A 71,776-nucleotide genomic window follows, 5' to 3' on the forward strand; every position below is an offset into this window, starting at 1 on the left:
TTAAATAAATGTAAATGCCTTTCTCTGTTAATCTGACACATCAACCTAATTCGCAGGCCCAGTAAAAAACTCTAAGAGATGAGAGGTAAAATTTTGCCTACCCTGTAATGATTATACAGTGACCCTCTCCAAGCAGGAAATTTAAGGAAGATAGTGTTCCTTTTGCTTTCATAAGAGCATAAAGCACCCTGGAGCAGAGAATAAGGCAAGGGCCTTGGTATAGGATAGGGGTGACTCTCTCTGCTGGCTTCTCACCTTTAAGAATGGGGTGCATTTGTTGGGGTGGTTCTGAGGGCAGGTTATTAAAAGCTGCAGCTTTACCTTCTACTTGAGTAATTGTGCATAGCAGGTGAAGTCATTATATAAAATCAGAGACACTGGAAGGCTAAGTTTCCATGAAAAAAGCTGACTTTTTGAAGCCTCCACTGCTTCTGCAGATGGGGAGAAATAAGCCGGTGTAACCATAAACACTCAGAAATACGAATTAACGGCAGAGTGAGAGCTTTTCATTTTTGTTATTTACTTATTTATTTATTTATTTATTATTTATTTATTTTTTTTTAATTTTTTTTTTTTAAAGATTTTATTTATTTATTTGACAGAGAGAGATTACAAGTAGGCAGAGAGGCAGGCAGAGAGAGAGGAGGAAGCAGGCTCCCCGCTGAGCAGAGAGCCCGATGCGGGACTCGATCCCAGGACCCTGAGATCATGACCTGAGCCGAAGGCAGTGGCTTAACCCACTGAGCCACCCAGGCGCCCCTTTATTTATTTTTAAGTAGGCTACACACCCAGTGTGGAACCCAACGTGGGGCTTGAACTCGTGACCCTGAGATCAAGACCGGAGCTGAAATCAGCAGTTGGACACCTTAATGGACTGAGCCACCCAGGTGCTCCAAGGGCCAGGGGTTTTTAAAGCAGAGTCGGTTCGTGAAAAGCAAAGATGGATAGTGCCCACAAGGTATTTCAACTTACTGACCTTTGGGACAGGGTGCTCAGAGTCCCTGAGCTCAACCAGTTGTACAATGCGAAACTATGGAAGAATGCATATTCTTTTTTTTTTTTTTTAAAGATTTTATTTATTTATTTGACAGACAGAGATCACAAGTAGGCAGAGAGGCAGGCAGAGAGAGAGGAGGAGAAAGCAAGCTCCCTGCTGAGCAGAGAGCTCGATGTGGGGCTTGATGCCAAGACCCTGAGATCATGACCTGAGCCGAAGGCAGAGGCTTAACGCTCTGAGCCACCCAGGTGCACCAAGAATGTGTATTCTGCCAGAATTGCCAGCATGAGGGTCACAACTTTTCACTGAGTTTTTGATGTCTCAGGTTACTATTTGCGACTGGTCACATCCTTAGATGCATGGACTTATATTTGTTTAGAACCCAGGAATGAGAAGGGGCATGGCTTGACTGGGCTACGGGAAGTACACACGGAGTGTGATTTGGTCAGTATCATTCTGAGCCATATACCACCCCCACATCCCCTCATTCAACCCTCATACCACCCCGTGATATATTCTTATTACCTCCATTCTATGGATGAGAAAACTGAGGCTCAAAGAATTTGTTCCTGGTTACTTAGCCAATAAGTTGCGTAGCCAGAATTTGAATCTAGGGAGGGCCCTAATAACCAGTTTGGAATCCCTTATACAGACACTTCGTAATTCTATAGATCTACAGTCCTTTTAGGCTCTAAACTTGAGGAACGGCTTGATGAACATGAACAGAAGAGCTGCCTAGAGGTGAGAGATCAGATGGAAGGTTGTGGCCGCAAGGCAGGCCCCGCAGATGGAGGGACCGGGGTCTGGAAGGTCTGGAACTAGAAAACCTCATTGCAGCCTGGTCTTGACCACGATGCTAAGGGGAACCGAGCCACATCTCTCCAGTTACAGTTGCATCTCAGAAAACTTGTTACTCCTGCCTAAATAAAGGTTGATAATTTGAGACTAGAAAATCTCCCGGTTCTTTCAAACTCTAAAATTCTGCCTGGTGCCTTTAAATTTTAATGCATTCTAAAGATTTATATATGAAGGCCCCAAATGTCATCCAGAATCCAGGCAAGAATTTAGATGAAATGATTCTCCACATAATCTTCTCAAAGTACAAAGGAATAGAATTTTAAATAATTCTATGAACAGCTTTTAAGAATACTTTCTAAACCGGATTATATTGAGACAAGCCAATCATTTCTGCATCTTGCTGTTCCGTGTAAGGAGGATTTTTCAGTGGAAAAAAAAAGAACATGATTCGGGTATTGCTACTGTAGTAGTGGTTGATGATATTAAAATCAAATAAACATATTACTTTGAAACAAATGAAGTTATTTAAACCTATCTCTCTAAAAATTTTTATGAAAACATACCCAGGAGGCACAAATTATATTATCATCAAATTAATTTGTTTTCTAAGCTCAGATTTATTTTAAAAAGTGACATTTCTTCAACAGACTTTAAAGGCATTTTAGATAGGGAACACAGTAAATAAATAACGTTGGAGGAAATAATCAACGAAATAGTTGTTCTGTGTTCTGTTGCTGAGATGCTTCGAGAAAGTATTTTTAACAACTCCCGGAGGAACTGGCTCTCGCTGGTGGGAAGCTAGGCTCTTTTCTCCGCTTACATTTGCAAACTTTTCTCTATCCTCATATCCTATAACAAATCCATTTCAAGCCCTGCTGAGTCCTGGTCTCCCTGTTTCTCAAAACAGACCCTTCCTCAAAAAAAAGGGGGTGGGCAGGGCAGGGAGAGGTAAAAAAAAAAAGAAAGACCTGACTCTTCCTCATGTACAAAGATTTGGGGATGGGGTTCCCATTCCCGCGTTGCAAAAATGGTCTTCTCCATAGAATAAACTAAAGGGCAAAAGAATCTTTCTGATTAAAGCTTTCATCAAGCCATTTCTATTATTAAAACCTTCGACATCCCATTACTTACACTTTGAAATCTAAATTCTGCTGTGGAGATCCGGGTCCTCCGAGCCAAGCAAATGCATTAGCTTTCCTTAGAGACTCGAATTCTTTACATCTGAGTTTCGGCTATTTGGAATGCTTTTCTGTCCTTTCTCTCTGCCAGCACATGACCATCACCTCCTTCCACGCTATCTTGAAACTCATTCCCTTCAGGATGTTTTCCTGGGTTAGTAGCTACTTTGCAAATACACAACTTTTGTTTTTGAGCTTTTAATCACATTAAATGCTCTTAAGATAAATTATCCAAGCCCAGGGATAAACAACACAGAGAGATTTCCATTCTTTAAGAAACCACCCAGAGTGATTTTACTTTGAGAAGAGGGACAGCACTTCAATTTTTAGGTGTCTGCTTTTCAGCTAGGAATCCGCAATAGAATCAAAGCAAAATGACTCTTTATGGTGACCTCTAGTGGGCATGGGACAATCCTACAAAATTATGGAAAGTGAAGGGCGAAGAAAACCCTTCCCAGTAACCAGCTGGGTTACTCTGAGGTCAGATGACCGCATCCCATCCCACCCCACCCTTATTTTTTCTTCCAGCATTTGTTTTGCATTTAACATAGTTTGCCTTACAACTCACCTGTTTCGCCTCTGGCGGGCACGGCGCGGGCTGGGCTGCGGGTGTCGGATGTCGGATGTCGTTTAAAATAACCCCTGCCAGTGGAACCCACTCCCTGGGCATAGACCGGAGCGCAGGAGAGTTGGCTCTGAGGAGCCTTAAAGGGCTTTTCGAGCTCTGAGAGCCGGTGCTGCAGCCGGCTCTGGGGTGCATAGGGGAAATAAAGACATTATGAAAAGGAGGACGCAGACGAAGGCTATGGGAAAATTCTGTTCTTGCCAGTGGCAGAGCGATTCTCCCCACTTTCACCCCACTCTACGGGAAGCGTCACGGGGGGGTGGTCCAGGCGCGCTACGCGTAGACGCCCTTTTAGGACCCGCGCCCCAGAAGGCAGGGGCTGGGGCCGCTCCCCCTCGGGAAGACAGACGGGAGGGCGACACCGAGCCTGGGTACTGGGGTGTGCGGCCGTCTTCGGAGCACGCGGTACGTGGGTCTCCGCGCCGCGAGAAGAAAAGCAAGTCGACAAGAAAACCAATTGCTGGGATGCCTTCTCTGAGAAATCCCTTAGGGCGGTCTCAGAAACCGAGCTGGGTTCCGGATAGTTTCTGGAAAAAGCTCTCCAAACGCCGTCTGTCCCCGCCCCTCAAATCCTGCACCCCAGTCTTCATCCCTCCTCACTCTCTGGTCGCCTTCCTGGCGGGGGGCGGGCGGGGGCTGTTAAAAGGGCCCTCGGGAGCTGCCCAAGTCATCCCTGATGGCCCGGGGCGGCACACGGGAGCAGGCACCTTGGCCGCGGGGATTTGCCCTCTCCCCATTCCTCGCACCCCCACCCCCCGCCTCGGGGCTCCCCATTGCTCCCTTCCCCGCCTCGCGGACCCCTCCTGGCCGCGGCGGGCGGGAGCGGAGGGGGAGGACGGCGTCACGAGGCGGGGAGCCCGAGGTCCAGGGCGGGGCGCCGGGGAATCCCAGGCGCGCGAGCCCGGGAGGTGCGGGCGCGGGTGGGAAGAAGAGGGCGGCGCGCGGAGGGAGGTGAGTCGAGCAGAGCCGGGAGGCTAGGCGGGGGAACCGCGAGGAGGCCCCGCCCCCGCCTCGCGGAGCCGGCTCTCCGCCGCCTCCGAACCCGCTCACTTTGCCTCTCGCCTCTGGACGGCGGCGGGGCGGTTGCTGGAGCCGCGGCCAGAGGGAGCGCCGGGGACCGGGAGCCACCCTGCACCCGCGCCTCCTCCCGGCGCCCGCGCCCCTCGGGGGCTGGGGGGCCGCGCCACGGTCTGAAAGGACACGCCGGCCTCGCAGGGGGGCATCCCCGGGCGCTGACAGCCTTGTTCCCGGCCAGTGGGCGCGCAGCGCTGGCGCCTGAGGGGACTCCCCGGCCACCTGCAGGTGCCGCCGCGCCGAGGGAGCGTCGCTAGCAGCAACGCCAGGCTGACGAGGACACTGGAGCCGAGGGGTCTCCGGGCCAGCGAAGGGCAAGAGCAGAGCCCGCAGAGAGAGCCGGCCAGCCGGTCCGCGGGCCCCGACGGCGCGCTCCCCCGTCGGCCAACTGCAGGCAGGCCCCGCGCGGCGGCCGGGGTTGGGCGGCGGCGGCGGCCTCGGGCCTCGGGGCTTCGGGGTGGCCAGCCATGACCTTCGGGCGCAGCAGGGCGGCCTCGGTGGTGCTGAACGTGGGCGGCGCCCGGTACTCGCTGTCCCGGGAGCTGCTGAAGGACTTCCCGCTGCGCCGCGTGAGCCGGCTGCACGGCTGCCGCTCCGAGCGCGACGTGCTCGAGGTGTGCGACGACTACGACCGCGAGCGCAACGAGTACTTCTTCGACCGGCACTCGGAGGCCTTCGGCTTCATCCTGCTCTACGTGCGCGGCCACGGCAAGCTGCGCTTCGCGCCGCGGATGTGCGAGCTCTCCTTCTACAACGAGATGATCTACTGGGGCCTGGAGGGCGCGCACCTCGAGTACTGCTGCCAGCGCCGCCTCGACGACCGCATGTCCGACACCTACACCTTCTACTCGGCCGACGAGCCGGGCGCGCTGGGCCGCGACGAGGCGCGACCTGGCGGTGCCGAGGCGGCGCCCTCCCGCCGCTGGCTCGAGCGCATGCGGCGGACCTTCGAGGAGCCTACGTCGTCGCTGGCCGCGCAGATCCTGGCCAGCGTGTCGGTCGTGTTCGTGATCGTGTCCATGGTGGTGCTGTGCGCTAGCACCCTGCCGGACTGGCGCGCCGCGGCGGCCGACAACCGCAGCCTGGATGACCGGAGCAGGTACTCCGCCGGTCCTGGGAGGGAGCCCTCCGGGTAGGACGCACAGCTTCTCTGCCCGTCCCGTCCGTCCTGTCGCGTTCTGTCCGTCCCGTCCGTCGGTCCCGTCTCCGTCCTGTTTGCCTCGGGGAGGCCGAGCCAGGCTGGTTCCGGGCCCAGTGAGGCCAGCTAGGGGACGGGTTGGCCCTCACTTCCCGCTCCTACTTTCCTGGCACCTGGCGGCTGTGGTCCATACACTAGATCCGCCTCTGGAGGGCGAATCGCCAGGCATGGGGAGGGGCAGGTAGAGAAAAACAAGCCTCCCCATCTTTTAGTTTACTTTGGAGCAAATAGCAACTAGTTAACTGGATGTCCCTAAACTTTTATTGTTAGTATTCAACAATTTAACCTTGGGCTAAGAGCAGCTTGAATTTTTGCCAATTTTTGGTGGCGTTTGGAAAGATGGAAGTCTTGTTATGGTGAAATACGGTGGTCACACGTTGCATACACTTTGCATAGTATGTACTTTAATGGTATTGTTATAAAAGAGATTAACTTAACGATAGACTAAATAATGGATGTCTGTGCCCTTTTCTCTTTTCTTTTCCAATGGAGTTAGCAAAGCACCTGTCCATCGTTTAGTACCAAAGATACACACTGTGACTTTCAGAAGGATCTTCAGTATAGGGAGGGGGGAAAAATCACTACCTTGGAAAAGAAGAAATATTTAAACTGCCCGAAATCCAGAAACAGTATTGGAGTAGTTAATAGCTTTTCTTTTCAGTTTATTAGGATGCAAGGAAAATATTTGAATCTTTCCTTCTATCGTGTTTGCCTTTCAGTAGAGATAACAGACTTCTGTTTTTAGTACTAGTGAGTTTATTTTGCATATTTGACAGGAGGAATGAATAGTAAAGTTGGATTTTCAAGGGAGACAGTCTCTTTGGGCACAAACACAAAATTGTATATTCTGTTTTGGTTTTTTAAAAATTTTTTGTTGACTTAAACATTTTTTATTTATCTGAGGGAGAGAGAGAGAGCACAAGTGTGGGGAGGGGCAGAGGGAGAGGGACGCGGATTCTTGGCTGAGCAGGGAGCCCCATGTGAGGCTTGGTCCCAGGACCCTGAGATCATGACCTGAGCTGAAGTCAGATGTTTAACGGACTGAGCCACCCAAGTGCCCCTTTGATACTGTTTTAAGAGGCCCCCCTCCATTCATTTTTATTTGTTTTATTTATTTATTTTTCCTCCATTCATTTTTAAAATTAGGTTGTGCCTGATCGTCTTTTCCTGTTAGACATGTGCATGTTTCCAATGATATTATGTGTTGTGAGGTTGAGTGCATTACTTACACATAATATTCTTCCTTTGGAGAGTGAAGATTGTTTTTTAAACTAAGAAGTAGTAAATAAAATTGTCTAGTACCACAGAGTCCATTACTGAAATATTGATATCTTGGCATGAAATCCAAGATACATGCTCTAAAAGGAAATTCATTAGTAAACTAATTTCGTTGACTGTATTATGTTCTGAGTTTTTGATTTACAGAGAAGAATTACTTATTTAGTACTCCATCAGTACAATGAAATGAATTTATATATCTAAATACATAAGTGCCCTTGATTCTTCTAGTGGACCATAGGAAAATGAGCGATAGCTGGCCCAGAAATGATTCACTAGTAATTGTGGAATTCTAAGGTTAGTGAAAGTTCAAACTACATTAGCAAAGGAAACAGGAGAATTGAGTTAGACTTCCTGGGACTGCAAAAGAAGTGGAGGAAGAAGAAGAGGGATGCTTGATTTGTGTGTGTTTATTTTATATATGTATGCAATTATCCAAGTCAGAACTGTTTCCTAGATACCCAGATATTTCAGGCAAAAGCATGTTTTTCTTGGCTTAAAGGTCCAGTTTTAAGCTCCACTCTCCCAAGTGTAGGTATATGAAAGCCAACCTCTAATCCCAGACAGATAAGCTGAAGGATGAGTGAGCAGCTGAGGAGGCTGAAAGGTACACAACTCATGACATTTGTTATACGTGCCTCCCATAGGCCCCCTTTGACTGATAGGGCCTCTACACGGGCACTTCGACAATAGTCTCTCAAACCCTGCTTGCTTGTTGTTGCTGAAATTAGTCTTTTTGAAACATCATTCTGATCATCTGACCATTTTTGGTGTCTGCCAGATAAAGCCAAAACTTTTTTCTTGGCCTTTAAGGGTCTTTATGGTTTCACCACTATCTGCCCTCCTTTCCTTTCTTTTCCTTTCCTTTCCTTTCCTTTCCTTTCCTAAAAGATTTTACTTATTTAGATGACACAGAGAAAGGGAGAGAGTGCAAGCAGGGGGAACTACTTGGAGAGGGGAGAAGCAGGCTCCCTGCTGAGTAGGGAGTCAGATGCTGGTCTTTATCCCAGGACCCTGGGATCCTGACCTGAGCTGAAGGCAGACGCTAACTGACTGAGCCACCCAGCTGCCCCCACAATCTGCCTTTCTTAACTAGTCCTGTCTCCATTTGCAAGCATCCTTTCTGAGTAGCTGCTGTGTTCAAGGCACTGTTGGTATTCCAAATATTGTAACTTTTTTTTTTTTTTAAATAAAGAAATGGCGTTAAGTTGGTGATGTAGGAAAATCAGAGACAAACTGATCACAACTGAGTTGTTCTGGGACTCAATTTGGCCTTCACAGTGGGGGAGGAGCATGGAAACAAGTTATCTTTGGAAGGTTGCAGATATTGTGCACTGCTCATCAGTGGTGGTGGGGGGTCATTTATATGAACTGTAGTATACACAGTCTTTACCACTACGTTTGCCCCGCGTGAGAACATAAGAAGGAATATTTTCCAGGTAGAAGGAACAGCAGGGGCATAGGCATGACATTTGCATATTAGGGAGTGTGAGTCCAGCGATGGAGTGAGAGGTGGATAGAGAGCAGATGTTAGAAGGCCTCGACTGAGAAAGAGAATGATTTTATTTTGTAGGCAGTAGTTAGCGGTTGGCATGTTTGAGGTGAGTGGGTTATGCATATAAAATAACAAATGTCATGAGTTGTGTACTGTGAATTGGGAATGGGGGAAGATGGGAAACAGGAGGATGAGTTTGGAGACCTTTGCAGAGGGCGGGAATGGGGGTGTGGATTGTGTGGAGGTGGTAAGAATGTAGATGAAATGACCACTCGGGGAAATATTAGGAAGACTCATAATTAATCCAGGGCCTGGGAAGGATAGAGGCGGGTGTCAGGGACTGATAACGTGGGCTTCCAGGATCGAGGAGCACTCCTATCACTTAGAGCCTCCTTTTGTCCAGACTGGCCTGCTCACTTGTTTCCAAACCCCCTGAACGTTCCTTCCTCTGCAGTCCCTTGCCTGTTGAAATTGGATCATCCATCAAGCCCAACTCAGATTCTGTTTCTTTTTTGAAGCTTTTCCTGCCCACTTTAGATGGGATGTTTCCTTCTGAATTTCTTGAGGGATTGCTTATCAGTACTATGTATTTGCCATCTATAATATCCTTCCTAGCGTGATCATTGTTTTTACATATAAACATGTCCTACCTCCTAAACTAGAGGAGATGAAAAGCCCTAGAAGGCAGCTAAATTCTCCTATCCTATTTATTATGACAGCATCTTTTAGAAAAAAATTATTCTGGCACAATAAATGTTTACTGTTTATGTTACAATTTAGACTATAACCTTCCAGGAATATGTCTTCTGTTGCATAAATTGAAGAGCTGTTTGGGGTAAGGCCGCGGACTTCAGCTGGTGGAACTCTTAGCTGAGGAGGATGGGATCTTGTGCTAGAAATGAGAAAAAAAAAGCCTATTAAATCCAAGAATGATTCTTTCATCAAGTACCGATTGTGGAAAAGGAATAAAGACAAGCATAGCATTTCTTTTTATTAAACTTTGAAATTTTGGAATAGCATACAATCTTAAGTTTGGAAGAAATCTTGAGACGTCTTCCAAACCAATAATTTGAAAGCTTTTTGTTTATGAATAAGGCACTTTAAAATTGATATGCTCTGAGGGTAATAATCAAATGATGGTTTAAAGTTTAAAAGCTACACAAACAAGTCTTTCTCCATCTCCTGGGCATTTTGCTCTTCTTCCTTGATGTAACCAAAGTTGTTTGTATTTTGTGTGTCATTTTAGAGACATTCTGTGTATTTATAAGCATATCATAAATATTTGCAAGAAAACAATAACAGAAACAGTGCAGTAATACTGTACCAAAACTTGCTTTTTAAACCAGCAACCTGCTGTGGAGATTGTTCTGTATGAGTCTATAAAGAGCCACCAAATTCTTTTATGCAGCTGCATAATATTCCACTGTTTAAAAAAAAAACACCACCTTTAAATTTTTATTTATTTATTTACTTATGTTGTCTCACCTATAGAAATGCTTTAGTGAATATCCTGTATGGGTACATTATTTTTGCTTTTGTCCATAGGATAAATTCCTGAAAGTTAAGACATAGGCTCAAAGGGCATGTGAATTTGTAATTTGCATAGATAATTCCAAATTGTTCTTCAAAAATTGATGTCATTTTATAATCCTGCCAGCAGTGTGTGGGAGGACATGCTTTTTCAAACACCATAAAGTGTTGTGATACTTCTGATCTTTACCATACTGTACTGGAGAAATATCTAGCAGCTTTTCTTTATTTTTGCCTTACTATTTTTTTTAACATATACTGAAATGTAATAGAAATACACAATCCTGCAATATTTGATGTCAGAAAATATGTTAGGGGAAACTTTCATCCCGGCTTTTGCACAGTTGAACCTTCTACCATAAGCAGATTTTAATTGTGTTTTGATTCTGGTGACTGTGCCCAGCAGTGTGGCTTCAGCGGCACATAAGATGGGGTTCCTCCTCATGGAATTGGTGACCTGGTGGTGGTAGTAGGAAGGGAAGACAGACGGCAAAGGAAGCACATAAATAAGAATTTCAGATTGTGATGGGAAATCAAATAGGGTACATGGGTATAGAATGCAGCAGGGATGCCCTTTGCACAGGATGTGAGGAGGTAACTTGAGCAGAGACCAGACTGATGAGAAAGACCCAGCCTTGGAAGAAGAAGGGAAGAGTGTTCTTGACAGAGGGAACAGCAAAAGCAGAAGCTCTTGGATGACAGTGAACTTGGCTTGTCCCCAGAATGGAAGGAAAGCCCATGTGGGCTAGTAGTTAGTCTAAGGGCAAGAGGTGGTTAGATGAGATTTTAGAGGAGGCAGAGGCCTATCGGGGCAACAGCAGATATAGCAAGACGTGACATGTGAGAGAATGTGGGGCTTGATTAGGGGCATCTCCGTGGAGGTGGTAAGAAGTCACTGGATTCAGATGGATATGTGGGTCTTTATCATGTTCCTAACGGTGACTCATCCACCAATACTAGGAAAAGTGTGAGGTCTTACTGAGTGAAGCAGTTAAGGCTACTGGTCGTGGGGTCCCTCCTGCTTTACTGGCTTGGCCACATGTCATGAACTGGGAGTCCATTTGTTCTCTATAGTGTCTGCTGCTCACTTTGGGGGGGTACTGTGAGGAGAAGGTCTGGAGGAGGAAATCTTTTGAGAGTCAGTGGGAGAGGGACCATTTGCCATTTTCCTTTCTGTACAACCCACACCGTCTCATCAAGAGGACTTCTGTTAAAGGTCGTTGGTAAATGCATTCACAGCCTTCACCTATGGACGGTTCTGGTAATCTTAAAGATTTTTATTTATTTGACAGAAATACAGCGGGAGAGGGAACACAAGCAGGGGGAGTGGGGAGAGGGAGAAGCAGGCATCCCACTGAGCAGGGAGCCCAGTGTGGGGCTTGATTCTGGGATGCTGGGATCCTGACCTGAGCTGAAGAAGACACTTAAGGACTGAGCTGCCCGGGTATCCCGGTTCTGGTAATCTGAGAATGCTGATGTTCTTACTGTTTTATCTGACTGATAAGACAAACTACAGATTTTTCAGGCAGTTTGCCTTCAAGGACCATTGAGTATCATTCTGACACTGCTAAGGAGATGAGTGGTTTTTTTTGGCATTGTAACATACAGGCATACTCCTTTTTTTTTTTGAACTTCATCTATCTATCTGTCTATCCTATTATCTTTATACCAACTTTTTATCTATCTATTTATCAATCTCTTATCTTTATACCCAACAATGGGGCTTGAACTCAAAACCCTGGGATTAAGAGTTGCACTGTCTTCTGATGGAGCCAGCCAGGTGCCCTGACCAACTCGTCTTTTAAAATCACTCAGCGTTGCTAGCCTGTGTCATAAAAAGATGCCCTCTGCTAGTCAGAACTTTGAGAAGGATGGGTCAGATACAAAGTACTTACCCCTTTTACTTTTTGGTCCCTTGCCTCTGAACTTCGGTCCCCTCAGCCAGTCTCAGCCCATCTTGCAAAGTCTTGCTGTAATTTTAATTTGTTCTTTAGAAATTGTTTCTAAAAGTTGCTTCATGTTAGAATTTCGATCTTTAATTTGTATTGCTTTGTGTTACAGTAGTGAGACTCTTAGGAGATGTAAAGATGTTCAAGTTTTTTGCAGTGTTATTTTTAGGCCAAGTTTAAAAAATGAAATACATAATCAAAATGAAACACCAAGTGATGAAAATTTAAAAATCAATTGTATTACTTCTATCGCCTATCAGGTCAATATTATATAAATTCAGTAGGTTTTTAAGTACTTTAAAAATAAAAAGCAATATTTGAAACTGAAGGTGAAAGTCTCAGTGCTTTTACTTTGCAGATAAGGTGGATATTTTCAGAAGCCGGTAATTAATAGATCTGTGATAGGATTGAACATAGCCCTGAATCTCAGTTAAATTCTGTTCTTGCACAGTGGACTGTTTCTTTTAATATGTGTAGGGTTTTCTATCTGCTGCCAATTTTAGAATTCAGTGGAAACTTTCTTTTGTCAATACCCTTTTTTTAATCAAGGTGCTTTTTTTCTCCCTGAGTAAGCAAGTAATAATTTTCAATGTTATTCTTTTCTTTTTTTCTTTTTTTAATGAAAACTGCTCACTGCAAAAAAGTATGGTTCTAAGTGTTATGAAGTGAAGAGTAAACATGTCCTTTTCTCCTCAATCCCATTATCCCATTTCTAGGTATTCTTTCCAGAAATGTACATATGCGCGCGCGCACACACACACACACCAGAAATGTACATATGCGCGCGCGCACACACACACACACACACACACACGCGCGCACACACACACACACACATATGTGTATAGGTTATATATACATATTATGTAGATTTTTTAAAGCTTTATTTATTTATTTTAGAGAGAAAGAGTGCGAGTGCATGAACAGGGGGAGGGGCAAAAGGAGAGGGAGGGAGGAAGCAGATTCCCCACTAGCCAGGGAGCCCATAGCGGGCCAAACTCAACACCCTGAGATCATGACCCTAGTGGAAACCAAGCGTCCAAGGCTCGACCGACTTGAGTCACCCAGGCCTATCTTATATGGATATGTTTAAAAATTTATAACTGGGATTGTTTTATAATCTTGTTCAAACAATTCGTGTTTTTCTCAATATTTTGGAACTCTTTCCATATCAGTTGATAGAAATCTTTCTCATTCTTTTGAAAATCTGTAGAGTGTTCAGTTGTTTGGATGGGCCACAATTCAATCAACAAGCATCTGTCCTGTCAGTAACAGCGATAGCTTTCATAGTAATATTTATTTAATTGTTAATACGTGCTAGCCAGCTTGTTAAGTTTTTACATGTGTTTTGTTACCTGAGTCTCTTCTAACAGTCTTGGGAGGTGGCGTTGTTACCGTCCCCATTTTATGACTCAGATTTGGATAGGTGAAATGGCTCACAGATGGGCAAGTGGTGCCCTGGTATTCGATTCCCACGTCCCTGCTCCACACTGCTGTGGAAAGTTTGGTTTGACTCCTGTTTTTCAAAAATGTGCACAGTGGTCCAGAACTATCTTTTTCATATATCTTTGCAAATTGGTATGAGTATATATGTTTGATAAACTCTTAGGTGGAAAAATAGCTGGATCAAGAGGACTGTGTTTAAAAAAATTTTTTTTGAGGGGCTCTTGGTTGGCTCAGTGGGTTAAAGTCTCTGCCTTCAGCTCAGGTCATGATCCCAGGGTCCTGGGATCAAGCCCCACATCAGGCTCTCTGCTCAGCAGGGAGCCTGCTTCCCACCCCCTTCTGCCTGCCTCACTGCCTACTTATGATCTCTGTCAAATACATAAATAAAATTTTTAGAAAAAAAATTTTTTTTACAGATACTACCCAATTTCCCCCTAAACTATGAAATTCAGCATTACTCTTTATTCATAATAGTGACTGTTATAATCATAAGCAATAATCAATAGAAGGGCTAATAATAACCTGTAATAGCAAACATTTGGAAATAACCACCTTTTAAAAAATATAACCACTTTATCGAGATACAGGTCACATACTGTTGAGCTCACCTTTAAAGGGTACAGCTCAGTGAACTTTACCACAGAGAGGTACAAGTGTCATCATACCACTTTAAGCATTAGGTCTTGATGGTGTGTTTGAGGGAGTAAGAAATGTGTTAGAAAGCTGGAGCCCATGAACGGCCAAGAAAGAAACCCAGGCATTTTGACTGAGCAGATGAATCAGATGAAGCAATAGGCAAAACATTTCTGTGTGCGTTCCTCATTCAGTCATGAACTGGTGGGTTCTCTCGGAGTGTTTGGAAAAGTTATACATAAGTGATTTTTCTTTGTCTGTGAGCAAGGACTCCTCAGCTTTCACACTACTGACAAAGAGAAGTGTGTAATTGAGGCAATCATCTGACTTTCTCAGGCAAAAAAAAAAAGAAAAAGAAAAAATCAAAAGGAAAATGTGATGGTGGAAAGAACCCAGGACTCTCAAGTTAATTCATTACCTTCCTCTGGGCTTGTACCCGCATCAGTGGGGATTTCACACAGACGAGTCAATGAGAGAATGAAGACCAAGACCTCAGGAGGAAACCAAACTTCCTTAGGTCTTTATCTTTCCCTGTACTGGGTCCCTTCTCATGGTCTCTCTTTTCTTGAGGTTGCTTATGAACATCTTAGTGTCCTTTTAGTCTACAAGTTCTTTGAGAACAGAAATTCTGTGCTTGACTACATGTAGTTCCATGCCTTGCATATAGGCAGTCACTCAGTATGTATTTTTTTATTTATTTAGTTTTAAGATTTTATTTATTTCAAAGACAGAGATCACAAGTAGGCAGAGAGGTAGGCAGAGAGAGAGAGGAGGAAGCAGGCTCCCTGCTGAACAATTCGGGGCTTGATCTTAGGACCCTGAGATCATGACCTGAGCCGAAGGCAGAGGCTTAACCCCCTGAGCCACCCAGGCATCTCTCAACATGTATTTCAAATGATTATACATGTGAAAGAACCATGCGAATACAATAGCATTTTATTTTATTTTTTTAAGATTTCATTTTTAAGTAATCTCTACGCCCAGTATTAGGGCTCCAACTCACAATCCCAAGATCAAGAGCTGCACCCTCAACCAACTGAGCCGGCCAAGTGCCCCACATTTTCATTTTTGACTGAAAAGTGTGTATTTATAAGTTGCCTTCAACCTATGAACAGGTTATATTTTAAGAAATCAGTTGCAAATGGTTTTATGGCATTCCATTCATTGATTCATTAAACTCAACAAACATTTATTGAGCAACCCCTGTATATCTGCGACTGTTCTGGGTGCTGGGGATAAGGCAGTGAACAAAGGAGAGTCCCTGTGCTTATGAGCCATCCATCTACTCTAATAAATAAATATATAGCAGATAGTGATAAGTGCTATGAAGAAACAAAGCAGAATGGGGGGTTTATAGAGTGTGAGCCATGGTCCTGAAAGGCCTGTCTGATCAGGTAATGGATGTCTGAACAAGGCCTGGGAGGGATGCAAGAGGCAGCCATGGAAGTATTTGGCCGAGAGAGTTCCAAGCCTAGGGCGTGTCCTGGCAAAAAAAAAAAAAAAAAAAAAGCACAAACCTTTGAGGCAGGTGTGTGCCTCAAATGCAGAGTGGTAGGGAATTGGGGTTGATGGTGATCGTGACAATGGGAGAATGTAGTTTACTTATTTATCTGTCTATTTATTTAACAGAGAGAGATAGTGAGAGAGAGTGAGCACAGCAGGGGGAGCGGCAGGGAGACAGAGAAACAGGCTCCGCGTTGAGCAAGGAGCCTGATGTAGGGCTCAGTCCCAGGACCCTGGGATCATGACCTGAGCCGAAGGCAGGCGCTTAACGACTGAGCCACCCAGGCACCCCTCTTATTATTATTTTTAAATATTTCATTTGTATGTGATCTCTTCACCCAGCATGGGGCTCGAACCCACAACTGGAGATAGATCACAAGTTGCGTGCTTCACCACCTGAGCCAGCCAAGTGCCGTGCTTGTTAACTTTAAAAATGGTGGAAAAATACTTAAAAGAAGCATACTGGCTTATGACATTATCTGACATTCGAATTTCAGTGTCCATAAATAGAGTTTTATTGGAGCACAGCCATGCTCATTTGTTTACATGTTGTCTGTGGCAGCTCTCCGGCAGCTTCAGTGGGATTGAACGGTTGCAACAGAGACGATATGGCCTGCAAAGCCTGCAACATTTACCCTCTGGCTCTTTACAGGAAAAGCTTGTCAACTCTTGGTGTAGAATGGTCTCAGTATGGGTTTTGGCCTGTCCAGCTGTGTGCCCTCGAGCACATTCCTTCTAAGCCTTGGTGCATCCCCCTTTGTAAAGTAAGGATAGCAAATAGAGGGTAGAGGGTGGGTTGCTGATTGCTGTCTTCTAAACCAGCCTGACTCTAGATGCTGCCCTCTGATCTCAGGGAGGCCCATCCTGACTCACGGATTGTTCTATTTTCCCAAGATACTTCCCCTAAGCAGAGCTCATTATTCCATCATAAGAGTTCTGGTACAGCAGGGACTTTTGTGAGTATTCACGGTTGGTGTGGGAAATCATGTATTTACAAGTTAGGGACTGTGTGTTAATTTCAGTTTACAGATTTAGATTTACTGGTTTCCTCTGCACTGATGCATGTGAGAGGTGGCTGGGGACGGGATGGGTGGCCAAAACTGGGATTCGCAAGGTGTAGGTCCTATTAAATCAGGGGCTGCATTTGTGTAACATATTAAAAGGTTATGATTGTTTGGGAAACAGAATGGGAAGGACATTTCAAAAAAGGAAGTGAGTCATTGTCATTAATAGAGGGTATAACTCAGTTGGCCTCGAGGCATAATCAGGACAGCCCTTGCTATGCAACAGCTTCCTGTATAGTGAGAAGAAGCACCGGGGTCACTGATGGTGAGAGAAGAAGGTGAGACATCATTGAAGTCTAGGGAAGACCCTGTGTTCCCAGAATGTCAGGTGCAAGAACAGAGACAGTGGAGGGGCACCAAACAGTGTTAGTAGTTGTATTCTCCGCCACCATGTACGTCACAGCTTTAAAAAAAAAAAAAGTGTCACCAGGAATGCCCTTGACAATGCAGTCAAAATGATTGCTTTTATCACAGCTGATCCTTAAGTATATATTTTTAAGTATCTTAGGGGATGAAATGGGAAGTTGCAGAAGGCACTTCTGCAGCATACTGAAATGCTGGCTGTCTCGAGGGAGAGTACGTGTACAGTTGAATGAGTTGCAAGCTGTAGCAGCAATGAGTAGCAGCTTTTTTCACGAAACAACATTTTTATTTGACAGAACAACTGACAAACTGTGGCTCTTTAGACTTGAGTATATAGTGTAGCAGACGTTTTCTCATAAATGAGCAAGGTGAGTTAGTCACTTCAAGGAAAACAACAGGACAGGGACGCCTGGGTGGCGCAGTTGGTTGGACGACTGCCTTCGGCTCAGGGCGTGATCCTGGAGTCCCGGGATCGAGTCCCACATCGGGCGGGCTCCCAGCTCCATGGGGAGTCTGCTTCGCTCTCTGACCTTCTCCTCGCTCATGCTCTCTCTCACTGTCTCTCTCTCGCAAATAAATAAATAAAATCTTTAAAAAAAACAAAACAAAACAAAAAAACAACAGGACAGTATTTGTTAAAATTTAGAGCTTCTTTTCTTTTTTTTTTTTTTAAGATTTTATTTATTTATTTGGCAAACAGAGATCACAAGTAGGCAGAGAGGCAGGCAGAGAGAGAGAGGAGGAAGCAGGCTCCCCGCTGAGCAGAGAGCCCGATGCGGGGCTCAATCCCAGGACCCCGGGATCATGACCTGAGCCAAAGGCAGAGGCTTTAACCCACTGAGCCACCCAGGTGTCCCAAGCTTCGTTTTTTTAAAAAATATTTTATTTATTTATTTGAGAGAGAGAGCTGGGGGTGGGGTGAAGAGGAACAGAGGGAGAAGGAGAAGCAGACACCCTGCTGAGCATGGAGCCCAACACAGATCATGACCTGAGCTGAAGTTAGAGGCGTAACCAACTGAGCAACCCAGGTACCCCTAAAATTAGAGCTTTCAAGTAAAAATTAGGTACTTGAAAAACTCCAGTCTGCCACTGTGCACTTGCTGGCTTCTGGCTCTTAATTTTTCTGGTGAGGTTGGTAGTGATATTAGTAATCATGACTTTTAAAATATAGAGTGAAATGTGTTAACATTTGGGAGATCTACATAATTCAGTAACCAATACATCCTAAATGACCCAACACCCGATGTTACAAAACCATGCAAAAGATCCATCCCAGGTGTCTGAGGGACCAAGGGGTTTTGATGTTACCGAATACCAAAAGTTCAGTGACAAGAATTGTTTCCACATTGCAACTAATCTTGAAAAAAGTCCTGCTTTTTCTGAGTTTTGGGGTAGTATCAAAGAAGCATACTCACAATTATCAGAAAAGGCTTTCTTTTTTCAACTTTCTTTTTCCAACGACATATTTTTGTAAGGCTGAATTCTCTTTATGTACTTTAAAACAACATACTGAATGCAGAAACAGATAAGAAAATTCAGCTGTCCTATATATATTTTTTAGTTCTCTCTCTCCTTCCCTCTCTTCCTTCTTTTTCCTCACTTTTGTCTTAAAATTCAAACGTGGAGAAGGTTGTCATAGGGAAATTCATTTACACATCATTTGAATTGAAAAAAATAAATCCGTCTGTTCCTTAAGAAAGTACATCTGATTTGAATGATTGGTTTGACAGTGAAGATTGGCTTTGCAGATTCAATTACATGATGGACATGTTCCAAAAGCTGAACAAGATAAGTTTGCAGTTCCTAGGTTTTGGTGAAAATATACTTAAAGCACATAAGATATAAATATTTAATTTAAAATGTTGTATTGACGGGGTGCCTGGCTGACTCAGTTAGAAAAGCATGCAACTCTTAATCTTGGGGTTATGTGTTCGAGCGCCATGTAGGGGGTAGAGATTACTAAAATAAATAAGTAAATGAACTTTAAAATGAAACAAGATGTTGTATTGGCAGAGACGTATTGAGATATCTTAATATCTCAACCGTCGCTGATATTACCAGATTTAGGACTGGTTTCTGAAAGTAGAGGAATAATTGCTGTGTTTGGCAGCTACTGAGTAAGTCTTGGTCTAAGTGCTTTTTTTAATGCAGTACCTCCCAGGAAGTAAGAAAGTGGATGATTCTAATGATGGGCAACAAATCCTTTTGCAAGGTAAGTGGTTGTCAATTTTGCTTTCAGCAAATTTCAAGAACATAATTGATTCTACAGTAGGTAGATTATTAAAAACAATTTTTCCAGTTTTTAATTTTATAAATATCAAACCTATAGGAAAATTGCAAGAATAATACAAAGAACAGCCTCTATCTAGAATCATTATTAATTTGAGAGTTGGTTGCAAATGTCTTGATACTCCATCATTAAATACTTCTGTATGTAGCTGCTAAAAATAAGGACATTTTCCCATCTAACAAAATAGTGATCACACTCAGAGTATTATTTAACATTGAAGTTTTTGGAGACTCTAGGCCAGTTGTTTTATAGATGTCCCTGAATTTGAACTTGCCCGATGGTCTCATATTTTTTTTTAAGATTTTATTTATTTATTAGAAAGAGAGAGAGAGCGTGCATGTGCTAGCACGTGTGTGTGTGCTCTCTCCCACAAATGGCGGTAGGGGCAGACTCCCCACTGAGGATGGGGCCCTACCTGGGGCTCCAACCCAGGACCCTGAGATCATGACCTGAGTGGAAGTGAGATACTTAACTGATTGAGCCACCCCGATGCCCCAATGTTCTCATAATTATATTCAAGTGAAACCTTCTCTGTAGAAATACTCTATAGATGTAAAATTTTTTTTTATTTTTCATTTTTAAAGATTTTATTTATTTATTTGACATAGAGAGAGAGCACAAGCAGTGGGAACAGCAGGCAGAGGGAAAGGGAGAAGTAGGCTCCCCACTGAGCAAGGAGCCTGATGTTGGACTCCATCCCAGGATCCTGAGATCACGACCTGAGCTGAAGGCAGATGCTTAACGACTGAGCCATCCAGGCTCCCCTGTAAATCTTTTTGATGATAGATGATAATAGATCGAAATGTGATATTTTTTGCATATACTTGGAAGGAGGTAAAAGAATCAAATAACGTTATAATACAACTCTCTCCATTTTCCTCTAATTGTTTAGATAAGAATTCTCTGCCCTTTTATGTGTAGAAACAAAGATAGGAATTGAAATGATGCTAATCTATGTCATTCTACCATGACATGATTAGAAATATTTATTAATTTGGATTAAAATATCCATCTGCTACAAAGACATGAAGTAAGTAAGTGAAAAGGAAAGAAACCTATCAATTTCATTAAAAGATACAACCCAAAGATAAAATTTCACTTTTTATTATATGTTGAATTTTGTAATGACAACTCAATGAAAAAAATTAACATAGGAACTTATATTACGGATCCAATGGAAATTAAGAAAATTAAGATATAAGCATTTTTTGTTATCTCAGATTATATGATGTTTAAATTTTTTTCAAGTGTTAGAAATATATTACATCAGCAAAATTATGTGAGAGAAGCAGAATCGAAATACAAGTTTTATGAGAAAAAGTAACAATGTAAACTTTGTTAGTGTATTTGTTTAATGAGATTTGGTAGGTCGTATCAAAACACTACAGTATTTGGATTCGTTTGATGATTTTTTTTTAAGGGAATAAACCCCTCTTTTTTTTTTTTTTTTTTAAGATTCCATTTATTTATTTGACACAGAGAGAGAGAGAGAGAGAGCACAAGCAGGGGTAGCTTCAGGCAGAGGGAGAAGCAGCTTTCTGCTGAGCAAGGAGCCCAATGCCAGTCTCTATCCCAGGACCCTGGGATTATGACCTGAGCCAAAGGTAGATGCCCAACTGACTGAGCCACCTAGGTGCCCCCATTTGGTAATTTTTCAAAGTGTGGTAACCACTTCATTTAAAATATGTCAATATTTGCAACATGCAAGAATTTGCATGTTTTGCAACAGTTTTGAATTAAAAATTATTGTGTCATCATAAAAATGTCCCAGGGAGATAATATAGTTTTTCTAAATTCTTTCAGGAGTCGCATGAGCAGAAGGTTTGGGGAGCCCTGTACTTGAGTGAGTCAGAGGCAGGTGAGACCTGCCAGGATGGCTTTGGGGGACCACATTGCTAGAGGTCAGTAAGTCAAGAGAGCATCACCAAGTGTCAGGAAATGGGGGTAGTCACAGATGGGGCATCAAGTTGGATGGCAGTTTCCTGAGTGACTTGTTAAGTAACTTTATAAGAAGGGGACAGGATGCTAAGGAGCATTTAAATCTTAAATAATAATACTGAAACACCGGGAAGAAAGCATTAAGCTTTTGGATCTTATATAATCCCTCTTCATAGAATACTCCATGACGGGGTTTTACCTACCCCTTTATTCATTTACTGAAAATGTGCATTAACCTTTTTTTAAAAAAAAAAAAAAAAAAAGATTTTATTTATTTATTTATTTGACAGAGAGAGCAAGAGAGGGAACACAAGCAGGGGAAGTGGGAAAAGGAGAAGTAGGCTCCCCACTGAGCAGGGAGCCTTATGTGGGGCTTGATCCCAGGGCCCGGGGATCATGATCTGAGCTGAAGGCAGTCGCCTAACAACCGAGCCACCCAGACGCCCCGATGTAATGTTTTGAAGAGAAATAGGAACGCTGCCTTTTTTCTTTTCGCTGCTTTAAAGCAAAAACTCTCTATTATGGGTAGTCTGCATGTCATCTGTGAGCACCTTCGCATATGTTCAAGGTGGGAGTCGGTGAAATAAATATTACAGAGCTCCCAGTATACGCCCAGCAACATGTGATTTGCTTTACTTATTTATTTTATTTTTGAAGATTTTTTATTTTTAAGTAATCTCTACATCCAACATGAGGCTCAAACATAAAGCCCTGTGCTCAGGAGTTGTGTGCACTGACTGAGCCAGCCAGGCAAAATGCGTGGAGGTTGTTGGTAGGTCAGGTTACAGGTCAGGCGATAGAGCCGTCAGGGGACTAGCTACAGGTCCCAAGAATGTGAAAGCCCTGGGAGCCCCCTGAGTCTGGTTCCAGGGCCTGTGTGCTTGGCTGAAAACCCTACTGGATTCCGCGCAGTGGCCCTTCTTCTGGGAATGCGGGGGAGGTGTAGAGACCCTTGACTCCTATCCCAGAACCAGATTAAGTACCTCGTTGAATTTAATAGATACTTATTTTTATATGTGTCATTTAAATAAATGAAAGTAAACAAGAAAGCAGAATTTTTCAGACTCTACAAAGATAAAAATTAAGTTTAGCAAATACTACAATATGCAGTGGGCTTTTATTATTCTATTATTAATTTTTGTGAAGTTTAAAAAATTTTTTCATTTGAGAGAGAATGAGAGATTGAGCCAGAATACAAGCAGGATGGAGGGGGCAGAGGGAGAAGGAGAAGCAGGATTCCTTCTGAGTAGGAAGCCCCACGTGGGGCTGGATCCCAGGCCCCTGGGATTTGACCTGAGCCGAAAGCAGATGCTTAACTGATTGAGTCCCCCAGGTGCCCCTACAATGGGCTTTTAAACAAATTGTCCCTCTTTCTCAATCTGTATAATTTATTTAAATGTTTAAATGTTGTTACTTTAAGGCATTATAACAAATGCTCTGAGGGTTTTTTTTTTTTTTTTTTTAATAAGGGACCATTGAAAATAAAGCAAAATTTAAGCATTAATAAAATACAGAATTCCTGGAGCCCTGGGTGGTTTGAGCAGTTGAGTGTCTGACTCTTCATTTTTGGCTTGGGTCATGATCTCTAGGTGTGAGATCCAGCCTTGAGGCAGGCTCTGTGCTGGGCAAGGAGTCTGCTTGAAGAGTCTCTCCCTCTGCCTGCCCCCCCACTTAAGCGTGCATGCTCTCTCTCTCTTAAATAAGTAAATCATTAAAAAGAGGTAGAATTCCTTATACCAATCAAAATGTGTTTTCATAGAACACAACTACCAATAACTTAAGCAGAACAAATCAATCTGTAATAAAAGAAACATGTTTTATCTAAAGGTATAAAAGGAGATTATACATAAAACCATTATCAAGTCTTTCAAGCATGTAAAAAAAGTATAGAATGTAGTACGCCAAACACTTGGGTACCTGCCACCCAACTTAAGAATAAAGCATAAAAAGTACAGTCGAAGTCCACTGGGTGTCCCTTTGCTGTTGGAATCCTTTCCTTGTGAACCACAGAAATAGCCCCTTTCCTGTTATGGTTTCCACACATTTAAAAATACTATTTCTGGGGACGCCTGGGTGGCGCAGTTGGTTGGACGACTGCCTTCGGCTCAGGGCGTGATCCTGGAGTCCCGGGATCGAGTCCCACATCAGGCTCCCAGCTCCATGGGGAGTCTGCTTCGCTCTCTGACCTTCTCCTCGCTCATGCTCTCTCTCACTGTCTCTCTCAAATAAATAAATAAAATCTTTAAAAAAAAAAATAAATAAATAAAAATACTATTTCTGTGTTTGTACATACATGTCTGCAGCTACACATGACATACAGTGTTGTTTTGCACACTTAAAACCATTTTTCTACATGGCACCATCAGTGGAATCTGCAGCTCGCCTTTTTAGCTCACCTTTATGTTTTTAGGATGCATGCATGCTGGTATCTAGAACTGTAGCCCTTTCTTTTTAACTGTAATGTAGCAAGCATGGATTTATTTGTTCTTCCCTCGGTGGAAATTTAGCCTTTACTGTAGTGTTGCAATGAATAGTTTTGTTTATGTCTCCGTACACATAGAGGAGAATTGCTTTAATGTGTCTACCTAGGTCTGGAGTTGCTATATTGAAAGGTATGCACGTAGATGTTGTTATTAGCTCTCCAGGGTAGTTGTACTGATTCATTCCCTTCCTGGTTGAGAATAGAGTCTTTTTTGCTCAGTCCTTGCGGTATCCACATGCTGCCAGACTTCGAAACTTTCCCTAATCAGATTGGTATAAAATAATATCTCATGTTTAATTCTTTTTTAAATCAATTTTATTGAGCTATAACTTACATAAAATGAAGTGTATCCATTTTCAAGTATGCAGGTTGACTGACATTAGACAAATGTATGTATCTGTGTGCTTCCTGTCCCAGTCAGGATACAAAACATTTCTTTCTCACCCTAAAAAGTTTGCTTTTGCCTGATTGCCTTAGGCAGCCACTGATTTCTGTCACTGTACTTAGAGTTTAACATGACTAGAGTCGGATAGGTTGACTTTCTTGTGTCTGGCCTCTTTTCATCAACACAGTACTGTCGTTGTTTTAAAGTTGATTTATTTAAGTAATCTGCAGCCAACATGGGGCTTGAACTCACCACCCTGAGACTGAGTGGCATACTCTGCCCACTGAGCCATCCAGGCGTTCCATCAGCTTAATGTTTTTAAACCCATTCATCCATGTGTTATTTATATCAGTAGTTCGTTACTTAAAATAATTTTTTTGGATGTAATTCACATAAAATTCATTGCTTTCAAGTGTACAGTTGGTGTTTCTTACTACAGTTACTGTATTGTGCAACCATTACCATGGTTCCAGAACATTCCATCACCCTAGAAAGAAGCCTCCTACCTGTTAGCAGGCACTCCCCCTTCTACCCTCTTCTTCCCTCTTCCTCCTATCCTCTGACAACCACTGATCTGTTTCCTATCTCTGTGGATCTGCCAGGTCTGGACACATCCTATAAATGCTGTTCTACCACAGTGGAGCCTCTTGTGTCTGGCTTCTTTCACTTGGCATAATGTCTTCAAGGTTCATCCATGTTGTAGCATGAATGGTCGTGCCCCATTTTGTTTATCAATTGATGAGCATTTGGGTTGTTTCTACTTTTTTACTTTTACGAATAATGCTGCTGTGAACATTCGTATATGCAAGTTTTTGTGTGAACCCGTGTTTTCATTTCTTGGGGGTAGATACTTGGAAATGGAGTTGCTGGTCCTGTGACATTTCCAGGTAATATTCTGAGGAAAGCTCATTCCTTTTTGTAGTATTCCATGGTATGAATGTACCACATTTTGTTGGTCAGTTCTTCAGTTGATGGGCATTTACACTGCTACTTGTTTTCATTTTTGAAATTTTTTTTTAAGATTTTATTTTTAAGTAATCTCTGCATGAAAGGTGGGGCTCGAACTCACAACCTCGGGTGAAGAGTCGCATGCTCCACCAAGTGAGCCAGCCAGCCTCCTCTGTTTCTTGTTTTTTTTTTTTTTTTGCATAATAAATTAATCTGTATGGACATACTTCTTTTCCCCTCTTGGACAAATACCTCGGATGAGCTGTTGGACCATAGAGTAGATGTATATTTAACTTTGAAGATAACTGACAAACTGTTTTCCAAAGTGGTTGTACTATTTTCTACTCCCACCAGCAGCGTATGAGCGTTCCAGTTGCTTTGTGTCCTCACGAACACTAGGTCTTGTCAGTCTCTAATTTTGGCTATTCTAGTGGGAGTGTATGGTATGTTGTGGTGGTTAATTTGCATTTTCCTGATTACTAGTGAAGTTGGGCATCTTTTCATATTATTTTTTGCTATATGCATTTCCTCTTTGTGAACTACGTGTTCGTATCCTTTGCTCATTTTTCTACTTCTTTTTTTTTTTTCTCTTAATAATTAATTAATACGCCCTGGGTGCTAATTTCTTTCAGTCATGTGTATCGCAGATATCTTCTTCCTGACTGTACCTTGTCTTTGACTTTGTTTACAGTGTGTTTTGGTGTACAAAAGGTGTACATTTAACGTAGATAAATTTATCAATCTATTCCTTTATAGTTTATGTGGTTTAATATTCTTAAGAAAACATCTAATATCTTCAACATCATAAGGATACTTATATTTTCTCAAAATTTAAAAAACATATTTAGAAAAAATTTCCTTAACTTTTATCTTTCAAATTTGGTCTTTAATCTACCTAAAATTATTTATGATGTGAGGGATCTAATTTGTTTTTTCATGTGGATAACAATTCCCACGGCACTGTAGAACAGTCCAGTAGGTACCCCACTGATGTGGAAAGCCTTGTCTGCCATGTGTCCCATGTCTGTGAGTATATGGATCTCTGGGTTCACTACTCTCCATTTTGGTTGCCTTCTTTTTTTTTTTTTCTTTCTTGCTGAATCTTGCTGCAGACAAGATATAATTAATCTTTTCATGGAATCAGCTTTTGGTTTTGTTCTTCTCTTTTTTGTATCTTTGTACTCTTTATATTTCTGTGTTTTTGATCTGTATTGTTTTCTCTATTCTTTCTTTTCCCTTCTGCCTTCCAGTTGTTCTGTTTCTGAGTTATACAACATTTGCTTTAATGAAAACTCATTTCAGGAAATCATTAACTCATTGATTGTGTCATGTGTTTTAGTCCGTCAGAAGTCCATCTAGGGCATTGGGCCACTGCTGCGCTGTCTCCCAGAGTTGTGCCATGCCCTGTTACCACCCACGATGTAGAAGAGTTTTCATTGTTTCATATCCTTGCCAATATTTGGTGTTACCGATCTTATTACTTTTAGTTATTCTGTTGGGTAAATAGTAATATCTCATTGTGGTTTTAATTTTCATTTTCCTGATGATGAGAATATCGATCATCTTTTTTATGTGCTTATGGCCATTTGTATATTTTATTATGTGAAGTATTTGTTCAAATATTTAACCTATTTTTTAAATTGGTCTTTTGTCTTTATTATTGAGTATAGGAGTTCTTTATGCATCCTGGATTCCAGGCCTTTGTCAGATAAATGTTTTGTATGTATTTTCCTCTAGTTTCTGGCTTTCCTCATCATTTTCTTGGTGATGTCTTTTGTTGTACAGTAACCCCCCCTCCTCATCTGCAGTTTTTCTTTCCACGGTTTCAGTTACCCACAGTCAAGTACAGTCTGAATGTAGATGATTCTCCTTCTGATACCGGACAGTGGGTAGTAGCCTAACACTATGTCACCGTGTCTGCGTCGTGCATCTCATTTCATCTCATCACATAGGCCTTTTCTCGCCTCATAGCATCACAAGTTGAAGCATCACAAGTTGAAGCATCACAAGACCAAGGGCGAGAGCAGTATAGTAGAATATCTTGAGACAGAAAGGGGGCAAGAAACCACAATCAATAACTTCTATTACAATATATTATAAACGTTGTTTTCTTCTTATTGTTATTCATCTCTTACTGCGCCTCATTTGTAAATTAAACTTTATCAGAGGTATATATGTAGAGGGAAAAAAACAGTGTATGTAGGGTTTGGTACTGTCTTTGGTTTCAGGCATCCACTGGGGGTCTTGGAATGTACCCCCATGAATAAGAGGGGGATTAATGTTCCAACATTTTTAATTTTGATGAACTCTAACTTGTCAGTATTTTCTTTTATGATAACTACTTTGTGTGTCCTGCATACAAAAGTTTGTCCACTGCCAAATCTCAAAGATGATGCCTGTATTTTTCTTTTCTTTTTTTCTTTTTAAAGATTTTATTTATTTGACAGAGAGATCACAAGCAGGCAGAGAGGCAGACAGAGGGGTGGGGGGAAGCAGGCTCCCCGCTGAGCAGAGAGCCCGATGTGGGGCTCGATCCCAGGACCCTGAGATCATGACCTGAGCTGAAGGCAGTGGCTTAACCCACTGAGCCACCCAGGCGCCCCTCTTTTCCTTTTTTTAAAAAAGATTTTATTTATTTATTTGACAGATCGAGAGAGATACAGCGAGAGAGGGAACGCAAGCAGAGGGAGTGGGAGAGGGAGAAGCAGACCTCCCTCTGAGCAGAGAGACTGATGCGGGTCTTGATCTCAGGACCCTGGGATCATGACCTGAGCGGAAGGCAAATGCTTAACGACTGAGCCACCCAGGCGTCCCCCCCCCCACCCTTTTTATTCCCATGTTTGTCTTTTCTTTCTTTCTTTCTTTCTTTCTTTCTTTTTTTTTTCTTTCTTTCTTTCTTTCTTTTTCTTTTTTTAAGATTTTATTTACTTACTTGAGAAAGAGAAAGAGCACAAGCAGGGTAGAGGGCAGAAGGAGAAACAGACTCCCTGCTAAGCAGGGAGCCCAATATGGGACTTGATCCCAGGACTCTGGGATCATGTCCCGAGCTGAAGGCAGACGCTCAACCAACTGAGCCACCAGGCGCCCCTATTCCTGTATTTTTCTTATAAGATCTTTATCATTTTAGCTTTTACACTCCATCTCATTAATTTCTATATGTGACATGCAGTAAGGATTGTAATACATTATCTTTGTTTTTGTAATTTGTGTTTATTTAATTAAAAAATACTTTAAGTAATCTCCACACCAAACATGGTGCTCAAACTCACAACCCCAAGACCAAGAATCACATGCTAACTGATCCAGCCAGGTGCCCCATCTTTGTTTTGCCCCTTTTTTTTCTTTTATATCATCACAACAAATATGTCCTTTTGTCCTAAATATTTCATGAGCCTCATAAAGCAGCTGAACTCACTAATGGTGAAATTTATTATACCTTTTGTTTATTCAAACCTTTGCTGAATACCTCATGATTAGGCACTGTAGTGATTTTTTAAAAGACTGGCACAGCCCCCACCGACCCTTAGCTGGGGAAACATAGATAAATGCACAATCCCATCGCTGTATGCCATGTGCTATGCTTAGAGGCAAGCACTGGCCATTTCAGGGGGCATCGGAGAAACCCAGTCATGCTAGGAACTGAAGGCAAGGCTCTCCAAGGGTGGTGATACTTGAGCTCAGACTCGAAGGCCTGGTAGCTGTTAGCCAAGATGGGGGGGGGGTTAGATGTGCAAAGGAAGAGGCATGAGAATATTTCACATTGCTCGGAACAGATGGTGCAAGGCGGTGAGTGGCGTGATCTAGAGCCTTGCATGGTGTGATCAGGAATTCAGCTTTTATCTGATGGTAGTTGGGAGTCAGTAACTCATTACTGGGGGTTGAACATTGCTGCTTTTCATGCTGCAAATGTTTTGTATCCTTGACTGTAGAAAAACACACTTATTTGTTGTTTCAATAAGATCTAACTTGTACATATATATATATATATATTTCTAAGTAATCTCTGCATCAGATGTGGGGCTCGAACTTAGAACCGGGAGATGTCGAGTCCCGTGCTCCACTGACTGGGCCAGCCAGGGGCCCCTAAGTTGTGCCCATTTTAAAATAGCCCTATAATTGGTTATAAAGACAGAAATCATCTTTTATTTATATGTGTATGTGGGAAGCTTTGTGTGACAAAACATCATTTATGTCCTGATGTTTGCATGTAAGAACCTGGTACACAGTAATTAAGCAAAAATAACTCAACTTGAGCTCTGGACCTGTTATTTACCTGTGGTCAGAAAATAGCAAATAATGATATTACCATGAAATACCTCACTTTTGAAAATATCATTCCTTTGAAATTCATTTTGAGTGGCTTGGTAGGTAAAAACTGGTTTTGACATCAAAATGATAAAATGCCGTAAAAGAAAAGAATTGGTGTCAGTTTTTTTTTTTTTTAAAGATTTTATTTATTTATTTGACAGAGAGAGATTACAAGTAGGCAGAGAGGCAGGCAGAGAGAGAAGGAGGAGGAAGCAGGCTCCCTGCTGAGCAGAGAGCCCGATGCGGGACTCGATCCCAGGACCCCGAGATCATGACCTGAGCCAAAGGCAGCGGCTTAACCCACTGAGCCACCCAGGCGCCCGGTGTCAGTTTTTATAAGATGATCTGTCTGAAGAAGGTGGCCTTTTGATATTGCTTCTTGTTTCTTAATCCTTTTACTAGTGTATTGACAATTAAATAAAAAGGGAGTAGAATCCATCTGGGTCGTTATATATGGAATGGGAACAGAACAGATTAATTCTTTTTTTTTTTTTAAGATTTTATTTATTTATTTGACAGAGAGAGATCACAAGTAGGCAGAGAGGCAGGCAGAGAGAGAGGAGGAAGCAGGCTCCCTGCTGAGCAGAGAGCCTGATGTGGGACTCGATCCCAGGACCCTGAGATCATGACCTGAGCTGAAGGCAGCGGCCTAACCCACTGAGCCACCCAGGCGCCCGAACAGATTAATTCTTGTGGCGAGATCGATTTTGTTGTAGTATTTGGATGGACTCATGTTATTTGGGGCTGTGGTAAAAGTGTGGGGAGAGATCACTGTGCCTGCTGGATGAAGGGGGGCCCATCTGGAGTGGAGAATCAGGTGGCCTGGGAGGGCAGGTGCTGATGGGTCTGGATTTCTGATGCTCTCATCTCTTGGAAGTTTTATAGTACGGAGACTTGGAGCCACAGATTTTGGGTTTCTTCACTCATATGTGTATGTCCACTGACAGCATGGTAGTCTTCTAAAACACATTCCTTAGCAGTGGAGGAACTGAAGCTATCCCAGTGTCCCTAACTTGGGGAGCCTCTCAGCTCACACTGCAAGACGTGATGGTTTCTTCATAGTCACCCCAGAGCCAAGGTCCTCAATTAGAAGGTAATGAACATGGAGCACCTGGTGGCTCAGTCAGTTGAACGTTGGACTCTTGGCTTTGGTCTCAGGTCATGGTCTCGGTCCCGAGATCAAGCCCCGCCTTGGGCTCAGCCTGCTCACATGCACTCTCCCCCAAATAAATAAATAAAATCTTAAAAAAAAAAAAAAAAGAAGGCAATGAACATGAACACTTAAGCAAAATACTGATGAAATTCTTTCTTTTTTTGAAAAAAAAAGAGAGAGAGATATCGGAGTGGGGGGTGGGGCAGAAGCCGAGGGAGAGGGAGAGAATCCTCAGGCCGACTTCCCACTGAGCACAGAGCCATTGGGGGGCTGGATCCCAGGACCTTGAGATCGTGACCTGAGCTGAAATCAAGAGTCAGACGCTTAACTGATGCCACCCATGCTGCCCAAGATGTTGATGAAATTCTTTACCTAATTTCACTCTAGAAAGATGATTTCTGTCTTTCCATCTGTTAGGAAAATGAGGAAGATGGTTCAGAGTGGCTATTTCTTGTAGTGAGATTTTGCTGGGCGTTTTCCCTGTCTTCACTTGCCTTTCAATTTAGGGACAGCCTGGTTCCCTCTGCCTCATACATCTCTCTGGGAGGTCTGGGACAGTGCTGAATGCCTGCCGAGTACTGGGCATCTGCTCATATCCTTATAGCTGGACTCTCTACTCCTCATAGCCAGCCAGTGGCAGGGTTCTGCTGAGGCTTCTGGCATCTATCTCCCATCATGTCATTTCATTTAATTCCTGTCATCTCTCGCTAGTTTGGGCCTTCCATTTGTCTTGTCTGTGTCATAGCCTCCTGACTGTTCGCACCCTCCAGCCATCCCATAAACTCCTGCCTGATGCAAGTTCCCAAGTTCCCACAGTCCACTTGGCCTCTTCCCAGCTCAGGGGTCTGGCAGCATGCCCGGCACATAGTAGCCTCTTAAGAAATGCTTATTAAATGAATGAGTCCACCTGTTGCTAAATCTCTAATGGGTTTCCTTTGCAGTAACTTGACTTTCATAACTCACCAGCTTCACTGTGAGACTAATGTACACACTCCCAGCCATAATTCCCACAGACACCCCCTCCTCCCACTGCACATCTCACTTTGCAACCGAGTGAGGCCCCTGTTCTGGAGCACCCTGATGCTTTTCTTGCTGTGATTTTTCCATCTTGGCCCCTCTGCTCCTTTTCCTACTGTCACGTCTTGGTTTTTGGCCTTTATTTTTGCTTTTGAACATTTTGCAGTCCTCTAACCAGACCTCCTGTTTTCAGTCTCTCCTCTAGCGGAAATGTCCCTGTTGCAGACTCAGCACCCTAGCTAGCCACCGACGTAGCCTGGAGCTTGTTTCCTCAACTATGAGATAGGGATAATGCAACAGTGATAACCGATTTATGGGCACTGAAGAATAATAACAATATATAGCTCAAAGTTCTTTTTTTTTTTTTTTTTTAAGATTTTATTTAATCATTTGACAGAGAGAGCACAGAGAGAGAGGAACACAAGCAGGGGAAGTGGGAGGGGGGAAGAAGGCCTCCTGCCAAGCAGGGAGTCTGATGCAGTGCTCAATCCCAGGATCCTGGGATCATCACCGGAGCTGAAGGCAGACGCCCAATGACTGAGCCACCCAGGCACCCCTCGAAGTTGTTTTTAAAAGCCACATGGTTAATATTTAAATACATTCCAGTTGTGAAAAACTCAACTGTTCATAGATGTTTATGGTAAAATGGATTCCTACCTTTACAATCCTCTGTCTGCCAGTCTCCCTCATTCTTTTGGGATAACCACTGTTAATACTTTGATCACCTGGCTCCTTTTCTGGGTCTGTATGTACTTATAAATATGACCTGATATATTTAAAGCACCAACCTCCCAGTCATTTTTTAAATGGCACCTGTGATCATTGCCATCAAATAAACTTCTGTCTTTAACACCTGCTGCTTCCATTAGGCTTAAAAAAAAAAAAAAAAAAAAAGGCTTCTGAAGTGTAGCTGCTTTCACATCCCCAAATTTACTATCTTTGCTTGTGCTGGTCTTCCCATGACAAGCTGAATTGCCACTTTTTTTGTTTTTAAGATTTTATTCATTTATTTGAGAGAGAGAACATAGCAGCGGGAGGGGCAGGAGCAGGGGGAGTCAGAGAAGCAGGCTCCCTGCTGAGCAAGGAGCCCAATGTGGGACTTATCCCAGGACCGTGGGATCAAGAACTGAGTCAAAGGCTGACCCCCACTGACTAAACCACCTAGGTGCCCCTAAATCGCCACTTTTTCAAAGAAGCCTTCCTTAATCCCCCCAGGTGAAGGAAATCTTATCTTCTTCTGAACTTCATGCATGTTGATTACAGCATTTGTCACTTTCTGCGTTTTATATCTGAGTGTATGTGGGTAGATTGTTGTTGGAGAGGGGATGTCTTATCTTTTCACTAAGTTTTAAATTTTGGAGGGGCTAAGTTTTAGTCTTTCTTTCTCCTCCTCCTTCCATTTACCAGTTTTTTAAAGAATATGATAAAAGATACAAATCAACAGCCAAATGAAGAAATACATAGGGCAAGGTATGGAGAAAAGAGGTGGAGTTTCCCTGCCCTCTCCAGGAGTACCATTCTCTCCAGATCTCCATGATTTCACAAACCTAGAAGCTGGAAGCTTGAAATTTTATCTTTTTTTTTTCTTTTTTTAAATTACTCTCTGAGCCCAACATGGGGCTTGAATCATGACCCTGAGGTCAAGAGTTGTATGCTCTACTGACTGAGCCATCCATCCATCCCCCAAATTATATCTTAAAAAAAAAAAAGTTTTATTTTGAAATAGTTTTATACTCACAAGAGGTTGCAGAAAGAGGGTGGAGAATTCCAGTGTCTCTTTCATTTGGCAACCTCCAGTGATAACACTTTAAACTACAGTTAAGTGCTGTTTATAATTCATCTTTTTAGACCTCTCTGTGGCTCTATAGAGTCTGGTATACAGTAGGTACTCATTAGCCTTATTGCATGATGAATGAACTAATGTACTCCATGGGCTTAGAACCCCAGCCAAGTAATAGATTTCCATCCCAGCCTTACTTCAGGACATTGGCTTGCCCTGGCTAGTACTGACCTAAGGAGACTCAGACCAAAGCCAGGGACATTTCCCAGCTCTCTTCATGAATATCTGGTTCACCCACCAGAGGACAAGAAAGGGTTTTGGGACTTACTTCAAAATAATACCTGAGGAAGGATATGGTTGTGCGCGCGCGCGCGCGTGTGTGTGTGTGTAGGAATTAGCTATGAGCTGATGGCTGATGGGGCTGGATATTTGGGTGTTCATAATATCATTCTGTCTTCTTTTGCATGTTGAATGGGTCTCAATTCTTCATCTCAAACGTTAAACACACACACACACACACAAACTGCCACATTGCCAAAGTATTATAACCAGGGGCGCCTGGGTGGCTCAGTGGGTTAAGCCTCTGCCTTCGGCTCAGGTCATGATCTCAGGGTCCTGGGATCGAGCCCCACATCTGGGCTCTCTGCTCAGCAGGGAGCCTGCTTCCTCCTCTCTCTCTACCTGCCTCTCTGCCTACTTGTGATCTCTGTCAAATAAATAAATACAATCTTAAAAGAAAAGTATTATAACCATTTCTTAGGTTTTAGAATCCAGCTTTATTAACTCTCACTAGTAGGACAGATTTCCTAGTAAGGTACATACCACCTCAGGTTCTACTACAGTGCACATAACTCTTGTATTTGGCTTAAAGATGAACTGGTTATTATGCCTAAAGGAGAAGGGAAGGATTATTTGTAGTAATTGCCTGTGATTTTTCATGGAAACACACTCTGAAGTTTGATGGAGATTTATGTAAGATGAATCACCCCCCCTCCTAGCAGAGCAGGTGCTGTGGTCCTTGGAGTCCTTGCTTATATAGTCAAGAGCTCGGTTGTTCTTTGCAGAAGGTCACTGGTCCGTCTTTATCTTTAAAGAGAGAACGTGGATCTGGTACCTGCCTTGGTAAAACAGGACAGAGAGATGACATTGAGAAACTGTGCTCTGCAGCTAGGAGGTGACACCCGTTTTACTCAGGCAAGGAGAGAACCACGTGCTCCTGTCTGCTACGTGGCCAGTAGGTGGTCAGAGGGCAAGAGACCCAGCAGAATTACAGAAGCCCCTTAAAAATCCAAGTAGGGAGCCCAGTCCCACATAGCCAATCCTCAACTCCCACTGGCCTTTCTATTTATCACTGTCCTTCTCCTGCCAGTATTCTAAAGAAATGGCCATCCAAACACAGGCATGAGTAAACACATAGTGTGAAGTGGGGAACATAAAATAACAAGTGTAGGGGTGCCTGGGTGGCTCAGTTGGTCATGATCCCAGGATCCTGGGTTGGAGCCCCACATCGGGCTCCCTGCTAAGTGGAGAGCCTGCTTCTCTTTCACTCTCCCTCTGTGCTCTCTCGCTCTCTCTCTATCAAATAAATAAAGTAAAAAAAAAAAAATAACAAGCATATGTTGATTACAGCAATAAGGAAATACATAAATCCCAGCCAGGATTCAATGTAGTACATAACCAATGAGTATGTATTACTAATCTGTTTGTGAGCTGTGGGGCATGAGCAAACCACTTGTCTTTACTTCAATTTCCTCTGTCATGAGTGGTGAAATAACAAAACCTATTGCATTTAGTTGTGAGAATTAAATGAATGAATACACATAAATTTAGAGAAGGATGCTTGATACCTGAGTGGGTACATAATCTGCTTGTCTTTATTCTTGTTATTGATCTAGGTTGGAAGATAAAAAGATAGGAATGAGACAAATTTTATTTTTGAAGGTAATTAAAGTGCACGGGAAAAAAATCAAGATTTGTTTTAAAAATTCTGCTATTTTTCCTATTCAGCTTACTGTTAGGGAGAAAACTCTTGTAAGGACAGAAAAGACACTCCAGGTAATGTGGTGACATTGATGTGCAGCGTGTTGGAGAATTCTTATCCCGCCGTGTATTCTTAGACTGCCTGTGCCTGTTAGAAATGTGATTGGAAAGGCCTTATACATTCACGCCTGAAAGCTTGGGGTAGGAACAGTGTGACTTCTCCTTTTGTGGCATTCCTGGGGTCATGCTGGTCGAGTCACACGGCTGACAACTCCATCATGCTGATTGCTCTTCTCTCCGGGCACGCTTTTTTACTTCTTCTTAAATTTGTTATTAAACTGGGCAAATAACATGCACACGTGGTAAAGCATTTAACGATACAAAAGGGAATGAAGTAAAAAGTGAGTTTCCGTCCTGCACAGGCTCCATCCCTTGAGGCAGCAACCAGTGTTTGCGGTTTCTTGAGTATTCTTCCAGAACATGTGTGTGCGTATGCACGTTCACATAATCATCACGTAATTTACGTACATTCTGCGCCTGTATGTCTTGAAGAATGTTTCAGCTCCAAACACAGTAATGCACATGATTCCTTTTCTTGGCCGCAGGGTGTAAGGTAGAGTCCTCAAGTTGCCGATATAAATTTCTTATGATTCAACCTAATAATTTTGGGAAATGCATTTATATAATCAATCTCCTATGCATAGACGTGTCTCTTTTTTTATCCTTGCATAGTACAAGCAGTGGATCTCATTGTGCAGTTCTTGTGTGAATATGAGGGTGCGTGTGTGGGATAAATTTTTACAGTGGATGGCTGGGTCTGATGTATGGTATTAAGCTTGATATATCCTGCCAATTACTCTTTTAAGTGGTTTTTACCAATTTATGCTGTAGCCAGCAGTGTATAAGATTACAGGCAGAATTCTGGAAGGAAGAAGGAATGGAAGGCTGGAGCATTCATCCTTGCCTTCTCTTTCTGCTCAGGAAGGCATTGAACTGATCTCCTTTTGAGTGTGAAGGGAGGACTCTGAGCCCAGAGATGGTTTGTAACAAGAGTAATTATAGCCACAATCTGTTGAGCCCTTACTATTATTTTATATTATTTCGTTTAATTGTTATGACAACCTGAGAGATGGGTTCTATTATTATTGTCACCATTTAACCAATGAAGAAAATTCAGGAGGAGAGACTAAATAGCTTATCCAAAGTTCTGCAGTGAATTGCTAGTGCCTCAGGATCCTGCTGTCTTTTTCCCTGTGCTCTATAGTTTCATGTACAAAAGAAGGACAGAGTATTTTTATTTTGGGTAAAAGATGATCACAGTCTTCTATCTTTACACACACACATACACACATTTATCTTCTTCTTTCCCCACCAAAATAATAAAGTTTATTTTTTTAAAAAAGATTTTATTTATTTATTTGACAGACAGAGACCACAAGTAGGCAGAGGCAGAGAGAGAAGAGGAAGCAGGCTCCTCGCTGAGCAGAGAGCCCAATGCGGGGCTCGATCCCAGGACCCCACGATTATGACCTGATCCGAAGGCAGAGGCTTTAACCCATTGAGCCACCCAGGCACCCCATAAAGTTGATTTTTAAAATCCTATTCTAATTTAAAGATAATTCAAAGCTCTTACATAAAAAATTTAAGTGTACTTCCATGTTTGTTGCAGCATTATTTACAATAGCCAAGACCTGGAAACCATGTGAATGTCCACTGACAGATGAGTGAATAAGGAGAATATAATGGAATAGTATTCATCCATAAAAAGAAGGAAATCTTGCCATTTTAACAACATGAATGGACCTTGACGGCACTTTGCTAAGTGAAATAGGTCAGACAAGGAAAGATAAATACTGTATAACAAAGAACCAAACTCAAAGATTGAGAGAACAATTTGATGGTTGCCCGAGGACAGGCACAGGGGTGGGAGAAATGTGGGTGAAGGTGTCAGAAAGTACAGACTTCCAGTTACAAGGTCAAGAGTTCTGCGTGATTGTAATGTACAGCATGGTGGTCACAGTCAACGATACTGTATCGTATATTTGAAAGTTGCTGATAAGTAGATCTTCAAAGTTCTCATCACAAGAAAAAAATATCTATAACTAAGTGAAGTGATGAATGTTAACTAAACTTATTGTGGCAATCACAGTATATATATATATATACCAAATCATTGTGTTGTATATCTAAAACTAATACAATGTTATATCAATCACATCACAAAAAAACTGGAAGAAATAGAATAGGAAACAAATTTTAAAGATAATTGAATAGGAAATAGTTACTGGGATTTGAATTAATATAGCGTTTTCTTATGTCATATTCTTTTTCATTTAATTTTATTATTATTTTAAAATTTTTTGGAGAGGAAGAGGGTGGGATAGGGCAGAGAAAGAGGGAGAGAGAATATTAAGCAGGCTCTAGGCCCAGTGCAGAGACCCTTGTGGGGCTTGATCTCATGACCCTGAGATCATGACTGAGCCAAAATCAAGAGTAGGACCCTTAACTGCCTGAGCCACTCAGGTGCCCATAAACTATATTATTATACATTATGGTATTCTACTTATTTTTAATAAAGTTTGGTTATAATTGCATATGTATATATGTACGTATATACATACAAATGTATTTACATGTATAAAATTTATAACATGCATTTAGTAACTATTTCAGATGTTCTGTTCTTTGTATATTTATGTAGTTCATTTACCTTCATTAAATCAACTATCCAGTAAAAATATTCAATCTTTGACTGTTTTTATATTTGTATTTTTTAATTATCCCTGTTGTATCAAAATTGAATCAGGTTCTGCTTGGTGCAAATCTTAAGAACAATTGACTTTAAATCCTTTTTTTTTTTAAAAAAGATTTTATTTATTTATTTGACAGAAAGGGAGCAAGAGCCAGGAATAAGGAACACAAGCAGGGGGAGCAGGAGAAGGAAAGCAGGTTTCCTGCTGAGCAGGGAGCCCAATGTAGGGCTCGATCCCAGGACCCTGGGATCATGACCTGAGCTAAAGGCAGATGCTTAACCATCTGAGCCACCCAGGGCCTCCAACTTTAAATCTTTTTGAAGTAAAGCAGAATATGTCACTCAGTTAATTAATGACGAGGTTAGCACCATTTTTTTTAACTTGTGCCAGCATGGCCCAGTGGTCTAAGGCTCTGGATTAAGGCCCCAGTCTTTGGTGGGTTTGAATCCCACCACAGCCTTATTTATTTATTTATTTTTATTCTGATAAAAGAAAAACATAAAATTTACCATTTTAACCATTTACAATTTTTAAAAAAGATTTATTTATTTATTGTAGAGAGGAAGAGAGACCATGCACATGAATGGGAGGGGCAGAAGGAAAGGGAGAGAGGGTCTCAAGCAGACCCCTCGCTAAGCACAGACCCCAAACTAGGGCTGATCCCTAGACCCAGAGATCATGACCTGAGACAAAACCCAAAGTAGGATGTCTGACCAAGTGTGCCACACTTGGTCACTCCACCCCATTTTAACAAATTTTAAGGGTACACTTCAATAACATTATAGGTATATTCACATCATCATGAAATGGATTTCCAGAATATTTTCATTCTACAAATCTAAAACTCTATGCCTATTAAACAACTCCTTTTTCTCCTCCCCTGCTAGCCCCTGGTAACCACCATTTTACTTTCCATTTCTATGAATCTGACTACTTTAGATTATCTCATAAAAGTGAAATCATACAGTATTTGTCTTTTTATGGCTGGATTATTTAACTTAGCATAATGTCCTCAAGGTTCATCCATTTTGTAGCATGTGACAGATTTCCTTCCTTTGTAAGGCTGAATAATACTCCATCGTATGTATATACCACATTTGTTTATTCATTCATTGTTGATGGACCTTTGGGCTGCTTCCATCTCTTGGCTTTTATGAATAGAGTTGCTATGAATACAGGTGTGCAAATATCACTTCTAGACCCTGCTTTCAATTCTTTGGATATGTACCCTGAAGCAAGATTGCTAGATCATGTGGTAGTTCTGTTTCTAATTTTTTTGAGGTGTTCCCCCCCAATAATTATTTCCTTCATGGCTGCACCATTTTGTAATTTCACCAGCAGTGCCAAAGGGCCCAATTTCACCATACCCCCACCAAAACTTGTTATTTTTTGTTTTTTAATAATAGTCATCCTACTGGGTATGGGGATACATCATCATGGTTTTGATTTGCATTTCTTAGATGATTAGTGATTTTGAGCATCTTTTCATATGCTTGTTGGCCATTGTATATAATTTTTGAGAAATGTTTATCAAGCCCTTTGCTAATTTTTAAGTTATTTGATTTTTTAAAAAAGATTTTTTATTTATTTAAAAAAGATTTATTTATTTATTTGACAGACAGAGATTACAAGTAGGCAGAGGAGATAGGTAGAGAGAGAGGTGGAAGCAGGCTCCCCGTCGAGCAGAGAGCCTGATGTGGGGCTCGGTCCCAGGACCCTGGGACCATGACCTGAGCCGAAGGCAGAGGCTTTAACCCACTGAGCCACCCAGGCGCCCCAAATTATTTGATTTTTTTGTTGTTGTTGAGTTTTAGGAATTCTTCCTATGTCTTGGATGTTGAAACTTTATCAGATATGTAACTTGCAAATAACATCTCCCTTTCCGTGGATTGCCTTTTCTGATTAAAAAAAAAAATAAAATTTACCACTTTAATCATTAAAACAAAAATTAAAAGATTTTATTTATTTATTTGACAAGAGAGAGAGACAATGAGAGAGGGAACACAAGCCGGGGGAGATGGAGAGGGAGAAGCAAGCTCTCTGCCGAGCAAGGAGCCCAATGTGGGGCTTGATCCCAGGACCCTAGGATCATGACCTGAGCCGAAGGCAGATGCCCAATTACTGAATCACCCAGGTGACCCTAAAATTTTTTTAAAGATTTATTTATTGTAGAGAGAGAAAGTGCACAAGTGCGAAGGGCAGAAGGAGAGGGAGAAAGAATCTCAAGCAGACCCACACTGAGCTTGGAGAGATTTAAAGATTTTTTTAGGGACACTTAGGTGGCTCAGTCAGTTAGGCATCTGCCTTCGGCTCAGGTGATGATCCTAGGGTCCTGGCATACAGTCCTGCATCGGGCTCCTTGCCCATTGGGGAGCCTGCTTCTCCCTCTGCCTACTGCTCCCCCTGCTTGTGCTAGCTCTCTCTCTCTGACAGATAAATAAAAGTAAATAAAAAAATCTTGAAAAGAAAAGTAACATAATTTTTAAAAAAGATCTATTTATTAATTTGAGAGAGAGAGCAAAGAGCACAGGGGGTTGGGTGGTGGGGAGGGGCAGAGGGGGAGAGAAACCTAAGCAGACTCTGCACTTAGCGCGGAGCCCAATGTGAGGCCCAATCTCACTGCTCTGAGATCACACCTGAGCAGAAACAAAGAGCTGGTGGATCAACCAACTGGGCCACCCAGGTGCCCTGTAGATTGCCTTTTCATTCTGCTCAGAAATTGTATCCTTTGATGCACAGAAGTGTTTGAGTTTGATGTAGCCCATTTGTCTGTTTTTGCTTTGGATGTCATATCCAAGAAATCACTGCCAAGGCCAATGTCATGAAGTTTTTTCCCTGTGTTTTCTTCAAGGAGTTTTATAGTTTGAGGTCTGTAATTTATTTTGAGTTAATTTTTGTATATGGTATAAGAAAAGGATCCAGCTCAATTCAACACCCTTTGGATGATATGCTTTGGTAATTCCTTGAAGGTCCCAGAATAACCTAAAAACTTACTGTGGCTGTGGAGTGGACATCCAGGGCCCTTGAGTTCTTTCAAAGTCATTTACACTGTCCTGGACAAACATCTGTTGAGCAATTGCTAAGTGTCTGATGGGTCTGGGAAGTGAGAGAAGGTGATAGCAAAAATAAGGTGGGGAACTCTCTGGGGTGATGTGAGTGCTATATATCTTTTTTTTTTTTTTTTTTAAGATGTTATATATTATTTGACAGAGATTGAGAGAGAGAGAGAGAGAGTGCACAAGGAAGGAGAGCAGCAGGCAGAGGGAGAGGGAGAAAGAGACTTCCTGCCAAGCAGGGAGGTTGATGTGGGGCTCAATCCCAGGACCCTGGGATCATGAGCCGAGCCGAAGGCAGCTGCCCAGCTGACTGAGCCACCCAGGTTCCCTAAATGCTGTATATCTTGATAGGAGTTTGGATGATAGAGGTTATGCCTTTGTCAAAACTCAGTGAATGCACACTTAAGATTTGTGTATTTCATGGCATGCAAAATTTACATCAAAAGAAAAAAACGAAACAAATATTGAACTCTAGTTAATGATATGCACTTTGAAGTTTTTAAAAGAAAGTACACTTTGTTCTTTAAAAAAAAAAAAAAAGATAGATTGGGGAATCTGGGTGGCTCCGTCCATTAAGCATCGACTCTTGGTTTTGGCTCAGGTCATGATCTCAGGGTTGTGGGATCAAGCCCTGTGTTGGACTCCACACTCTGCCCTTACCCCCACTCGCATGTATGCATGTGCTCTCTCTCTCTCTCTCTCTCTAAAATAAATAAATAAAATCTTAAAAGAAAAAAGAAAAAAATGAAACAAATATTGAACTCTAGTTAATGATATGCACTTCGAAGTTTTTATAGAGAAGTGCATTTCCCTCTAAAGAAAAGATTAATAGATGGGTAGATAGGTGAATAGGTGATAAACAAGTATAAAATATAAATGTAAATGAATTTGCTCCATGTTTGAAATTTTCATAATAAAATGTTGATGGAAAAAGATGAGAAGATAGTACACAGAGGGAGACTCACTTTGACTTCACACAGCGTAGTTACTGGCCTCTTGTGTTCTGTCTAGCCTTTGTCTGGGTGGGAGGGCGAGGAGTACAACTGGTTAGTACTAAAAGCATCTGCTCCCCTTTTGGAGCCTCTGGAAACCTCTGTGTCATTCCTGGATGTGCCTTCTATCACGGGGGATCTGTCCAGTGACCTATGGTAGCCGGTAATTGTGGTGGCCTTCAGTACCTACAGGAAGGAGTGCATTTTACATCATACCTCGGGGTACAATTATATGTAATCGAAACAGAAGTTTCGTAAAACTATCCTTTGCACTCTGATCTTTTCAATTCCAATTTCTGAAACGAATGTCAGCTTCGATCCATTAATGGGTTAAGAACTGAGAGTTGGAAAAATGCTGCTCAAATATATCAACCATGGAGATCACAAGATTGACATCTGTCACTTAACATTCACAGCGAACATTGCCATAAAAATCTTCAGCATTTTCAGATGTTCCGTAGAGCTTCAAAGCCCAAGAGACCTGGGTTTCGTTATATGTGCCCCTGCAGTCTCTCAGTTGTGTGACCTTGGCAAATTTGTTTAACTTCCTAGCCTCAGTTTCATCATCTGGAAAGTGGGGATATCAGGAAATAAACACTTCATAGAGTTCTAGGAAAGGACTAAATGGAGTGATGTCTGTAAAGTGCTTCACACAGTGCCCAACGGAAACACTTCAGTAAGTGGTAACTATTTTTATTAGCCCCGAATTCATGAACTTCTGTGTTTAGGCCTCGAAATCAAGATGGTCTTCCAAGGACTATGGTGTCCTTCAGTATCTTTAGTTCTCTTTTCCTGTTTGTTTTTGATAGACATAACCTTGGGGAGCGCCCGACTGTTGGCTCCAGCCCTGAGTAAAACAGACCTCGGTTTTCTAGCAGTTGGTGGTGGTGGCTTTGGTGAGAGTGCCATTTGGAAACATGGGGCGTTTTGGCAGGCTTCGTCGTGTTTGTTGTTGGGAGACTGCCTTGGCATCGTCCTAGGTGAAAGAGGGATGCCTGGGGTGTCTCACTGATTCATCCCTTGGCGTGGAATTCTGGATAAACTGCATCTGACTTGGGGGCGGGGCAGGAAGAGCCCAGAGGGCCTCATTACAGAGGAGTTCACCTCTGTGAAATTCCCTTACTGGGGGATTATTCTGCACCCTTTGGATTTCTTCCTTTTTAATCTGAACAACTTTGGCTGCTGGTGGAAATAATTAGAACATGTTCTGGTATTTTTGGCACCATTAGAATTTTTGCTCTTCTTCATTTAATAGAATCTTCGGGTTTTGTTGCTGGGAGAGCCCTTCGAAGGCCAGTGTGAGCTTGCGGCCCGGCAGCAGGCCGTGGGCCTGGGTTGGGCACAGCGCGCTGGCTCCCGTCTGGCTGGGGAAGAGACTCAGCACTCCAGCTGGAGAACTGGTGCGTCTTAACCACAAAGAAAGTGGTGACCATCCCCACTGTGTGCTGCTGCAATCCCTCTTGAGCGTGTGTCGCACCGCTTACCATATGTACAGGTTATTCCCTAGGAAAACATCCGGTTTAGAGATCTCAGCAGCTGAATCCACCAAAGATGTGTTTGTTGCCCACGTGTTCTGTCAGGATGGGGACTGTCTGTCTTTCTCCATCCGGACACCCAGGAACTTGGGCTGGTAGGGGTCCCAACCATCTTGGAGCCACTTAGGACACATGCCTTCCGGGTTACCATGGCCGGAAAGAGACTTGGCATTCACCCTTCTGTGCTAGTGCCTGGAAGTGATAGAGTCATTTCGCTCATGGCTCATTGGTCTAAACTGGTCATATGATCCTAGCTACCTGCAGGGGGGCTGGAAATATGGGGGAATCCATGGAATATTTGATGAGCATTCCTGAGAAAAAGTCATATGTGGTACTCTATTTGTTAAAACTATATATTGAAAAAAAAATGCAGCTTCCTATTCTTTTTTTTTTTTTTTTAAGATTTTATTTATTTATTTGGCAGAGATCACACACAAGTAGGCAGAGAGGCAGGCAGAGAGAAAGGGGGAAGCAGGCTCCCTGTTGAGCAGAGAGCCTGATGTGGGGCTTGATCCCAGGACCCTGAGATCATAACCTGAGCTGAAGGCAGAGGCTTTAACCCACTGAGCCACCCATGCACCCCACAGCTTCCTATTCATTAGGTCTACCAAGTTTCTTTACCCACCCACTTTCCTAAGCCTCCAGGTTCAAAGAGGCCATCATGGTAGCAGCTTTTACTGATGGCCTGGTGGGGACAGGGCAGCAGCCGCAACCACAGGGTAATGGGATTCATGAGCAGAGCAGCAGATAATACAGTAGAGAAATAGTGGGGGCAGCTGTGACTTCATCTGCTCACTTGGTGTGGTAACTTTGTGTGGTAGGCCGACAAATATCCTCCCTTTTACCCCAAACATTTCAGGTCCTAATACCTGGAACCAGCTGGTATTACTTATATGGCAGAAGGGGTTTTGCAGATGTGATTAAATTAAGGATCTTGAGATGGGAGTTATCCCGGCTTAGTTGAGGGGGCCCTAAGTGCTGTCACATGTATACTCATAAGAAGGACACAGAGGGGTGTGACACTGTGGCAGAAGAGGAGGAGGCAGAGACTGGAGTGATACCACAACAAGCCAAAGAATGCCCACAGCCACCGGAAGCTGGAAGAGGCAAGGAGTGGATTCTCCCCTAGAGCCTCTGAAAGGATTGTGGCCCAGGACTGGGGAACGGGGCAAGAGAGATAATTATTTTTCTTTTTTTTTTTTTTTAAAGATTTTATTTATTTATTTGACAGAGAGAGATTACAAGTAGGCAGAGAGGCAGGCAGAGAGAGAGAGGAGGAAGCAGGCTCCCTGCCGAGCAGAGAGCCCGATGCAGGACTCGATCCCAGGACCCTGAGATCATGACCTGAGCCGAAGGCAGCGGCTTAACCCACTGAGCCACCCAGGCGCCCTTCTTCCATGTTTTAATGAGATAATTATTTTTCTCTACTCTTCTTTTTTCACCTTTTAATTTGATACCATGTGAATGTACTACCTGTTTAGTAAATAAATGAAATTAACCTTTACAGCCCTGCCAACGCTATAGTAGGAGAACGCGGTTCAATTTATTTATTCAGGGCTTTATATATATCAAGTCTTCCAAGACCGTGTGCTAAGATTTAATTTCCTCAGCCTTGGGGTGCACAGGCAAGGGCCAGGGGAACCAGAGCCTCCCGGGGTTGGTGTCTTCGATGTCAAGAATACTACCCTTGCTGCCAGTGGGCTCTGTAAATATTATTTTCAATGCGTGCAGTGATGTGGAAAGGTTGGTAAATACTGCTCTAGGTAAAATGTGGCCTTATATTTTAAAATACATGTCACATAAAAATAGCTATGGAAAAACCAACCCGCCAGTTGGGTCCTTGGGGAAGAACCTAGTGATTATTGCAGCCCAGGCGCCCTCAGCCTTTCCTTCCACGATGACCCTTGTGATGAGGGTGGTCATGACCTGATGCTTCTGCCAAACCCTGAAATCTGGCTTGGCTTCCGTGTTTCCCACACGGGCCCACAGGAAAGGAAAGCAGTGTAGCATGTTAGGAAATGATCTTGATTTTATGCTTATTTACCAAGAAATAAATCATTGAAAGCTTGGCTGTGTCCACCCTCTGTCAGAACAGTCATTCTGACCCACCTCATAATGGCATCGCAGCAGAGAACCGCCGTGCTCGCAGAGTCAGTAACGTTTCACATGGTGGCTAGCTGCGGAGAAGGTCATTTTAAGACCCCCAATAAGAGGTCAGTTTTTTAAAAGACGAGTGACGGGCCAAAAAAAAAAAAAAATACATATTTAGTTATTACGTGCAGTCTATAAATAGAAACTTGACCAAGTTCAGTTTTCCTCTGCACTGTAACGTGTGTTCTTCTGTCGTGTCCTGGTGGGTTTGATGATGTTGGTAATGCTCTCTGTTCTTTGTGTTTTCTGGAAAAAGTAACTGAAGTCGTTTGTCGGTGTAGTACTATCTGAAGATATCTAAGAGCTATTAAAATGCTTAAAAATAAAATGATCAATGCTTCCTTTGTTCTCTTGACAGGATAATTGAAGCTATCTGCATAGGCTGGTTCACGGCGGAGTGCATCGTGAGGTTCATCGTCTCCAAAAACAAGTGTGAGTTTGTCAAGAGACCCCTGAACATCATTGATTTACTGGCGATCACGCCGTATTACATCTCCGTGTTAATGACCGTGTTTACAGGCGAGAACTCTCAACTCCAGAGGGCTGGAGTCACCTTGAGGGTGCTTAGAATGATGAGGATTTTTTGGGTGATTAAGCTTGCCCGTCACTTCATTGGTCTCCAGACACTTGGTCTGACTCTCAAACGATGTTACCGAGAGATGGTTATGTTACTCGTCTTCATTTGTGTTGCCATGGCAATCTTTAGTGCACTTTCTCAGCTTCTTGAACATGGGTTGGACCTGGAAACATCCAACAAGGACTTCGCCAGCATCCCCGCTGCCTGCTGGTGGGTGATTATCTCTATGACTACAGTTGGCTATGGAGATATGTATCCTATCACCATGCCTGGGAGAATTCTTGGAGGAGTCTGTGTTGTCAGTGGGATTGTTCTCTTGGCATTACCGATCACTTTTATCTACCATAGCTTCGTGCAGTGTTACCATGAGCTCAAGTTTAGATCCGCTAGATACAGTAGAAGCCTCTCTGCCGAGTTCCTCAATTAACGCATTGCAAATCGATTCTTGCATACACGTTTGGTAGAAAGAGTTGACACTACTTCCTATTCATCATGTGTTGCTTGCTGGGAGAGCCCTACAGTGGTACTGTCATCGTGCTGGTAGGGTAGAAATTATCCTTCCCAGCTGAAGGGAGGAAAGAATTTTCTTAGAATGGAGTAAATAGAATTGAGACTTCAAAGGAAAAGTAATAACTCCTAGAATAAATTTTAGGATCTTATTTTATTTAGGCTTGTCTCCTCCTTGTCTTGAACGATTACACTTTTTGTGTTTGTTTTAAAGTATATTATTTGAACATTTTAAAACTGAAAGGTACTATTTTCCAAATGTTTCTCCATCTTATGAATTCAGAAGAAGCTTGGAAGTTACAGTGTTTTTTGTTGGAGAGCAACATTTTCATTTCTAAATGTTTTATAATCTCTCATATCAATGTCAGAAGTATCCTGGAAACATATGTCACACGCGGGAACTGTTTAACAAATACTTAAAAATTTTGGCCAAATTTTAAACTGTATAATGGAGCTAGATACAAGCAAGGATAGTATGTGAAAAACTTTTCCAGCATATTTCTCAATTCCCTGATTTATTTTTGTTTCTATTATTCACCTTATCATACAGCTTCATGGATCCTTGAACATGTTTTCTTTTTTCCATTTTGGATTTCTTTTATCTCTTCACTGAAATGATTCAACAGAGTGTTTCAGAATGAGGAGAGCTTGTATTGTTTAGCATTTTATTGGAGTTCATCTTACTTGAATTCACCGCTATTACTAGGTGATAATTGTCCTAACATTCAGATGTCCAAACAAGAATATTTCTAACATAAAAAATGGTAATAGAAATAGTTTGATACTACAACCCATATTTATCTTTTTCTGCTCTTAATTTTTGCCGTGGGTTTAATGAGACTTATCAGATGAAAGGATGTTTATGTAGCCTTTTTATACCAAAGTCATACTTAGATGTTGTCACTGGATTATCATAAAAAGAGAAATTAAATATTTCCTTACTCTCGGTTGCTATGTAGCTAAGCCAATTTTAAGCCAGCTAAAAACAATGAATACATAACTGTTTGATCTGAGCTTCGCCATTTTAAATTGTAGCTACACCAAAACTTATTATACCAATATTGAACAAGATACCACATTAATCTGGGTAGATTATTAGAACTAGATAATATAAAACTGATGACTATTTAGTGCTAAATTTTAGCAATATGAATTAAGATTTTGCTTTGCTAGCCAGTTGCCATAAGGAAGTCAGTATATAAGCACAAAAAATTAAAATAATAGATTCACAAATAGTTTAATGTTGTACATTGTAATTTAATGGAATGTAGAGGGCGGATATATAGGAGATGGGACCTGGTTATATTTATCAAAGAATGGAATATTCATCAGAAGAATATTGACCATCATGTAGTTCAGACCTCATTTAGTACAGGTAGACAATCAGGGCAAGAGAGGATATGATTGTGGAGGAATTAGGGCCCAAACCCAGATCACTAGAAACCTGCCTATCTAGCCCAGCAGCTTTTTTTTTTTTTTTTTTAATAAGGTTTATTTATTTATTTGGGAGGGGGACAAAGGGGAGGTGCTGAAGGAGAGGAGAGAGAGAATCTTAAGCAGACTCCTTGGTGAGCCTGAAACCTCTCACCACCCTGAGATCAGGACCTGAGCTGAAACCAAGATTCAGAAGCTTAACTGACTCAACCACCCAGAAGCCCCACCCGGCAGATTTTTCTCAACATACATCTGAGGTTTGAGAAAAACCTCAAAGTCGCACTTCTTTGCCATTGGCATTGCTGGGATAATAATAGCAAAACCGTATCTTTCCCCTAATTTCTGAGTCTATGGGATATTTTGGCCATTAAAAGAATCTCACCCCATCTTTTTTACTATGCTGCACTGGTATGCTGCTCATTATATGCTCAAAATAAATTCTGTTATTTATTGTATATTTATTGTATTTTAATATATTTGAAATAAATGGCATGGATTTATTTTTTCTTACCTGTTCTGATTAAGGCTTTGTGATTCATGCAAATAATCTGCAGATGTTAGCACCCCCATATTACTAATAAAAATATGGTAGCCATCCATTTTGCTGGCACTGGGAAGACTTAATGGGAATACGTCTCATGTTCCCAAGTAAATTATAACTATCTTGAGGGCTGAGACCTGTTTTTCTTGCACATACCTTTATATTCCCACAATGTCTGTGACAGATATGGGCACAGGCTATTGTGGACTGATTTGGGGGGAGAAATTTCTGTGTGAAGAGGCAAGGAGAAGCACACAGCCGAACGTATACATTGGAGCCACATGTGTGAACACACACACACACACAGACACACACACACGCACACACACTTTGAGGCTGCCCTTAACAAGAAATCTCTTGTTGGTGATGCCAAGCTAAGGACTTCTAATGACTAATTCTACTGACAACTCAGCTATCCATTTACTAAGAACAATGATGAGAAATGATAGAATAGTTCACTCGTGAGTTAAAAAAATACATTGCGGATGTTGTCATTTTCTAAGAACAGAGGCATTTTTCTTACAGCTTTCCCTGAACGTTGCTGCCTTAAAAAAAGTCACTTAGTTGGATTTTTTTTTTTTCTTTTCGAAATAGAAAGAGAGCATGAGGTGGGAAGGGGCAGAGGGTGAGGGAGAAAGAGAATCTTAAGCAGACTTCACACCAGAATCTTTTAAAGATTTTATTTATTAATTTGACAGAGAGAAATCACAAGTAGATGGAGAGGCAGCCAGAGAGAGAGAGATAGGGAAGCAGGCTCCCTGCTGAGCAGAGAGCCCGATGCGGGACTCCATCCCAGGACCCTGAGATCATGACCTGAGCCGAAGGCAGCAGCTTAACCCACTGAGCCACCCAGGCGCCCCCACACCAGAATCTTAAGCAGACTTCACACCCAGTGTGAAGCCTGACACAGAGCTCCATCTCACGACCCTGAGGTCATGATCTGGGCTGAAATCAAGAATCAGATGCTTAGCCAACTGAGTCACCCAGGTGCCCCAAGCCTACTTCTTTAGTTGTGCTTTTAGACATATCTCATAATTCTGTATTCATGGCACAAATAATTTCATTGGCATCTATATGAGTACCAGCGAGTCAGATAGTACCCTGAATTATTAAGGTGCCCAATGAGGAAAGAGGAAACCCGAACATTTGTTCTGACTTTACCACACATGAGACTACGACTTAATCTTCCATATAACTTGTCTTGGGTCCTCCCAAATGGTGGTTTTTTTTTTCAGATTAAAGATATAAATTACAGCATACATATAAGAGTGAACATACTCTTAAAAATTCAAGGCCTTGGGACGCCTGGGTGGCGCAGTTGGTTGGACGACTGCCTTCGGCTCAGGGCGTGATCCTGGAGTCCCGGGATCGAGTCCCACATCAGGCTCCCAGCTCCATGGGGAGTCTGCTTCGCTCTCTGACCTTCTCCTCGCTCATGCTCTCTCTCACTGTCTCTCTCAAATAAATAAATAAAATCTTAAAAAAAAAAAAAATAAAAATAAAAAAAATAAAAAAATTCAAGGCCTTATTTATCTTTTTCTGTTATGGCTTTATTGTTCTGGTAGGTTGCTATTTGAAACCAACATTTGCATTTGCTTTGCTCTTGGGTTTCGTAGTTACTTGTAACCACACATTTGTAAGTTCTCGTTTTCTTAAAAATGTAGAAATATATTCTTTCACAGTGGCTGTCAGTAAATCAAAGTAATATCCTGTTTTTTAAGTTTTTGCCCAGATATCTTGCCTGGGTCTCCGGTGACCTGGGAGTCAGGGAAGGGGTTACATTGGATATTGGTATTGGAAGGGTATCTTTTGTTGGCTTAATGTTTTCTAAAAGGAGCTGGTTTTTCTCTTTGCTATAGAAATGAAAAATTTAAAAAAACAGAGACCTCCTAGTTATGCTTCACGGTTAAGATTCTATAACTCCAAACTTAACACACAGCTTCAGAAAATATTTCTAGAGCTCTCTGATCCTATGTAAGGATACATTCGCTTATGGCATGCAGTATACTACCTAAGTGAATATAGTGTAAATATGTTATAGGGCCATAGTAAATTAGAACTAAAGGGCCCTGGAGACCTCTGGTCTACTCGTCCCCTTCCTTCGCCCTTTATCTTGTCCATATGTCAGCAGCCAGGGAAGTGTGCTTCCAGTGGCTTACGACCTAGCTCTCATCCTGATTTGCCTGTGACTTTCTTTGTTTTAGCACTGGAAATCCCCCTTCCAGTCCCCCTTCATCTCAGGTGAACTGGGACGGTTGGTCACTATAGTGTCAGCTCAGACCCCAGAAACCTGGCTTCCAGATTTTTAGTTCAGTAGTCTTTGACGTACTTGTGTTTTATTTTATAACATCAGAAGGCATGAAGGATTTCTTTTTTAAATATTTTCTTTGGGACTTTGGAGCGCTTTCTTATAGGTCAAATAAAGAGCAAATGTTCCTTTTAGACATCCTAGATGTCAGGAAGGATGGCTTGGGACCAGGGTATAGGGGATTCAGACTTAACAGTAAAGTTTTATCCCCCCACTCCCCCGTAAGGTTTTTAAATTGCAGATTCAAAACAACATAGTTGTACACCTATTCATACATATACAAGTAATTGCAATTTATAGTCATCATTGCATTGTTTAGAGGTACAGATTGAGAAATGTCATTGCTGAATAGGAAGTAACATGGATTGACACTTACATAGAATGTTCTTTTTTCTGTTCTTTTCTCTTTTTTTTTTTTTTTTAAAGTAAGCTCTAGGCCCAGTGTGGGGCTTGAACTCACGACCCTGGGGTCAAGCATTGCTTGCTCTACCATCTTACTAACCAGCCAAGCCACTCTTCCATGGAATGTTCCATAGAAGTTCCATTTTGGTCAGGGAAGGTTGCTTATACTTCTTTCTTTATTCACCATGCTTTAATGTGGTGTTTTGCTTCCTGCTTTTCCAGACCCATCTGCGCTCAGAGAACTGGGCCTATCAGGTCTGCCTCGGGCTGTGGAGCCTTCCAAACAAAGACTTGTGAAAGAAATGTCATCTGCCAGTGTGATTACATTGTCCCCGTTCTGTGATGAGCTTTTTTATTGTTTTCTCTCAGCAATTCCCCACTTAGGCCTAAACTTCCAGACTTTTCCAGTTTTTATCAGACAGTCCCAATAAGTACTTAAACTTTGGACCATCAGCTTAATTGTCAGTTGATTAGTGACTGGAACTTGATAACCTGCATTTATGCTGTAACTTAAGTCGATTTTAAGTAGCTTTGGTGAGACTCGTTTGATTGAACACCAAGCAAGTGTAGTGAAAGCATAAATGACACTTAGTAGGGAGGCATGTAGCTCAGCTCTGCCTTTGGCTCAGGTCATGATCTCAGGGACCTGGGATCGAGCCCTGCATCAGGATCTCCACTCAGCGGGGAGCCTGCTTCCTCTTCTCTGCCTGCCTCTCTGCCTACTTGTGATCTCTGTCAAATAAATAAAATCTTTTTAAAAAAATGACACTTAGTGGGTGAAAGCCCGTGGGAGTAATTACTGGGACCTCACCCACCAGTACTAAGCAATGTTGTGTCACTTATATCTGAAGAAGTGACCTTGCTTTATTTATGCAACATTGTATTAAAACTGAAATTAAATTTCACATACTTTTTTTGTATTAGGTAGATTTTCCTCTTTTTAGATGTTATTTCATTTGTTTTGAAATAATCCTGTAATTCTGCCCATGACAGAGTAGAGGCCACATACATACAGAGTATGTACTATTGTAAGGTATTTTGTTTTTAAAGAAAGGACACATAAGTGTAATGACAGGTGTTTTTGCTGTATTAGTATAGAATGATTTGCTCAACTTACATATTGCTTTTTAACTGTATGCTACAAGCTTGATCTTATAGCTCTGATGGAATTCCATGCATTCCTTCTCTACAACCTAGAAGGCAAGAGAATTTTATGTTTTTAGGGGGGAGAGCAGCATTTGAAATATAAATCCTGAACTCTGATACAGAAGGGGGTGTGTGGGATGTGTGTGTGTGTGTGTGTGTGTGTGACCATAGCTATACATATATTTATTTTGTCTTATTGTTTTAGCCATAGCCCATCTTTTATATGAAACACTTGGAGGTAAAAGGGCAAAATCATGAAATGGATGTAAGGCTTAGCTTTCAGATTCAAGGGAAAGGCTGTTTCTGTTCGGAAGATAGAATTGGAAAGTTTTGGTTTTTTGGTTTGAGATCAACTGCCTAACTTCTTATCTGTATTTTTATTCAGTTTTCTTACCATTTGGAAGATTTTAAAATAAATAGTATCAATCATAATTGCAAATTAGAATAATGGGTCAAGATCCCCTTCTTGATAAGATTCATTTTATAGTAATTTAAGGGAAATCACCTTTTAGTAACTCCTCCAACCAACTCAGCTGAAAAAGATCAGACAGAAGTTGAGCAACACACGTATGTTCGTGGTTTTTTTTCTTTTTTTGTTTATGTCTTTTTCTTAAATGCATTTTTAAAAAATGTATGCACCTTTGCTTCAGTGTGAGGCAGAGGTAGAACACTGTAGCATGCAAGAAATAATTAGTTGCATCCTGCTTTTTGTAACAAATAGGCTTCCCTACGTTTGTGTGGAGAAAAAAGCTGGTAAACTTCATATTTCATATAGACAATAATGGATGTATACAGGTACTCAACTAGAGAATCCTTTTAACCTGCAAGTCAACCTTCTTTTATGTTATTATCCCCTAACATAGATTTTTTTTAGATTTGATTTTTCATGTATATAAGAATGAGGTCTCTTGAGAAGGGCATGCCTATATAGGGATCAGAATCCGATCAGATTACTGAAAATCTACCACATGTGAAGTCAGAGTTGAGGAATTATAACATTTGACTGAACAATGAGGATTTTTATCAACTAATGAAATATGAGGCAATCCTAAAAATGCATATTCTAATACTTGAGCTATTAATTCACATAGCATAGAATTTATCATTTCCAAGTGTACAATTCTTGACGTTAGTATGCTCGCAGAGCTGTGCAACCATTACCCCACTCTCTAACTCCAGAACATTTTCATGAACCCTGTCCTCATTAGCAGTCACTCCCCATACCACACCCCCCCCCCCCCCCCCCGATCTATCCCTTGGGAACCACTAATCTCCTTTCTCTCTTTATATAGTTTTGCCTATTCTGATCTTTTCACATAAATGGTAACATGGAGCCTTTTGTGTCTGGCTTCTTTCCCTGAGCATAAGTGTTCTCAGGGTTCATCCTTGTAGTAGCGTCAATCAGTCCCTCAAGTCGTTCACTGTTGAGCAAAGTTCTTTCCTTCGGTTTCACCACATTTTGTTCACCCATTTCTCTGTGGATGAGTATGTGGGCTGTTGACACTTTGGGGATGAAATGACAATACTGCTGTGAGCATTCATGTACAGGTCACCATGTGAGCCTATGTTTTCCCTCCCTCCCATATATACCTGGGAATGGAATTACTGGGTGGTCATGGTGACACTATGTATAACTTTTTGAGGAACAGCTACTGTTTTCCAGAGCAGTTAAACCATTAAACATTCCCACTAGCCATGTATGAGGGTTTCACTTTCCCCACAGCCTCCCCAACACTTCTTTTCTTTTTTTTTTTTTTTAAATAATCGCCAGCCTAATGGGTGTGAAGTAGTATGTCATTGTGACTTTTTAAAAAGTAATCTCTACATGCAACATGGGGTCCAAACTAACGACCGAGATCAAGAGTCAGATTGTCTACTGACTATGCCAGCCAGGCACCCCTCGTTGGGTTTTTGATTTCCATTTCCTTAATGACTAATGATATTGAGCCTATTTTCATGTGCTCATTGATTATTTACATATCCTTGGGGACAAATGTCTATTCAAATAATTTTCCCATTTAAAAAATGGGTTTTTTTTTATCGTTGAATTATAAGATTTCTTTATGTATTCTGGATACCAGATCCTTAACAGATACATGATTTGCAAATACTTTCTCTCAGTTTCAGAGTCCTCTTTTCACTTTCTTAATGGTATCATTCATAGCACGCAATTTTTAGCTTTTGATGTAGTCCAGTTTACCTTTTCTTTTGTCTCTTGTGCTTTGGGTGATATATCTAAGAAATTCAAGGTCATGAAGATTTACTCACATGTTTCCTTCAAAAAATTTTCTAGTACAAGACCTTACTTTCAAGTAACTGATCCATTTTGAGTTTTGAGTTTATTTTTGTATATGGTATGAGGTAGGGGTCCAGTATAATTCTTTTGGAGGCAGTATCCAGTATCCTCTACAATTTGTTGAAGAGACTATTTTTTCCGCCGTTGAATGGTATTGGCATAATTGTCGAAAATCAGATTCCAGAGAGGTATGGGTTTATTTCTGGATGCTCAGTTCTTTCCATTGATCTCAACGTCTGTTATGCCATAAGTACAGAGAAAACGAAGTAATAAGTTTGGAAATCAGGAAGTGTGAGTTCTTCTTTTACAAGATTGCTTTGGCTCTTATCGATCCCTTGCATTTCCATATGAATTTAGTATCAGTTTATCCATTTCTGCAAAAAAGGCAGTTGGAATTTTGGTAGGGATTGCTTTGAACTGATTGAGAATGTCAATCGATTAGGGTAGTGCTGCCTTCTTAACAACATGGAGTCTTCCGATCCATAAACACAGTATGTCCTTCCGCTTACTGAAGTCTTTAATTTTCCCCAGCATTCTCTATTTTCTAGTATAGAAACTTTACACTTACTTGATTTAATTTATTTTTAAGTATTTATTATTTTTAATGCTGTTTTTAATGCAGTTGCTTTCTTAATTTCATTTTCAGATTATTCGCTTCTAGTATATAGAAACACAACTGATTTTTCTATATTGATCTTGTGTCCTGGAACCTTACTGAACTTAATAGCTCTAATAGTTGGGTTTTTTGTTTGTTTGTTTGTTTGTTGTTTGTTTTAAGATTTTATTTATTTATTTGACAGAGAGGGAGCATAAACAGGCGGAATAATAGGCAGAGGGAAAGAGAGAAGCAGGCTCCCTGCTGAGCAAGGAGCTCGATGGAGGGCTCCTTCCCAGGACTCTGGGATCATGACCTGAGTCGAAGGCAGACGCTTATCACTTTACCGACTAAGCCACCCGGGTGCCCAGGTCTAATAGTTTTTTGAGGATTCTATATATAAGGTCATATCATCAGCAAAGAGAGAGACTTTTACTTCTTCCATTTGTCTCTTTGTCTTACTAAAATACTCCAGCTAGGACTTCTTGTACATTGTCAAAAAGATGTGGTGAGAATGGACATCGCTGTCTTATTCCTGATCTCAGGAAGAAATTTTTCAGTCTTTTACCATTGTGATGCTTGCTAGGGGGGGTGTTTGCGGGTTGAAAGAGTTTTCTTGTATTTCTCATTTGTTCAGTGCTTTTATCTTGAAAGGTTTTTGGATTCTAGAAATGTGTTTTAATGAAGAGATGGGTAGGTTTTGTTGTAAGTTGAGATGTACTATCTGTGTCCGGAAATAAATTCTGGTGAAGCGAGTTTCTAAATCTATACGGGAGAACTAATCAGGCTGAAACCATAGAAGTGCTTGTTGATAGTTTTTACGGTTCATCACCTGATGTACATTTAATGGTTTCTAAGACTATTAAACTGATTCTCTTCATTAACTCAAGTTAATTTGAGTTTGTGTTCACTTGCCTAAAGATACAGAGATGCATAGATACAAGAAAGAGAATGTGTTTCTGCTGGTTGGGTTTTGTTTTGGTTTTTTTTTTTTTTTTGGTTTTGTTTTTTTTTTTAAGATTTGTTTATTTAATTTGGAGAGAGAGGAGAAAGAGAGGAAAAGAGAGCAGGGGTGCATACGAGCACAAGGGAGAGGGTAAAGAATCCTAAGCAGGCTCCATATCCAGTTTGGAGTCCAGTGCAGGGGCTCATGACTCTGAGATCATGATCTGAGCCAAAATCAAGGGTTGAATGCTTAACCCGTTGAGCCGCAGGCGCCTCTGTTGGTTCAGCTGTTTTAATGCCTCTTTATTACCTGACCTTTCACTTCTCATGCTCAGCTAGTACGGGAATACTGGCAGGAGGCTGGAGGGTAGAGAGAGGCTGGCTCTAGCTCCTTGAACAGCCCATGTTAGAGCAGTTGCATGTAGTTTTCTTCTTCTTCCTGTCTGGAGATACCTGGTAGAAAGCTCGAGAAGCAGGGGGCCTGTCTGTGCTTCTTGGAACTGGGTTTCCGAGCGTGTATAAGTCTGCCTCTTCCCATAACAGTACTTACGGGAAGGGCAGGAATCACTGAATTACCGGGAGAGGGAAGGAGTCATCTCCAGAAGACCTTATAGTTAACCTATGGCATTGCTATAGGAAATGGTTTTGTTTTTTGTTTTTTATTTGTTTGGTTGGTTGGGTTTTTTTAGTCCTCTGTGTACACATAGTAGGAGTGTTTGCCTAACAAGTATCCATGCTGCGCTGGGCCCTGTGGGGTACACAGAAATGACTATCAGCTGGCCTTCCCCTGGCAGATGCCCTTTGAAAAACCTGCCCTGTTCTGTACAAAAAATCCATCCTTTGGTTTAACCTGAGGGTCCTTTACACAAATGCTAAGCCCCAACTTTCTTTTTTTTTTTTTTCCTTTAAGATTTATTTATTTTAGAAAGAGCATGCATGTAAGAGAGGAAGCACAGAATGGGGGAGGGGGAGAGGGAGAGAGAAACTTTAGCAGACTCTGAGCACAGAGCCTGACCTGGGTCTTGATCCCCCAACCCTGAGATCATGACCCAAGACTCAGATGCTTATCTGCCTGCACCACCCACGGGCCCTGCCAAGCCCATTTTTTAAAAATGTAATCCCTCATCATGAATATGTCATTCTGAAATACCTCTAGGAGATTATGTCAGTAAAATAATTGGAGAAAATTCATTATTATCTGTAAACAACACTTCCCCAAATGGTGTGGAAGATTGCTTGCAATGTTGAGTTTTGCAGTCTGACTTTTCATGGATAGAGAACCCCACTGCATTTTTTTTTTAATGAGTAATATGGCTAATGTAGTATCTGACTGCATACTTACAGTTCTCTAATTTTGTACGTATGTCCCAAAGGCCTTTAGTTAATGGCTATGTTTTTAATACATCTCCCGAGTATGCTGGGTAAATATAAGCAATCTTAAGAGCAAATGTGGATATCAAACCCAGTGGAATTATGACCCAGGATTTCGGCAAGCTTCTTTTGTAATGTTACACATTACACTAAAAGTATTTAGGAAAAGAGTTTCAGAGAGAGGTATACTTGCTACAAATGTATTCAGTACTATTCATAACACCCATTCTTAGGAATAGTGGGATTCCCAATTACTAGTCATTGAATGCTTTGAATAATGGCTACGATCCCTCATATTTATAGGGTAATAAAAGTTATGGCAACTTTTTCATAGAATATAATGTACTAATGTTTTATAATTTTATAATTATATTATATATAATTATATAATTATATATTATAATTTTATAATAATTTTATAATTCCTTTATTTTTACTTACTATTTTTTAGTAAGTATTCTGAAAGTAAATCTGTGACCATAGTTGGTCATCCTAAAAAACATCCTAAAAAACAAAATTTGCTGAGAGAGAAAATAAAAATTTTATAGTTAGTAGTAACTCAGAAATCTGAGTTCCCTGTATTGCTAGATCCCTGAATTATGGGGTACATATCAAGCAGACTGCCAGAGGTAGTGGGTGTTTACTGTAAAAGGGAGAGCCCCCGTGGCCTGTGCCTGCAGTTCTGACTTCTGTTCTGAGCTCAAAGATGGCGTCCCTCTCCGCAGCACCCTCTCCCAGTGTCTTCTCTCCCTGGTACACACTGCTTTTTTCTCTCTTCCTTTTCTTCCCTGTTCACATTCCAGAGTAGCATTGGCTCAGCCTCACCTTCACCAGGGTTAGGGAGTGGTTTTCCAAGCCAGGCCCTCCTGGCTTGGGGAGAGCAATCTTTTTGATTGCTGTGGGCTGGGTAGTTGCCCTAAAAAGGAGATGTGGGAAGTGCAGTCGTAGGTGTGCAGAAACACGGTACCGACCATACCTGGGCCACCACTTACCGTGCCGTGCCGATGGGACACGATAAACAGGCAGTAGCAGCAAGTACTTCGTGACTGGTCTTGTCCGGTGGAACTGAAGTAGAAAACTGATGTCATCCAGAGTTCAGGTTGCTGTTGGAATTAGCCACAGTTCCAGGACAGAATCATTCTGTGGGCAGAAGCTGTGGCTGATTTGTGGCTGTCTCTGGAAGTCCAAGCGTTTGAAGTCAGTGGCCTGTTTGGTGAATTACTAAATAAGCAGATTTCCAGATCCTTTCAAATGAACGAAGGAGCACTCAACATTTCTACTTGCACCTTCTGTCCTTTGCCCCTACTGTTAACCAGTGTCAGGACATTTTTGCAAAGGAGCAGTTCCCTGAGTTTGATACCAGTAGATCTTCTGGTTACTCCGTGTTTGTCTGTTATAATGAACACTTCCATTCATCCATCTACAATCTTAGATTTCTTTGGCCATCAAGATTGTAGCTATTAAAATGTTGAATTTTCCAAAATATTTTTAAAGGTTTTTTTTTTTTTTTTTTTTCAGTAATCTCTACATCCAACATGAGGCTCAAACTCACAACTGTCAGATCAAGAGTCTCATGCTCTTCTGGCTGAGCCAGCCAGGTGCTCCTCTAAATTTTGGATATTACTTGTCTTTTTTATTATTATCCATGTCGTTACATAGTATAGTTTTTTAATTTTTAAAACTATTATCATTATTATTATTATATTTGAGCCCAGCGTGGGCCTTGAACTCATGACCCTGACATCAAGACCTGGGCTGAGATCAAGAGTCAGACACTCAACTGACTGAGCCACCTGAGCACCCCCATGTTATCTAACTTCTTGAACCCCTTTTTGTTTCCCTTGTTTTGGTCTAATTTAGAAATTTAATAAGCAATTCCTGTTGAACTTCCCCTTAGAACAATATTTTTGTAAAGTACCTGATTAAATTGTTAGAGGTGAAAATAATTAGAATTTTTTTTTCTCTTAATATCACTGGGGGTTTGGGAAAGGAAACAAGTGCAGTAATTGTCAGACTTTAAAAAAAATTTTACCCTGTCATTAGTTTACTTTTGTATTTAGGCACAATAAGTACATGGGGCTTATTCGTTACTCATTCCTTTCATTTTAAGGAAAACATTTTTAATGTGAGTACTGTTAGTAGTCAGATTTCTTCACTGAATGTCATTTCATCAAATTATTCAATAATTAAAAATACATGGAGACTAAGTTTTGAACAAGAGGAAATCTGGGGTATATTTTTTTCCCATTTTATATAGTATCCATCACTTTTCACTTTTAGGGTCCAAACTGATGGCTTGCATGTTAATGTATTGAATGCTTATAACTTAGATTTTAATTATCTTTCATTTTATAGAGCCATTGACTGGAAATATCCAAAGGTAAATCTGTTACGCCATTTCTAACTTGAAAGTAAAGAGTATATCTACTTTTGTAAAGGTCACAGAATGTAGATTTTTAAAATATATTATACATACCAACTTGCAGATTATATTCTATTTAAATTACTGAAGTAAAGGTATATATATTCTGTTTTGCACTAAATGGTACCTTATATACACCCAGCCATTTTTATATCACAATAGTTCAGTTTTATGTAAAGATTGTAGGAAACGTTTTTATTTGATGTATTTTAAAATTTGCTTTTTGCCTAAGTTTAATTTTGCTCAATAAGTTCGTCATCTCATTATCCCACATGAGACCAAGTCCTCTCTTCAGTTCAGAATCACTTAAATTTTGGTGCACATTTTTGCAATTTTCAGAAACCAAGTTGAAGTAGCCTTACATCAAAGGTAGCCTTATGTGGAGAGCCTTACTGCAGAGATTTTAGAGTATTTAATTTCCGGTATTTTTTCTAGAATTCAGAATCTTGGGTATTTCTGGACATACAAGAACTTTGAAAAGCGTTTTCTATTTCAGTATGGGTAAAATCCGTTAAGTCCATGCAGAATGTCTTTATATTTTGTGACATTGTATTTATATTAAGTAAGGTTACACCTCAGTTTTTTGTTGACGTTTGTGCTATCATATGATAAAGTTCACCAACGGATTCATTGCTCTTTGTGTGAAAAAGATACTTGCCTTAAAATAGAGCACTTCTGTTTTGCAAACAGCTGTGGTCAAACTGTCTATCCAGTCCCTCATTTTTCCGTTCACCTGCTTGGCTGCGGGCCTGATGAAGTCCACGCAGGTAAGGAAGAAGATGAACATCTTTTCATTGTTCGTCATCATAACATAGATTAAAAGGCATTTTGACATGTAAAGATTTTATGGAAAAACCACCTGTGGGTGTTATGGCGTACACCGCTAAAGATAGCAAGCGACTGAACAGATTAAATATGTATTGGTTTTAACCATTTTTATTGACCTTATTCTCAATGGGAATAGTGATTCATGTATGTGTACGGCCAGTTCTGTTTCTTCCACTGTGTATTCATAACTACTGCTAGTCGTCATTATTAATGGCCACTGCCTATCTCATGGAGGAATCAGATGTACTGTATCAAACAAGAGGGAAGGTAATTTGGAGAGTAAAGATTGTGTTACATATAGTTTGGGATTTCAGCTAATAATAGTCTTACTGTTCGGTAGCTCTTTCAGGAATGATAGTTTAAATGGATATAGTTTCTATCTTCTAGTAAAAAGATTGTTAAAATCAGCTCAATTTATGTGGCACAATTTTGTTTTCTACTTTAATATGGGATTAGTAAAATGTGCGATCATATGGATTATAGCTTTTCTTACTCGGCTGTGCGATTTTTTTTATATTTATGTTAGATCTTTAATGGTACCTAAAATGTGCATCAAATATTTAATTAGTTAGTGGTTGAAGCTTTTTAGCATCTTTAGTCCTTAAGGAAATATTTTATAATAAATTAACTTTGTTATGATATAAATATGTTGTATGTACATCTGAAAACAATCTGTACAGCTTGCACATTTGAATAGTTAATAAATTTTGACTTTGAGAACCACCTACAGCTGATACAAAATCCATGTTACGATCTGTTGAGTGTCGACTTCATTAATTAGTGTAATTTGTTCTTGGTGGACTTATTTCCCTTTTGTTCTGAACCAAAACTTCACTTTGCAATAAACTCATGGTGGATAAAGCACAAAAGATGTTTCCTGGCTGTGACAGTGCCTCTGATGATCCCATGGCTTTGACTCAATCTTTTCATCTTCCTCTGACCTGCTTTCCCACTCCCTTTTGCTCCCTTTCAACTGCTCCTCTTCTCTGTGACTAAAAACATGAATAATCGACAGGAGGTAAGTTTCCGGGCTATGATGATGGATGCCCAGAGGCACGTAATCTCTGTCTAATTGAGTCAGGTATTTTGGAAACTGTACCTCCTAAATGCTATGTGTGTCTACAGTACCTTCTCAGTAACCCAAATGTCTGCCAGACCCTTTCAGTTTTTCTAGTGAAAAGACCACGTGACCCTTCCTGCCTCCCCTTTATCCCTCATGTCTCTCCCCTCTGCATGCTCCCTGTCCACACTCCCCACCCCTGACTTCCTGGGGGAAGTGAGTTTAGATTAGACACTCTTGTACTCCAGTGGCCCCTTGATCCGGTGTGTTTCAGACCCACTCCCAGAAGCCCGTGCTCTCTGGTGCTGCCAACAGCGCGGCAGAGTCCTCTCCTGGGTGGAGGCCCTCAGTGCCTCAGGCAGGCGTTTCCTGAGGGCTGAGGCCCTGCTTGTCCTGATTTTCTCAGCAGGCCCCGGGCATGGGCTTGATGGAGATCAGCACCCCTCCAGGAGTCAAAGTGGGGACTGCTGTGGACAGAGAAGTAGGTACCTTCCTGGAGAGCTGTGGCATCAGGGCCCAGCACGTCCCTCCAGGGTCCCTGCCAACCGAGGTGGGGAAACAGTCTAGTCAGCCCAGGTGCTGAGGCGGGAGGTTTTCATTTATTGCCATTAAAATTATTGTTTCAAGAGCTGGGCATAAACTATAAACACAGTGGGGACCACAAGGAATTCGTGATAATTGCATTTAAGATAGGAATCCATTCGTCAGGTAACACTTCTGTGCTGCTAATCAGAGTGATGGCTTCTAAACCACAGGGTTTGCCTCTCAGCTGAGTTTTTCTTTATGTTTTATTTTTGGAACTAATCAGGTTTTTGTTTTCTTTTAGGGAAAAACAATAGCGGGTGTCAAACCGAACATGATATGGTTGGATTATTTTTCACATATTTAAAAGAATTACAAATCAGCGTGCGTGGTTGAAATTTTTGATGTCTGAGAAGATAATTAATGTTTTGGTAGGAAAAAAAAAAAAAGGGAAGAATTTTTGGAAGCCCCCCTCCCCGCCAGTCTCCATCTCTCATTAACGTCTCAAGTTGACAAGGGGAGAGAGATCCCCCAGAAGTTCCACCATGTCCTTCCTCCATTACTCTTAGGGAGGTTCCGTGAATGTACCTCTTCGTTTGTGTTAGTCTGAATACAGCGAGGTTCTGACGAATGTTTGGCCAAAAATGGGTTTTGGCACTCAGCTGGTAGAGCAATGTAACCTTTTCAAGGCCAAGGAATTTTTGTGTGTGTGGGTGGTCCTTCTGTCTGCTGCAAATGTGAAAGTAAGTGTTTCTACTCTGCTCTGTTCTGAAGAATTTGTGGAGCTTGAGGCGGGGGTCCTGAGGAGCCAGAGGCATCTGAGGAGAAAGGAATTTGACTTTACTTAGGCAGTGAGTTCTTTTATTGGAGCTATGTAGGAGAGATTGGACACATCTTAAAAACGAACTGATTTTCAAAAATGTATAAAAGTAGTATAATACACATACTAGAAAATACAGGGAGCCAGAAAAGAAAAAGAAGAACAAACTTCCCCATTACTGTTACAAGTTCCTGCCATCACTTGGCTTTCTGTATTCCTTTTTGCTGCCCCGTCTCTCTCTGTGCTGGACCTTGAACATGCATATGGAAGGTATGCTTGCTGTCCTTGATGAGCTCCCAGTGGGCAAAGAGACCAGTAGTAAAACATGAAGTGCACAGTGGGGAGGATAAAGTTTATGAAATACATGCTGTGGATCCCACAGGACAGTCACCTCATTCAGTTCGGGAATCAAGGAAGGCTTCCTGGAGGAGTGATTCTTAAATCCCGTGCAGGGAGACAGGCCCTTAAGGATCTGTAACATCTACAAGGTTTGGCTTGTAGCGAAGCAAGAGAACGTGACTTGATTCTGGCAATTACGCCTGGTTGGCATGTACAAGGAGAAGAATGTGTGAGGGGTGCTCTTAGTGAGGCAGAGGCCCAATTAGGAAGGGCCTTGTGCCAGCCAAGGAGGTGGGCTTTACCCTGCAGGGAGAAAGCCACTGAAGGAAGCCAGGAGAATGGCATGGCAAGATTTGTCCTTAAGGAGGATCATTCTTTCAACTAAGTCAAGGATGGAAAGAGACCAAGGACAGTGGGACCAACTAGGAAATTCATGGCCATCACCCAGATAGGAGGAAAGGATGAGAGAGGACCCATTAGCAAAGCTAAGAGACAGGGAGAGAGTGAGTAGCTTTTGGTGGGAGTTAGTCCTATTTTAGACTTATTTAATCAGAAGGAGCCTGGGTTGCATCCAAATGGAAATAGCCAGCGGGCTAGTGACTCTGCGCCTGAAGCCCTGGGGAGAGGTCCAATCTGGAGTCATCCAAGACGTCAGGAGCTGGGAATCCTTGGCACATAGATGGAATTAGAGGCTGGTCTGGAATAGGATAAGGAAGAAATTCCTCTAAGAGAGTTGAGGGAAGAGAGGAAGTAACCTGGGTTGGCCTCCAAGAGGCTAGCAAAGGGGACCAGAGGAGGAAGGGAGGGTGAGGCCCCCCTCTGCATGGAGGTAGGAATATTGAATGCCTCCCAACAGTCAGGAGAGCCTAAGACTGAAAAGTAATCTCTGGACTCTGCAACTAGGTGCTCTAGGCAGCTGGGCTGAAATTTAAACCCAGGTCTTCCCATACTGAATACTCATCCTAGGCAGACTGAGCCACCCTAGAATGGGAATCTGGGGCGACAACCGACCACCAGCCCGGTTCTTGTGAGTGGCGCTGGCCTGGGAGCCCAGGCTGGGATTCAGCCCAAAGTGCTGCTGGTGGTTCGCAGTCCAGCAGGCCCAGAACACGAATTCTAGGGCTGAAAGTTCACGTCGTTCTCACGCAGCAGATGGTGGAAGGAGCTGAGTGGCCCCGCCACGCTGTCCCCACTATCTGGCAAACCTTGCCGTTTCCTTGAGGGTACCCTTTTCCGAGGATGTCAGGAAGTGCTGTTTGAACTTTCTTCTAAGCGCCTGAACTCCCCTCGGCCCTGTCAGAAACAATGTGCCACAGTTTGAACAGCCGGAATCACAGTAGCATTTTCAGTGAAAAACCAGGGGTGGGTTACGCAAGGTAGCATTTGTACTACAAATGATGTAGCTGAAATTAAGTGTGTTCTTAATCACATTTAGAGGCAGAGAATGTGATACTGTAATAACCTTCAGCTTTGTCCAAAAAGGACTTATTACTAATAACCGTTAATCACTATGGCCCATAAAATCTAATACAGAGAACAGGAGAATTAAAGGAGGGAAAAAAGTGATAGTATTATGTGCAAGAGTCTCATTTAGTCATGTACAGCTTCCTGCCGGGTAATTTTGGGGGGATTAAAAAAAATTCAATTTAATTAATATACACTGTATTATTACTTTCAGAGGTAGAATTTAGTGATTCATCAGTCTTACGTAATTCCCAGTGCACTACATCAGGTGTCCTCCTTAATGCCCCTCACCCAGTTACCCCATCTCCCACCCACCTCTCCTCTGGCAACCCTCAGTTGCCTCTTAACTAAGAGTCCTTTATGGTTTGCCTCTTTTTGTCTTATTTTATTTTTCCTTCCCTTCCCCGATGTTCATGTTTTGTTTCTTAAATTCCACATATGAGTGAGATCATATTGTATTTGTCTTTCTCCGACTGCCTTATTTCACTTTCAGCACAATACGTCATAGTTCCATCCATGTCCTTGGAAGTGGCAGGATTTCATTCTTTTGATGACTGAGTAATATTCCATTATATGTATATACCACATCTTTTTTTTTTTTTTAAGATTTTATTTATTTATTTGAGAGAGTGACAGAGCACAAGTGAGGAGAGAGGCAGAGGGAGAGGGACAAGCAGAATCCCCACCAAGTGTGGAGCCAAACAGGCTCGATCCCAAGACCCCCGAGATCATGACCTGAGCTGGTCAGACGCTTAACTGAGTGAGCCACCAGGCGTCCCCACAATTTCTTTATCCACTCACCTATTGATGGACATCTGGGCTCTTTCCGTATTTTGGCTATTGTGGATATTGCCCTGAAGGGCAATTTTAATTTTTTTTTTTTTTAAAGATTTTATTTTATTTATTTGACAGAGAGAAATCACAAGTAGACAGAGAGGCAGGCAGAGAGAGAGAGAGGGAGGCAGGCTCCCTGCTGAGCAGAGAGCCCGATGCGGGACTCGATCCCAGGACCCTGAGATCATGACCCGAGCCGAAGGCAGCGGCTTAACCCACTGAGCCACCCAGGCGCCCCGGCAATTTTAATTTTTAATAAATGTTCTTCATTTATGGAGGTTCTGCAGCTGGCCCACTACTGGAGCACCCTGAGATTTTAATTTACATTATTTATTTATTTTTCTTTCTTTCTTTTTTTTTTTTTTTAATTTTATTTATTTATTTGACAGACAGATCACAGGTAGGCAGAGAGGCAGGCAGAGAGAGAGGAGGAGGAAGCAGGCTCCCTGCTGAGCAAGAAGCCCAATGGGGGGCTTGATCCCAGGACTCCGGGATCATGACCTGAGCCAAAGGCAATGTACTAAGCCAGGCACCCTAATTTATTTTTTTTTAAGATTTATTTGTTTATTTAGCTAAATGAGAGAGAGAGACTGAGAGTGAAAGCAGGAGGAGGAACGGAGGGAGAGAGAGAGGTCCACAAGCGGACTCCACCTGGATTGCAGAGTTCAACCTCATGATCTCAAGAGCATGACCTGAACTGAAACCAAGATGAGATGCTTAACTGACCGTGCCACCCAAGCACCCCTATAAATAATTAAAAAAAACACATTTGTAGGAAGTACCTGGCTGGCTCAGTTGGTAAAGCATGTGACTTTTGATTTCAAGGTTGTGAGTTCAAATACCACATTGGGTGTAGAGCTTACTTAAAACACACACACACACACACACACACACGTACACACATTTGCAGTGATTCATTATGTCTTTTGTTTGTCCCTATTCAGATCAAAAAGAAGCATTTATTTTTAAAACTCTATTAATTTTTAAAATTGCAAAAAATTATAACAAATTTAAATAATGTAAGAATATATAGAATGGAAAGAAAAATTTTCTCCATTCTAAATTGAACCCAATGTGTACCCACTGGTAGTGGTTTCTTGTGTAATATTTTACATCTTTTTCTATAATAGCATGTATGTATTTGACTACTAATAGATTAAGAAAGTGCAGTAACATTAGCCAGAAAGGTAGAGATAACTCCTGTCCATTAACAGATGAATGGATAGACAAAATGGGGAGGAGGCAGTGTACACACACACACACACACACACACACACGAATAATACTCAGTCTTACAGAAGAGTTCATTTCTGGGGCACCTGGGGGGCTTAGTTGTTAAGCGTCTGCCTTTGGCTCAGGTCATGATCCCTGGGTCCTGGGATCGAGCCCTGCATCGTGCTCCCTGCTCAGTGGGAAGACTGCTTCTCCTTCTCCTACTCCCCTAACTTGTGTTACTTCACTCGCTGTGTCTCTATCAAATAAAATAAAATCTTTTAAAAAAAAGAATTAATTTCTGATTCGTGCTACTGCATAGATGAACCTTGAAAATATACTAAGTGAAATAAGCAGACACAAAAGAACAAATATTGTATGCTTCCACTTATGTGAGGTACCTAGAATATACAAGTTCATAGAGAAAGAAAGCAGAATAGAGGTTACCAGGAGCTTGGGGTGGTAGAACTGGAGAATTCTTGTTTAATGGGCATAGAGTTTCTGTTTGAAATAATGAAAATTTCAGGAAATGGACGGTGGTGATGATGTTTGTACAACATTTTGAATGTACTTAATGCCACTGAACTGTACACTTAAAATAGTTAAAACGGTAAATTTTATGTATATTTTGCCACGATAAAAAAAGAAAAGCACAGCGGGTATATAATTTTCACATTTACTTCAAACACTTAGAAACGATATGATATATGATAAAAATATTTTTTTTAAATGTAGTTACACTTGACAGCTTGAAGTTTGTATCAGTCACCTTGGACTAAGTGATGCAGGGCCAGCCAGCAAATCTTAATTCCTTACAACCACAAAGGTTTGTTTTTGACTCACGTTACGCTAATGTCTTTCACAGGTCGGCTCTGACTCTGCCTCATCCTCTTCATTCCAGGATCCAGGATGAAGAAGCTGCCTTCATCTGAGATGTTGCTGTTCTTGTGTCAGACAAAAAAGAGAAGATATTAGAAGCACGCAGGCTCTTAGGACTTCTACTGTGTGTGTGGGAGGGGGTGGTGCCTGGATGGCTCAGTCGGTTGAGTCGGTTGACTCTTGGTTTCAGCTCAGGTCCTGCTCTCACGGGTGGTGGGATCGAGCCACGCGTGGGGCTCCGCGCTCAGCGGGAGTCTGTTTGGGATTCTCTCCCTTTGCCCCCGCTTATGCTCACTCTTGCTCTCTTGCTCTCTCTCTCTCTGAAATAAAAAAAAAGAAGGTTTCTACAGGGAAGTGGCTCACTTTGTTTTTACCCACATCTCATTGACAAAGCTTATTACTTCACCCATATATTGTTGTTTTGTTTTGTTTTGTTTTGTTTTTTTGGTACTTGACCCCCTTTTTTTAAACGCAAAAAGTAACTTCCACATGAGTTAAAAATCAGAGCGTGAAAACAAAACTTGGAAACTATTAAAGGGGAAGTATTTTTTTTAAATGCAAAAAAGGAGAAAAGCTAAGAAAAACAATAAACATTACTTAAAGGATTTATTTATTTATTTATTTATTTATTTGCTGGGCAGAGATCGCAAGTAGGCAGAGAGGCAGGCAGAGAGAGAGGAGGAAGCAGGCTTTCCGATGAGCAGAGAGCCCGAAGTGGGGCTCGATCCCAGGACCCAGGGATCATGAGCTGAGCTGAAGGCAGAGGGTTTAACCCACTGAGCCACCGAGGCGCCCCAAAATGTGAAAATTTATAATGAAAGTCACCATCTGAAAATTAAAAGACACAGTCTAAGTAAGAGAAATGGAAGGTTTATAATAGATGTGTCTTAGTATATTAGACAAGATTGACTTGTGAAATAATCCAAGGCAACCTTTTTAATTTTTGCTCCAACTTCTTTTAAAAATTTCAATGAAGTGATCTATTTCTGCTCCTAGATTAAAAACTCCGGCAGGTCTGAGGCTTTTCCATTCATTCTTAGATAACAAAAAGTCTTAGAGTCACTTTAAGGCATACACCTAGTCTCAATTTGTAAGTATTACCCATTCAGGATCTTTTTTTTTTTTTTTTTAAGATTTTATCTATTTATTTGACACAGAGAGATCACAAGTAGGCAGAGAGGCAGGCAGAGAGAGAGGAAGGGAAGCAGGGTCCCTGCCGAGCAGAGAGCCCGATGCGGGGCTCGATCCCAGGACCCCAGGATCATGACCCAAGCCGAAAGCAGAGGCTTTAACCCACTGAGCCACCCAGGTGCCCCCTCCCCCCCATTCAGGATCTTTTTTTTTTTTTTTTAAAGATTTTTTATTTATTTATTTGACAGAGAGAGAGAGATCACAAGTAGGCAGAGAGGCAGTCAGAGAGAGAGGGGGGAAGCAGGCTCCCTGCTGAGCAGAGAGCCCGATGCGGGGCTCGATCCCAGAACACTGAGATCATGACCTGAGCTGAAGGCAGCGGCCTAATCCACTGAGCCACCCAGGCGCCCCCCCCATTCAGGATCTTAATTAAAACTTTGAACTTGGAGTGGCTGGCTGGCTCAGTCAGTGGAGAGTGTGACTCTTTTTTTTTTTTTTTTTTAAAGATTTTATTTATTTATTTGACAGAGAGAAATCACAAGTAGACGGAAAGGCAGGCAGAGAGAGAGAGAGAGAGGGAAGCAGGCTCCCTGCTGAGCAGAGAGCCCGATGCAGGACTCGATCCCAGGACCCTGAGATCATGACCTGAGCCGAAGGCAGCGGCTTAACCCACTGAGCCACCCAGGCGCCCCGAGAGTGTGACTCTTAACCTGGGGGTTGATCTCCACGTGCTGCATGTGGAAATTGCTTAAAAATAAAATCTTTAAAAACAAAATCTGACTTTGAACTGCTTTTATTTTTTTTTAAGATTTTATTTATTTATTTGACAAAGAGAGATCACAAGTAGACAGAGAGGCAGGTAGAGAGAGAGGAAGGGAAGCAGGCTCCTTGCTGAGCAGAGAGCCCAATGTGGGGCTCTATCCCAGGACCCGGGGATCATGACCTGAGCCGAAGGCAGAAGCTTAACCCACTGAGCCACCCAGGTGCCCCTGAACTTGCTTTAATGTAAAAAATTTTTCCTTTCTCCAACTTAGACCTGCTTTGGGTGCCAGCCTGCAGTAAGAAAGAAGGGGTGGTTGGTGTTTTTGCCCAGGTCGTTGTCTTGGGCTCTGTCAATGCCCCCAGACCTGCCCCACTGGCCCAAGTTCTTATCTTTCCATGGCGCAGGGGTAGGAAAGAGGGAATGGTAGTGGATTGCACCGTCTGTCCTAACCTGGCTTTTAACAATGGGCTTGGCAGAGTTTAAAGCACGTTTTTATTTTCCCCCTCTCGGGGACACTTAACTGGTCTTTTAAGAGATTCTCTTTAGGGTCCTCTTCCCTGCAGGTCCTTCCACCCTGACAAACGTGTTCTGTTGTGAGTGGTTGCTTGTGTGTCCTTCCAGCCTCTAGGGGCTTCCCCTCTAGCTTCTTGCTGCTGGGTCCCCTTTGCACCTTCAAGTAACCCCATTCAACAGGACCACAGCCACCCATGCCTGCTCTCTCCACACTGCTGTCATTTTGTTCATGGAAACACTCATGCATCCTTTTTCCTCAGGAGCTTAAAGAATAGGGAGCCAATGAAGCAGTGGTCTCTTGGCTCTGCCATCTGAGCAATCTGTTCTCAGGCCTGCTCTCTGGGTTTCCTGGACAGGAGTCAGACGCTGGTTCACAGAGACCCCTCCCCGCCAACTGCAGGAACACACCCAGTGAGCTCCATGAGTGGTGGTATTATGATGGTGATGACAATGATAATGTTTTGGAATTTTTTCTTTTAAGATTTTACTTATTTGATAGAGAGAGTGTGTGTGTATGAGCAGAGGGAAGGGAGAGGGCAGAGGGAGAGGGACAAGCAGACTTTCTGAGTGTAGAGCCTGACGTGGGGCTCGATCCTAGGACCCTGAGATCATGACCTGAGCCTAAGGCAGAGACTTCACCTATTGAGCCATGCAGGTGCCCCTCCATGAGTGGTGTCATAGGGAGAAGCCCATTCTCTCTAGGATTGAGGCAAAGGAGGAAGCAACCTCCTGCTGAGATGGGATGGGGACTGTTCGTTGAAGGGCTCAAAGTCTGACGAAATCCCTTCAGAAATTTCTTTTCTTTCTGCACACTCTGACCCTTCTATTATTCTTGACTTGGCTGAGGGTTCTAGTTTTCTGAAACTTCCTGGGGCTTTCCCTGGGGGGTTGCCTTCTCACCTCCGAGCAAAATGAGGGCTGCCTGCCAGAATGATGCAGACAGCCGTGGCCTTGGGCACCAAACGCAG

The 71,776-nt window shown here is 41.9% G+C and overlaps 1 protein-coding gene across 2 annotated transcripts; it reads left to right on the forward strand.

Annotated features, from left to right (window-relative positions):
• The first annotated feature begins 5,139 nt into the window (after positions 1 to 5,139).
• KCNG3 (potassium voltage-gated channel modifier subfamily G member 3) lies at positions 5,140 to 48,509 on the forward strand. 2 transcript variants are annotated; one of them, XM_044261671.1, is made up of 2 exons: positions 5,140 to 5,804; positions 46,258 to 48,509. In XM_044261671.1, exons 1-2 carry the CDS (start codon positions 5,140 to 5,142, stop codon positions 46,901 to 46,903), a joined length of 1,311 nt encoding a protein of 436 aa, XP_044117606.1. In that variant the 3' UTR covers positions 46,904 to 48,509. The 2 variants fall into 2 exon arrangements, with proteins under 2 accessions (XP_044117606.1, XP_044117607.1); XM_044261672.1 differs by having other exon boundaries at positions 5,140 to 5,771.
• Positions 48,510 to 71,776: the final 23,267 nt, after the last annotated feature.

This window comes from Neovison vison, chromosome 8, assembly GCF_020171115.1.
Source record: "Neovison vison isolate M4711 chromosome 8, ASM_NN_V1, whole genome shotgun sequence".
NCBI lineage: Eukaryota > Metazoa > Chordata > Mammalia > Carnivora > Mustelidae > Neogale > Neogale vison.

Bases quoted from the DNA above. Each gene is read 5' to 3' on its own strand.
- KCNG3 (XM_044261671.1), top strand. From the start codon at position 5,140: ATGACCTTCGGGCGCAGCAGGGCGGCCTCGGTGGTGCTGAACGTGGGC. The intron at 5,805-46,257 runs GTAGGACGCACA...TTCTCTTGACAG, and splicing joins CCTGGGAGGGAGCCCTCCGG to GATAATTGAAGCTATCTGCA.